Source organism: Nyctibius grandis, chromosome 5 (assembly GCF_013368605.1).
Source record: "Nyctibius grandis isolate bNycGra1 chromosome 5, bNycGra1.pri, whole genome shotgun sequence".
In the NCBI taxonomy this organism is placed as follows: Eukaryota; Metazoa; Chordata; class Aves; order Nyctibiiformes; family Nyctibiidae; genus Nyctibius; species Nyctibius grandis.
The window spans coordinates 64,411,379-64,483,467 of record NC_090662.1 but is presented as its reverse complement, the minus strand read 5'-3'; the positions used below and the strand labels follow the sequence as shown (position 1 = coordinate 64,483,467).

At 43.6% G+C, this 72,089-nt stretch overlaps 1 protein-coding gene across 1 annotated transcript; it reads right to left on the bottom strand.

Moving 5' to 3' along the window:
- Nucleotides 1-18,938: 18,938 nt before the first annotated feature.
- NUAK1 (NUAK family kinase 1) lies at nt 18,939-70,024 on the bottom strand. Its single transcript, XM_068400981.1, has 7 exons — nt 69,737-70,024; nt 45,538-45,658; nt 33,847-33,998; nt 32,483-32,548; nt 24,679-24,798; nt 24,252-24,384; nt 18,939-23,168 (listed from the first exon to the last, which is right to left on the bottom strand). The coding sequence occupies exons 1-7, from the start codon at nt 70,022-70,024 to the stop codon at nt 22,015-22,017; spliced, it is 2,034 nt and encodes a 677-aa protein (XP_068257082.1). The 3' UTR covers nt 18,939-22,014.
- Between the last annotated feature and the right edge of the window lie 2,065 nt (nt 70,025-72,089).

Below are 72,089 nucleotides of genomic sequence, written 5' to 3'. Positions count from 1 at the left end.
TAGTTACTGTATATGTCTGCAAAGGAAGGCTTTTCCTCTTTTTAACAAGCTAAAAAGACCCAAACCCATTCATAATCCCAAAACAGGATTGCACATTTAATCTAATTATGCACTAGACTCTGGAAAATCCTGAGAGTTTCCTCTTATGCTGTTTGGCTTTTTCTCTCATCTAGGCTGAAGCCTCTGAGCTCACTTCAAGGCTCTGTGACACCGTGGATCTGATTCAGCAAAACACTTAAGTACACACTCAGTTGAAGCACTTTGAGGACTTGCATCCTTATTTGGCAATACTTTTAAGCACTTACAGAATTTTAAGCATATACTTAAGTCCCTTCAGCTTAATTGAAGCATAAGATCTACTTAAGTACTTTGTTTAATGAAAGTATAAGTGATTAGAGTATTATAAATGCAAACTGATTTTTCTCTAGTTTGCACTGCTAGCTTCTTTTCTAAGTAGCCCAGCTCATCAGATCTATTTGTTTATACTCATTTTAAATGCAGAGCTGTGTGTGGGAACTCTACAATTAAATTCTCCAATCTGTTTGATTTTCCCTGCAGATATGGGGGTTCCCAGCTCTTTTGGGAAGTGCTGTGCTACAAAGGATTTAGCACAATGCTGAAGACAGAGCTGGGCTACAAATCAGGTTCACTGCATGTGACAGAAGCAGATGAGTAAGCTAAGCTCCATTTCAGCCCTCTTAGGCAAGATTTGTGCCTCTAGTTACTTATCTTTGGCTCTAATCTCGCAGGCCACATATGAGCAAATAATCTTCATCCACTCAAATACATCCTTGAAGCTGGTGGAAGCAGCCGATGCACAGAAAGTTTGCAGGGACTGATCCTTATACAAGTAAAAAGAAGAGAAAACAGTGCAAACCCAAGCCGAAAGAGTTCATGTCCATCTACCACTGAAGGCAGCGGCAATTTCACCACCAGCGGCAATTTCATCACCAGCTTCAGCAGAAGCAGACTCAGCGCTAAAGGAGGGACTGGACCCTTTGCTGTCTGGGCCATCCATATAAGCAAGCAGAAAGATTGCTTTCCCAGACTATTGTGGCATGAAATAAATGAGCTCAGGCAAGACCATCTACAAATCCTCTTTTTTGCAGTCTGTTTTATAAGGCTGGGTAATTATGTAGGAATTACTTCTCAGCCTGATTTTTCTCATGTAAGACAAAGACAACAGGCAAGATACAGTTCAATAAAGCTGACTTTGAATGAACAGCTATTAAGAGTTTCGGCACTCTTGTTAGTGTGCAATGTCCTTACAGGCTGGCTCCACAGAGAAAACATTACATGAAGACAGCAGAGGACAGTGGAGCCGTGGTGGCTTGCTCTGAATCTGAGCGTATATCGTGTTCTCACAATGCTGGCTGGTGGCTATATGGACTGACTCAGGGGTTTGTTCTCAGTGCCAACCCTACCCCAGTGCTTTCTTCTGGGAAAAAAGAAGTCATAAAATTTCAATTGGCCTGACTAAAACAGATAATAAAAGAAATAGAAACAGAAAAAGGCTGTTATTGCCAAGTTTTGAAGGAATTAATACAATGGCACCCGAAAAATACAAGGAAGAAGTTTGGCTCCATGAGAAAACAAGTTTTGTACTGCAGAACTGTTGTGTTACATCTGTGAGAAGAGCCCAGGCTGCACAGCCTATGCGTGAAAGTATCTCCCACTAGTCCTTCTCTTTAGCAGAGGAGCCCATCCTAATTTTTCCTTGACAAAAAAGACACAGCTTGATTCCTAAAGCTGTAGGATGAAATGCCAGCTGCTGGAAAATCTGGTGGCTGCAATCAAGCAGGAGGGATTTTGGCACTGGATCATGCCCCACAGGAGAGCAATTCCACCCTGCAGTTTGGCCAGAGAGAGTTTTAAAGAGGGATCCTTTCTCAGGACATGCTTAAGAGAAAAGCCATCCTAGAGGAGGTAAAGGCAAGTGGTAAAATCGTACCAGGTTCAATAAACTATGTTGACAGAGACACTGATGTCAGCACTAAAATGAAAAGAAGATTAATCTAGTTTTGGGGATGCTAATGCACTGGGGAATCAATTAATATAAAGGGACTGCAGAAAGACCTAAAAACTCTCACTATACAGAATACTTGTCATAAGGTTCTTTTGAAAAAGATCAAAACACGCAGGAAACCAGCAGCTTTTAAACAGAGAGAGGTACACAGACAGAAGTCAGCCAGAGGAAGAGAAATACTACTTTTTCTCTCAGCTTTGAAGAGTTTTACCCTTGAACAGAGCTGGTCAGCAATACCAAACAACATCTGTGAGAGGAAGGGTAGCTAAGCACAGGACAGGCATCAAGGACACACCAATGGTATACCCCTTATCTTAGTTAGAATATCTTAAACCTGATTTAATCTCAGGCATCTTGAGTAATTTATCTAACATGCATATGAAGTGTTTTGTTGCCCTATGCTTCTTCCATAGCCAAAGGAGAGGGTGATTCAGCTCATCCATTCTTCTTATGCAGCCTCAGGTGATGGCTGAGAGAGTCCTGTCAGGGAAGGGACTTAAGCCCTGCAAGTTGGGTCAAGGCTACTTCTTTGCCTTACACTCTTCACAAAGAATGATAATGCCTCTTGGTCCCACTCTTCCTTTGATTTTTCTACTTGATGATGGAGTCTCTAAAACAGGTAGAGATCTCTGGCTATTACACTAATATATAGTGTAAGTTAGCCAAGTCATTATGTTCACTAGCAAATGTCCCTGAAATATTGTGGCCACAGTTCCAGGGGTCTTAACTAAGTCATATTTGTTCAGAGGCATCTTGACAATATGGAACTGAAATACATTTACCTTCATTCGCTTGTTCATATTCCTTATTAGGTATGTGTATGGGTGTTTTTTATATATTTATTTACACTAGAGGCTGGCTTCACTTGTGTGAATATCCTCTGTATATCTGTTACATAGCAGTAAAAAGAGGGCCTAAAACTTTAAACGATGAGAGGAAACAAATACAGAGTTTTCTGCATGTAGAAGGTATGGAAAACACCAGCTACTATTTTCATGAAAATGGTGGGAGAAGGTGAGGAGAATACCTAGAAAACCATATTTTTTATAGATATTTGGTTTATATTTCATTTTTTTTCCCCTCAGAAAATGTTACTTCTCTAGCAATCAGCTTTTCTTTTTGAAAACCCAAACAAACTCAAAAAGCTCTCCTTAGGCTCAAAGCAGAGCATCCATGCCTGGCATTCAAACTCACGGAGTCTAAATTTTCCCTGTGGCCACTTCCACCGGTAGCCTCACCTGCCACAGGTGGCTTTAGTTCCTCCGGTAACCTGAGTAGTAGCTCCAGCCCCGTGCGCTTTGGCCTATAAAGCCAGAGTAAAAATGCAGCCTAAAATCAACTGCTGGAGTATGAGCAGCCTGAGCTGTGATTTCTCTATTTCTGGGCAGTAAATTCAGCTCTGTTAGATGTTTTTTTTCCTCTCTGAGACTAAAGAATCAGCATTTTTTAAAAGCCATATTTTAGTTGCCAGTGGGGCAGGAGGTAGAAGTCCTCGGGCAGCATTTCCACAGAGGAGACAAGCTGTCCCTTCCCTGCACCCTTCAGGGTCAGCAGGAGACCCGCAGGAACTGAAGCCCAGCTTCCCCTCCATCATGGCTGTCCCAGCTCTGCTGCTGACCCCCTGGGGCCATAAGTCATTTAAAGGACCTAATTTTCAGTAATGCTGGACACCTGCAAGTCTCCAGTGGGAGCTGCCAGCGCTCCTCACACCGGCAGATCAAACGTGTGAGGTCTGTGGCCGTGGTCTACTCCAGTCATATTCAGCCAAGGCCTTGTTATGGAGTCCGGCTGATCAGCATCCACGGTGTGCTAGGTAAAGCCCTGAGTACTCTTTCTGCTGTCAATGAAGGGAGGGTTTTCATGAAACAGGGGTCCCAAGGCAAGCCCCGAAAATGCCTGCGGAGCAGTGACTCGGCCCTGCGTGGCGGTGGGGTGTCCTGACGACGGCTCAGGGTGCCCTCAGCGCATGCCCATTACACGTGCCACCAAACTCCCCAGCCTCGCCTCATCCTTCCCCTGGCCTGCTGCTGGGACAGGCCTGTGGGGTTGCTGTCATGTACCCCAGGCACTTCCACCACGGGTGGCCGTGGGCTCCCTGGGGCAAGCTGAGACTCCTGGGGCTATCCACGACCCTCCCCATGGCTGCGGGTGCTCCTCGGCACGCCAACCGTGGCATTTCGCATGGCACACGGTGCGGCTCCGAGCAGCCATCGGCCATCAGCGCTGTGGCAGAGTACCTTATTTAACCTTGGTGAGGGAAACACCAGCGCTTTCCCCTCTCAGCATTTGTTTTCAGTTGCTAATCCAGGAAACACACGTCCTTTCTATTTACTTAGAAAAGAATGAATAATAACCACGTTTCTCCTCAGCTCCTTCCCCCTCCCCAGTCCTCTTCTTGCTCCCCCCCCCGTCGCCTTGCTATTAAAATGGAAACCCCTGTGTTACAGACATCACCAGGCTGCTAGAGCACTTAAGCAGTGCCCTGTGAGCTGCAGCCGTTTACTGTGTGCGATTGTTTCTGCAAGACCTAATAATTCTACCATTGTTATTATAACACTGTGCACTAATACAAATGAGCTTGTAAATAGAGGTCCAACTAAAATAAAACCATTATAATCACAGCCCAGGCTGTAAATCACAGACTAGTGTGTTCTGCTGTGGTTTGACCGAGAGCCAGGCAATAGTCAAATAACCAAACTGCAGATGTTGGGATAGCAAATCTGCTTAAACTTAAACAGTGGCAAAGGTCCAAACAACAGGGGGGGCAGAAAAGAGTCCTTTGCACAATGTAGGAATTCCCCCCCCTCTTTCTTGTTAACTGGGTCTATAAAGTAACCAGACATGTTACCTGATAATAGTGCTGTTCCTCGGCAGCTTGAGCACCTCAGTGCCAGCTCACAGATGCAGGAGCCACACAAAGTGTCTCCAGAGTGACTGATAATTAGCACTAGCTGCCAGACTTGTGGGGGCATTTCCCCCGTGAGCCCCACAACCACTGCTGATGGCGAGATCAAGCCCTCCAAGCCTTGCTGGGGGAGAAGCCCAGGGGTACTGAATAATGTCCTGTACCATGAACTTCATCAGAGTTACCCCAAAAGTCAATGATACAGGGTCACAACTTGACCCTCTCTAATTTCTTCACCTTCTTGCTATGATTAACCTCACTCCCTCCTCCATCTCACTCTTGGATGACCCTATTTCCCCATGGTGCAGCCCAGGATGCAGCTGCAATTTCGATTCTTGCTCAGGGGAGTTCATGGTGGGCACTTACCACCCCATGCCGGGCCAAGGGCTCATGTCCCTGCCCCAAAACATCCTCAGTTGGGGCACACAGAGAGGCCTGCCTACAAGTGGCACACTGAGGGTCGTTTCACTGAGCAAAGCAGCACATGAGGGGCCACAGGAAGACAGTGCTGCAGACATGGGGCAGCTGAGAAAAAGAGCCACACAACGCTGTCACACTCTGCCAGCTGTTAACACAGCTGTGGGAGATGCAGTGCGGTTGCTTCTTCTCCTAAACAGGTTCTGTGTCAGTAGTCTCAAACACAGGCAGTGTGTTTTCGTCTGGAGAATACATGAGCTTTGGCTGTTGCCCCATGACATTTGAAATGATGTTATAAGCTTCTTCAGCAAAAGTATATGGTCATTTGTTTCCCTGACAGCCCAAGGCAAACAAGTTGGATGGGTCCTGTTGCTCACCACATTGTCACATGTGGTCACAGGAGGATGTCAAATGTGAGAACCTTCTTGATGTAACTTTAACTTACCATGAAGGAATTTTTTATTCTATTTTTTTAATGTAATATTTAAGCAGCTGCCAGGCAACAAGAACAATCAATCACACAAACAGATGCCATATAAATACTTCTTTTAAGCAAGTAGCTCAAGAAATCATTGAGGCGATAAAGCAGTGATCTCTCCAGTGGAAAATCAGCAAAATGAGCTTGCCAACCTTGGATGAAGACTGGACAGGATACAAACCAGTCATCCTCCTGAAGCTGCTGCTTCTCTGTGGCACTGACACAGCAGCTGTGAGTATTAATGCTATTTCCCTAAAACCGTGTGACTAAATTCCACTAGCAGGACAATTTGCCCTTCCTGCTCAGGAAATATTTGCTGTTAAAATGACTCGAAGGCAACATGAACCAAGCACGTTCTAGCTCCAAACTGCAGGGACCCCAGAAGGGGATTTTTGTTATGAAAAGCTCATTCACTGACTCGAAACTTTTTCCTTAGAATTTGAGTAACCAACTTGGAAGAACATCCTCTTTCCTCCGTTTTTTCCATTCTTGGTTCTTTCTAAAGGACAGTGTACCTCCTGGAGACAGCGAACTTCTTTGGCCTGAGTCTCCCTTGTGGAGGGAATACAATGTTAGAAGCAGAAAAATGTGCCATTCTGAGTACATATTGCAAAATTAACATCTTAGCATGCACTCCTTGCATATCCATTCTGCTGGACCCAAATTTCCACAGGTTTTCCTGCTTTTTTTGTCAAGGACATAATTTTTTAAAAGTGCTATTCCTCTAGTCTCAGACTTACAGTAAGCTTGTTGCTCAGAGGAAGCCTGCAGAGAAAGCCCGGTTTCCTTTGATGCATTCCTAAGTGTCTTGGTGAGAGGAATCGTTCTGGTATGTGAATCAGTTCTGCTTCCTCTGCTTGTCAGAAAAACAGCGCAACCTTGTATTGCTGATATATGCCATGCTGTATGGGATGTGGTTCATCTCTTCTGCTGCTGCTGCTCCTGCTCCACAGAGATCTGTTTCACAATGTGTGCAGTAACCAGATTAAAATCAATGCTGGAGGTTGTTGTGAATATTAAGGATTAAATAAACTCCAACATTGTACCATAATTCCTCATGAATGATTAGATCATCCTGCTGGGAGTGCTACCATTATGCATAAGGCAAATGTCACTGGGTGCCTCATAAATTTAGTATACGAGCACTAAACATATTAGGTCTGATTCACTGCTGCCTAGTTTCAGTTTATCCTAGCATGAGGCAGAGGAGTTACATAGGCATAAATGTGCAGTGAAACACTGGTTCCCTTCTCATTTTAAGGGATCAGCTGCTTCCACTGACTTTCATAAGACCAACACTAAGTAGATTCACAGTTGCTCTACTCCAGCTATGTTAAGTGTCAGTTGCGGTAGATCATGCAGGGGAGCCAGTCCCAGGAAAAAAATACAGGCTGGTATTTCTGGCATAGAAATTGCACCCCCTAATAGTGGAGGTAGGTCTAGACTGCAAAAAAAATAATGTGCTCTGGAGCTGGGTTGACAAAATCAAATTAGCTGATTTAGGTTAAAAGACCCACAAATGCAAGGCAGGTTGGCTATTGACACAGGGTAGCTGCTCAAGTGCAAGTCTACCATGGAGCTCATGTTGAACAGGAGCTACATACATCATCCAAAACCCAGATAGTCTCCAATTCCCTGGCACTTCAACCAGAGCACTCCTGTCACCCACACTGAAACTTTCCTGGGGAAAGGGAAGGTCGGCATGACACCATTTTGGTGTGTTGCACAGCTCCAGTTCCAAATACGGTGACTTTCCCTTGATGTTTTAGATTTTCCATGAAAAGAGTAATTTCCCTCAAAAAGAGCTTCCCTCCACCTACTGTTTGTCAGGGTGGAAATAAACATCTCCTGCCTCAAAAACATTGTTGGGAAAACCTTTAAAATCATATCCTATTGACAACAGCACTGATACTAGAGCAGAATGTGGCCTCTGAAGCTCCCTGGTCCTTGACTTTCTCACTGAAGGATTATTCCCTGCAATCCCCCTCAGTGCATGTTGTCCAAGGTATTTTTAATGAGGTGTTGACTAATTCCCTTGGGAAACTTACCTGCGGTCTGACAGGTCTCATTGTTAGCATTCTACCCAGCCTAAATTTTTTTTTACCAGACTTTGTCTCAAACTATTTCCCTCTTTCCTTGGTGTATTTTGCATCTTTCAAATATTTGTAGGCAGTTATCATATACCCTTTTTAGCTGTCTGTCAGCCAAGTTAAACATAATTAGCTTTTTTAATCTTCCTCCGTAAATCCAGCTTGCTTTCTTGAAATCCAGTCCCCTTCTCCTAGTTATGTGTCTTTTTGGTATGACGAAGCTACATATTTTGCAGTGGTTTTTCACATGTCATCACTGATACCAGTAGGAAGAGGCATCAGAAAATCAGACAGTAGCTCAGGGATGGTTTCTATTCTAGGTTAATTTTTTGGTCTTTGTAATACAAACTTAGTTTCACTGTCAAATAATTTATGGTTTCTTTTGAATATTTATGTCAATTAATATTTACAGAATTCAAACCCTGTGCAGTATTTTCAAAGCTAATTTCTCTAAGAGCTTAATTAGGAATTTTGTGCACATTTTATGGGTAGACTGTGCAACAGTAGAACACTACTGGAAGATTAATTTACCTGTCATGAAAATTTGTTAACTGATGGGGAAAAATGACATTTTTTTCAAAAGCAACTCAGAAAATATTATTCAGAGCTACTTTTTATGTTTGGCATGAGTGAAGCAAGTGCTCTAATGTCCCAGCACTCACTCTCTGAGAATTGGCTGCAGGATGTCAAAACTCCATTTTTCAGATCTATGTAAATGACAGGGAAGAATTTCCCAGCATATGCATCCTGCAGGAGCAAATGGGAGCTTAACCAGATTAATGTTTTGCACATCTATTGATTCTGGCCACAGGCAGTATCTATTTACTCATTCAGTCATTATTTAGTATATAGCCAGACCTTTGGGGAGAAAGGGGCAGGGGTTAAGTGCACACAGTGGACATGCAGTGAGTATTCATATTCTCCAACCATTTTTAAATTTCTCCTTCAGATCAAAAGACTTCAGGGACTTAACAACACTTTCCATTTCAGACATATTCCAGATCAACACTATCAAAATATTAAAGAAATTCATCCATATGGAGATCTTAAGGATGAACTGCCTTCAGGACTTGGGCGGCTCAGTTCTCAAGGTGACTCTGAAAATCTCAGTTTTATATATTAGTAATAAATGACTGAAACAATTTCCTACAGAATGCAATTGATTCTTCATCCACTGGAATGCTTGTACCAAGGTTGGTTATTTTCTAAACGATAAGCCGTAATTTAAACAGATGCAAGTCATGTCTGGTAAATCTCTATAACTTCTGTTTAGCAAAAGGGGCAGATTAGAAGGTAATCCTTTGTTTGCCCTTAAGCATATACTAACAGCTCCTTCCTTCGCTGTACAGATTCGTAGATTTTCACTTTGTCTCCCTCAAATACCACAGCTATGACAAAAAGTGTAAAGAGGAATCCAACTAGTCAAAATGCCTTCAGGGAAAGTAGCAAATGAAGCAGGAAAATCCCCACTGCAAGAAAATCCCCTGAAGCAGGGGTAGAAGCATGCTCAAGTATAGGCCTCCTTCAATATTAATATCCTTCCTGAGGGCAGAAGCCTTTGTTCTTCAGGCCTCTTATTTACAAATTCCCAAGTCTCCTCTAAATGCAGTTGCAGAATGAGCGATCACTGTGGCTGCTTGAAGTTTTTGAAATTTTGGAATTTAGACAAAATGCTTTAATTACAATTTGAAGGGAAGATGAAAATAATGTCTCGGTTTTTCCAGCAGCTTATATTGTTTTCACAACTTTTCCCATGAGAATGTGTCTATACCCAAAATCAGTTAGACAGTAATCGTGCTATGCAGGTCTCCAGTGTCTTTAGTTTATCTCACAATAAGTTCATAAGGAATACAAGTGTAGAAAAGTTGAGAGAAAGATCCAAGTCCAAGCAAATGAAAATTAAAAGAGAGGGAGCTGCTTTTGTTATTACAATAGCTCAAAATACCCTGAACAGCAGATTTCACTCACTGACAGAAGCAAGATCCTAGCTGATTTTCATTTCTTTTCCTGACGATGGCACTTCTTCTGCAAGATCTGCCCAACACCACTCCCCATAGTCATCAAGAAAGTGGAACAAAAGCCTTAATGCCACCATGAGACATCTGGTGTGAGTAATCATGACATCAGTCGAAGTTGTGCTCGGCTAAGGACTGTGGTATAAATGTACATAAAAATTGCATAGCTGTGTACATGTTATTGTACCCCCACAAGAAATTTGCAACCTGCAATGTGCTCCACACAGACAGCAATGATCAAAAAATATGGGAGGGTGCACAGAAGAGGCAGCCTACAGTTTTATTTCTTAGTTCATCTTTGTTTAATAAAAATAATATAACATTACTCATTTTTACGAGTAGGAAGAAAGCTGGATGAGCAGCCAGGAGCAGAAGCTCGACTGAAAGAAGTGCATCTGGATGCAGGCAAGCTGGCCTCCCCATCTCCTTTAGCCAGCTGAGCAGAGGCCGCTAGCTCGGCAGGTTATTGCAGGTCTGAAGCGTCCCGGTCTGACTCTCTGTTCTTGCTCTGCAGCTCAGCAAACAAGATGATAGCCTTCATTCAGCCTAACAGGGATTCCCAGGACAGAAACCAACTGCTTCGCTCCCCACAGCCCCTCCTTCCTTCCTGTACTTGGCTGTCTACTTTTAAAGTAAATTTCCTGCCCCAGCAGAAGGTGTAAATTAGCCCTGTCTTAGGGAAGCCAGTGAGAATGAACCATAGGATGTGATGTCCAGCTAAGAATCGGTCTCTGCTATTGACTGTGCAAACCCACAAATCAAATTAGCTTGGAAAAAATGGAGAAAAACATGTGGCCCTGGCACCCTGGTCCTCGATTAGCAATGAGCAGCAGCGGGCCAAGTTCCAAGAAAAAAACAAAACAAAACAAAACAATGGTGGAAGTGGGGTACAAAAAACCCCCCAGGGGATCCCCAAAGTCATTCAGCTCAAGGTGTGTGTGGAGCAGAGGATACTCAGGAGGGATGACGCAGCAGGGATCCAGGAGGTTTCCTGGGCATGATGGCACTTCTGGAGCAAGAAGGTCTGGGCTTGCTGTGGAGGCTACTGCTGACATGCCGAGTGCGCGCCTGTGCTGGAACGTGCTACGTGGCCCACGGGGTAACAAGCAAAGTCAGGATGGAAAGAGCTGAGGAGAGACTCGCTGCAATATCCATTTGCTTTGAGCTCTGGCTTTGCCTCTTTTCTTTCATTCAAAGACTGTTTACTTTACTTTGGCACTTAAAAAGAAATCAAGCAGGTTAAAGGTCAGCTTTCTTATTTTTGTTGGGTTTTTTAAGAAGTTTAAACCACAGCCTAAGGAGATTACCTATGCCATTTGAGAAAGAAAAATCTGAATATAAAACCAATCATTTCAGATGTAGGTGTGGATGACCTGTCCAGTACGGCAAGGAAGATTTTTATGGGCTACAAAATTTAAAATTGACAGGGACTCTGGATGTACTGGAACAACCTCTTCAGCTTTTATCTCCATCACTAAGCTTGCTGATTGAATTCCTTCTGAATTCATAATTGTATAAAAGAAGATCAGGGCTGCCATTATAATCTTGCCAAAGTGTTCATTCCTTATGCAATAACTCTTATAATGATCTGACCAGAAACAGGAAAATTTTCTTCTGGGGCAAAGGCAGAGGATAGGATTTTGAGGGGCTATCTGCAGAAAAAGAAAAAAAAAATCACAGAGGGGGTTTGCCAGCAACTTGAACAAGAGCAGAGCTAGGCTTATGCTGAATGTTTTTGAAAATCTCAGCTTTGATTTGTTAATGACCATTTGTATGATGGACTACTGCAAGCCATTTATCCACAGAAATAAATACTCAGAAGAAAACAGGACATAGCCAGGCAAGCTGTGGTTTGTACCAAAGCTTCAGATTTGCTGAAAGACAGATATATAATATTCCCTAGGTTTTTTTTCTAGAAAACCACTACTGAAGAGTTTTTGCCAGCCTCTTTGAGTTCATGTCAAAAAAATAATAATACTGAAAACTGACCTTTGGGGATTTTCCTGGATAGCATTTCACTGTCAGATAGAAAGTCATACCCCTGAGTCAGCAAGGAATGGACAGGCCTAACTTTAAACTAGTGAAAGTTATTTATAGGAGTAATTTACTGAATCAGGCCTCATATGAGACAGATAAGGGGGAAGATTTCATAAAAAGACTAAACTACAGGAAATCCCGGCAGAGTTATGTTTGAAATGTCACATGTGCCCCCTCCCTGCCCTCCCTTTAAAATGGATTTATTAGTTGTAGCAAAACTCTTCTTTATAGAAGTGGTGGTGGCTTGCTGGAAGATGGACTTAATGTGGTTGCTGCCAACCTGGTGACAGACTTATGTTAAGGTGGAGTATGAAATCCAAGCAAAGCCTCCAAATATCAATACAGAACAGCTTACTGGAAGTCTTTACTGTTCTAATAGCAAGTTGGACTCATAATTTCCTGAATGCTGACAAGCGCCAGTCAAAGAAGCAACCACCAAGATCTGCAAGGCAGGTTGAGTGCCTACACTTGCTGTTTCCTCGTAGGAACCACTCATTCTCTAAAAAGCAAACCTTGCTAGGGTATCTCAAGTGGGATACTCAGGAACCATGGTACCTCAAACCACTAGACAGTTTATAAAACCCTAGCCTGAACCTACAATGAATTAGAAGAACACAAGAATAGATCTCTCTAACAAAAACTTGCCTGTTCTGATGAAAGACAGTATCTGTAATCACTGGTAAGAAGACTACATTTGGTTATTTTTTGTAATTCTTCCCCACCCCTCGAAGCAAGCTGAAATGGCCTTCCAACAATAGTTTATTTCTTCTTGGCTTGATCTGAACAAAGACTTTCTATTCACATGCATGTGAAAGAGAGTGTGGATATTTTTGTGGTGAAAGATCAAATCTCTCTTTTGAACTTCGCAGTGGACAGGCTAATTGCAGCATCTCTGAGGCTTTCACTGTCCTTTCAGAAAGCAGCCAACTAAATGTTTGTTTGGAGTGTTTACTAGGACCAAAGAGTATATATATCAGGGCAGAGGACTAAATTAATCTAGTGTCTTCTGATGCTTCCAACACATTTCCTACCAGTGAGCAGTTAGTCAATATGGTCTCATGGTATTTCTGGGAATTTGCCACTAGACGTGCAATGTTCAGTGTAGGCTGCTTGGACAAGCTGCAACTGGTCATAAGTCATGTAGAGGTGGCCTCTGTGGCAAGGGTGATTTTGCAGGTGTTGAGGCGTGTACTTATGTCAGAGGGGAAAATATGCAAATCTTCCTTTCTTTGCATGGCAGAACTTTAACAAAAGCTGTCCCTGACAGCCCCATTCAAGCACATCATGGGCTCTGATCCCTCACACTGCAGTTGTCTTTGTACCAGGGATCCCTGGAGGGGCTCTAAGAGCTCTCCCTCTGCCTGTTATCAAGCAGGATCCTATCCTCCATGCAGTATTGCAGTTGTGCTGGAAATGGTGAAAAGGTGCAAACTTGCAACTCTTGTGAGTGAACCTAACTGCTTGTACTTGCCATGGGAAAAGTAATGAGGGAGGCTCCAATAAATCTGCTCCAATTTTAACATGGGACACCAGGAGGAAATTGATTTATTCACTTATCTCCAGTGCAAGAAAAGACTGTCCCACTGCTTTTTCACCAAGATGAAATGTATCCCCTATTCTGCCTCATTTTCTGTAATGGTCAATAGTTTTGTTTCTTCCAGAGTTACCTACCTAATAAGTCATTGCCAGATCAGGGCCTTGACTTGGAAATTTCCAGAAAATAGCATTTTGGCTCTGGTAAAAATGAACTATGATGGCCACTGCAGTTATTTCTTCATAGACCAGGTGACTTTGTTCGTGTACTACCTATTTGGGCTGTTTGTGCCTTCTCTGTTAATGTCAAAGGAGGGCAATTTCCATGCCCATCCAGACATGGATTGATCTGCATGCTATTGCCACTGATCTGGTGGGATACACTGGGTTAAGACCACGTCAGAAACTTGACCAACAGCACCACTTCACTTACCTTAGGTAATGGCAGATTTATGGAACTATAACACAAGCTCTGGGCTGCTGAGAGCTTTGCAAGTGTCCTGTTTGCAAGGGGCTGAGGCTCCCTGTCCTCTAAGCAGTACTCCAAGTCATCCAATCCTGAGAAATTAAAAGCATTTTGATTTCCTGGCTAAACCACCACTAATGATAAATCCCATTTCAGCTGAAGAATTGTGCAATTTCCCCAAAATCTTGGAAACAGGGATTTACTTATACAACGCCCCGGTGTGTCAATGATTTGAAAGACCCTCTGCCAGCTAAGGCAAGGCTGAAGATTTCAAAGCTACTCTCTTGGAGTATCTCCATTTTGAAATGTCCAGCCTGAGGTCCAGTAAGCCTTATCCTCGTAGGCATCAAGTGACCATGGCTCAGGCTGTGGTCACAGGGAGCAGAAGGCGGCCATCGTTTCAGAAATTCAGATGTAGGCAGCTCAGACTGGCTTCTCAGAAACAGATATTGCTAAAACCACTTTTGAAAAGCCAAAACTCTTCATATGGGGAAATCAAATGGTGAGCGTGTGGGACCTGGCACCATCCCCACTGAATCCAAACAGAATTTCACAATGATATGAATCTATTTTTTAAGGCTCAATGCTTCTCCAGCTTGGGTCAACATCAGTTTGCATGATCTGGGGATCTAGTACACCATTCCCCATTGCCTCTTTCCACTCTGACACAAATTTTTCCTGGGAGCGCAAGAGGATTAACTACCTTGGGGTTTCTAAGGGCCGGAGCTGACTGAACATTCCTCATGACACTGAGTTGTATGGGAATTTAGCAAAGCCCTCTTCTCAGGCAGCAGATCCCTCGTCTCAAGAAATCTTCTGATTAAACTGTCAAGCTCTGGGACGTGCAACTAAAGAGAACAACAGAGTTTGAAGGAACATTTAAAGAAATATTTTCGATAATTCCCAGTGCAGCCAGGATGATGACACACACTCTGGTCCTAGCAAACTGCCCTGGCAGGCAGCTCAGACTTTATATGTAAATATAAACACATATTTACATATTTCCTAACATCTGTTTTGAATTTGTTTTCCCTTTAGTTCTATTTAAAGTCTGTCTTTTCCTATTATCTCTGAGGCTGAAATTTGGAGGAGTCTGTTAATAAACTCTATCACTGCAGAGCCACAAACTCCCTCCTCCCCAGCTTTTCAGCCAGTCCTTCTACAGCTATTCCTTCCTTGTATTTCTAAATGCAATAGTATCTCCTCAGCCTATGAAAGGAGCACAGTTTTCTAACTGGCTTCCTGCTGGGTAGGGTATAATCTCACCACCAAATTCCAGGGATTTATACTCGGTTGGTCTAACCCATTTGTCCTGGCAGCCCAGCTTTTTAATCGTTCCTCGGCATGGGGTCTCTTTCAGAGAGTGCCCTGCTATTAGCTCAAGGTCCCGTCCGCAGTTTCTGCATCCAGGAAGAAAAGTTACCAGCTGCAAGGCACCAGAGCTGGAGCCGCCGCTGCAGAACAAGACCATGCCTTCAGCTGGTGATCCAAACAGCCTCCAAAGCAGAGGCCATGCCACAGACAGGGTTAGTGCTGCAAGAGCACCTATGAGCAAAGTTCAACCCACCGTCCTGACAGGGTATTACGCAGTCTATGGAGCAAAACTAAACAGGACAGCAAATGAGATTTGGAGTACGTGAGAGAGTGAGGGACATTATTTGTGTTAAATAAATAGGATAAAGTGAAAGGGAAAAGGGCAAAAAGAAAACGTCAAGGCTGGTTGATGCCAGCATTTCCAGATGGTCTCTGGCAGCAAAGGCTTCAGTGCTGGGTGCACATCAAGAGAAATCTCAGTGTCAATAAATCCTGAGTTCGCGACGGTACTAGAGCTGCTTTGCTGAGCGCAGAAATAGGGTGATGTCCTGACCTGCAAGTGCACCTGTGGCCAACACCCACAGCTGATTTCCTTATTTTGATGGCAGTCACCTATCTAATCCCTTCATGGTCCTGGGCCTGGTATGCTGCTTTTCAGTGTGAGCTCTAAGGCTAGCACATGAGTTGGGATGAGAAGCCTTCTCATGATGCATAAAATTGTCTGGTAAAATGTTTTTCTAAGGAACAATTAAGCATCAGTGCAAATATATATAATGCCCTTAAAAGTGCAGGGCTCTATATGGCCAGATGATACACAAATCAAAGGTTTTTCTGCACTGATGAAATTCCAGGAAATAGGCGGGGGGGTAAGGGCTAGAGAGAAACAGCCAGAAACAAAATGCTCAGATCATCTATCCAAAAAAGTTTCTTCCCCAGCCAAATTACTCAGTCTTTTATGAGAAAGATGTCTTGGTTTGGCAAGGAGGAAAAGACAGCTCCACCAGACAATAATAAAAAAAAAAGCCCTAGTTGAATACTAAATACTGTTGATCCAGAGGAAACACGACTTGTTCTCTTCTGTGGTAAAACTTCCAGTTGGAACCCTGAAACCAGTAACCCTGGGACAGGTACCAGAGAGCCTGGGCTGATGCTAGCAAACACCCGAGTTTCTATTGGCTCATCAGAAGCATTCCTGCAGCTTTGTCTCCGGAAGCATCTCATTAAAATGAGATGTGAATCACTGAGATAAATGCTTAACTAAAAGATAAGCTTCTCATATACACTGAATTTACATGAGTATTGGACTTCTCCCTTCATTGGACTGGTTATGACTTACCCTGTAGCTATAACTGAGGGTCTGGTGTTGCAAACTTTATTATTACACATGCTTATGGAATCACTAGAAACTTTATCTGTAAATACATTTGTCTGCAATAACTAAAAATGCTATCTCTTCACCTCAGTTTAGTACCTTACTTCCACAGTCCCTGAAGTCTCTAAATGGAGATCAGTCTCTTCCGTGAGAAGAGACACAACTACAAATCAAACGCAAACTTCTATGTTTTATTGTGCTGTATCACTTCACTCTGAATTTTGCTTCTCTTGCGAGCACCACAGGCTGGCTGTGGGTGCCACGTCAGAGGCTGTGACAGCGCTGGAAGAGAGCTGCCTCCCGCCGTCTCAGCTCAAGTCCTCTCCCTCTGCACCAGTGACTTGGAGCTGGCAAGCTTTGAGGAGCAGTGTCAGGCTCTCCTGCAAGTTTTTGTCCTGGCCTCCAAGCGCTCTGGTGATGCATGGAAGAGTCGCTCAGCATCAGGCAGCGCTGCTCACGTGAGCTGGCCCCTGGACTTCAGCAAGCCTACCACAGAAGTGAGAGGGATCCACGACATTGTCATGTTAGGCACACGGGCAGGTTTTGCAGGATCAGACACTGAGATTATTGACTTTTATAGTTAAAGGAAGGGTTATAATGGAAAAGACTATTTCTGGCTGCATAAAAAAAAAAACACTACTGCTTTTGTAACCCGAATGTGTAGCTCCCAAGGCTCCTGTCTTGCTTCCTTGCTCCTGTCTTTGCCTGATCCATAAAACTTCAACAATTCCTGAGAAAGACGGGAATCCCCACAGAGCAAGCACGAAAGAAGACCAGGTCCGGCTACAGACATGCTACGTAACTTCAGCTAAGGCATATCACGGTACACTTATCTCCTTTAATAAATAGGAAAATTAGACGCCCACCTCCCCACCCCACCGCAGAAGTGTGCGCTCTCAGAGCTGTACAAACATGTATGTAATTACACCTCAGTGCTTGCCACATACGCACACCATACCCAGCCATCCAGAACTTTCTTTCTAAAAGTCATTAGTTTGAAAACAGAAGTTGGTTTGCTCTCGACTTCACTTTTTTCTTAGTGTGTTAAAAAAAAAAAAAGTTGTTTCATAATTGCTATTGCAGAAGAGACTTGAATTACATTTTCCACCACCCAGCACCCACACAGTTAGACCTTACTCACCTCAGGTACAAGAACACGTGTGCTGACTTTGAATTACCTTATAATTTCTGACTCAATTAGCATACAGCAGCTAATCATTCCCTTTGTAATGTATTAACGGCTGTTTGCCTTCCTGCATTGTTGGCTTTCTCCCTTTATTCCCACTGGTGGTTAAGCGGTGATGATGAATAAATCTAGCACCTACAGCCATGGCTTCTTGCTTTAAAAAGCTCAAGAGAGAGCAAATGAATTAGAAAAATGAAAGCCTTTTTTGCATGATATCCAAATCTTGGATCCTAATCCAAACCGCCTGTAATTTAAAAAGCAGAATATACACCACAGGTATCTTGGCTGTCTGCATCAAGGGTGAAGTTTAATGATGTCTTGCTCAGAGCCAATGTTAGGACATTGCCAACCATTTCCTTTATTTAACAAGTCCCCAGCACACAGAGAATACCTAACACCCAGTTTCCCTTATGATGCCTGCCCGTTTTCCGAGAAAAGCAATCTAAAGCCTTCTGGTTATCAAGAAGACTCCAAAAAAATGAAAACTGACTCCCTTTTCCCCTCTCACCGGCTGATTATGCTGGCTGCTCAAAGCCATCTGACTGAAATCATCCCACATTTGACTGCAGCAGATGCCCATCAGTCTTTTTTTGGCCAAATAACCCCTAAATTATACCAATGGGAACACTGACATTATTAATAAACTGTCCCTCTCCCTGCCAGAGAGGGGAAAGGACTATGACCATCTGTCTCTGGGCTACAAATGAGTTGTGCCGTGTCTGGTCAGCCAGCCTACTCTGTCTCACCTGCAGCACACCTAGTCTACAAACGTCATTCGTCTCCAGCAGAGAAACCCCAGCCAGCTATTCTTCTCCACCAAATACTTCTATAGCTGAAAGCTTCGGGTGTTATGCAGTGCCAAACGTTTCGTAGCACAGGAGTCTCTGTGGCCACCCACATTATATTCAAATGCACAAACGAGCCAAGAAGCTTTGCATAAACAACTTGGTACAATGTGCTGAGATGCTGCTGTATTTCTGCATGACAAGTTCATTACCGTTTGGCCTCAGCTTATGCTGATGTACAGTGCAAAAGAAAAGGGAGAGAGACTCTTCACAGTTACATTAATTTCATTTTATTTAATAAAAAACAGTATCGGATTAAAAATACAAACACTTTGGGTGATTATCCAGCGTTTTCCCCTGTGTGCCTTGTAGAGCTCAAACCAACCAAGGATTGGGAGAAAAAACAAAAAAAAAAACAAAAAATAACACCAAACAATTTTGGCCGGAGCTGTAAAATAATGTTGCACCAATTAAATTACACCAAATATATTATTATACCTTTGAAATGGCTTTCAGACCAATAAATAAAAAAAAAGACAAATTCAAATAAAAAAGTCAACTTTGTATAACAAAAAAATTAAATAAAAATCACAACACTAACAATAACAATGTGCAGTCAAGTTTTTTTTTTTCTTCTCTTCTAGGAATGATAACATGCCAGTAAACATGTAACATGCCAGTAACATGCCAGTAAATCCCTACATAACATTTCCAGTTTGGCAGCAAGCAGTCACTCACTCATTCACATTTGTACACAGGGAAGCAGGCCTGGGCAAAAGCCTCGGAAGATACGAACCTTTTGGGGTGCTCCTCACTACCCTGCCTCGGCTGGCTGAGTTCCCTTCTCTTCATCCTGAAACCTCCATAAATCCATTCGAGGTTTAGCACCAGATCTGCAGGGAAGGTGTCAATCAGCGTAACCCCACCAAAGCGATGCTCCATCATGTCAACGGGACAGCACTGATTTACACCAGCTGGGGATCTGGCTCTTATGCCCCAGGGCATGAGTTAAAAGCCGTGGCTGCAAAGCACATCCTTGTTTCAGAACAGCCATGGAGACTACGTCAAGTTATTTTAAAATGCACCACAGCAAACTTGTTAATTCAATACACTGCAAAATGGGGTGTTGATTTGGGATGGGCTAAAAGAGCATGCAGGGCCTCTGAGAAGATGGGACGTCTGAATATCATACAGAGAGGTACACATCTGTAGAGAAATGACCTGCAGTTGCCCTTCCTGAGCAAATGGACAGTAAGCCAAATTTCACTTGACCGCCTGAGAGCAAGTCTCTCACTGATTTCATGGTATCGATGCCATTTACTCCAGGGACAAATTTGGTCCAGTGTTTCACAATAAGTAAAGGTTCTCCATAGAGACAGATTAACTGATTTAGGAAATTCAAACTCATTCATCTTTACACTAGGCAGCCCTGTTGATTGTCAGAAGGAACCGGCAGACTTAAGTACCATGATACACTGAATAAGGAACCTGCAAGTGAAATAGCTCCCTGTCCCAGACGCCAGCGATTTATGAGTTTATCCCCCATTCCCAGGGAATCCCCAGAGGAACTCTATTCCGTTTCCACATGATTCAAGCATTGGAACAGGCTGCCCAGGGAAGTGGTTGAGTCACCACCCCTGGAGGTATTTAAGACGTATAGATGTGGTGCTTAGGGACATAGTTTAGTGATGGACTTGACCGTGCTGGGTTAACGGTTGGACTTGATGATCTTAAAGGTCCTTTCCAACCAAAACGATTCTATGATTCTATGATCTCTAGGATTTGGGACACAGTGGGACAAATTCTGCTTTCAGTTCCAGTTACAGGATAGGAGTGAGAATGGAGCTTGCCCCATGCTTCTCTGCTCTGGGTATGCATGTAGACATTAAGTTTTGCAGCTGTGGATCATTTGACATCATAGGCTTAAACCTGTCACTTATTCACACCAGTGCAGCTCCAAGAAAGCCAGGGGCTATGTGCTCACAGAAATGAGACTAAAATGGGCCTAAGATTCCAGTGTGCCCAGGCCTGTCAAACACACAGTGCCTTTCTGACATAGGCTTACATTCAGGTAATCCAGTAGACCCATGTGGTACCTTTATAGGAGTTGAAGCCTTCAGTCGGGATAGTTAGATATGTCTGAGAACACAAGCACATATCTTTCTCTTTTTTTTTTTTTCAAACTGGCATCATTGCACACGCAGTACCAGCTACACTGTATAGAGAGAGGCCCATACTTTTATGTTAACTCTGTTATCAAATCTACCACTATCATTTCATCGCTCAGTCTTTTCTGCTCCATTACTACCTACCTAGAAACATTTTCATTTGGAGAAAGGCATCTTCCCACTAACTTTCTGACCTCTATCCATTTCCTACATGCTACAACCTTTTCCTTACCTAACATTCTGGTCGCAAACTACCTGTCATCCTCAAATACTACAAGCTAACAGCAAGGTGGCACCATTTGCTGACAGCGACTGAACTCTAGATTGGAGGGTCAGTTAACCCTTGAGACCCTTTACTATATCCATCTTTGTCTGGGCATTCATCTGGCTGGCCATTTTGAAAGAGTCACAAATTGAACACATGGGTTGAAATGCCTTAAAAGGTCATTTAGCTGCTGATAACATCCATTCCTTCCAGTTCCCATTATCGTTTCTGTGACTTTGTTTTTGCTGGTAGGAGCAGTAGTTGGAATCAATTTTAGGGCCTCCTGCTCACTGAAGAGCAATGGCTGTGGGAGGGGCCAGATCTGAATGCCTGCTCCACTGCTTGTCCGCATACGCCTTGTGAGGTTATTCTGGGGTGATTCTCTCGAATTGTCTGTCCCAGAACATGTTCAGAACCTCTAGGGTCACCCTGGTGGAAGGCACCACGGTGACCACCTAACCTGGCCTCCTGCATAATGCAAGCCAAAGATTCCCAGTGTGCAATGCCTGTATCCAGATAAAGAACTTCAGGGGAAAATAAAAGTTGTCTTTCCAAAAGACATTCAAAATTGACTTGAAGAATTCAGCTCATCTCTTGATAAAGCTAATCTAATATGAATTACAAACCTCTCAAAACGTGTGTCCCTCACTTCCAGTTTTAATTCTGTCTAGCTTTGACTCTGAGCCATTAAATCTTGATGCTTTTGTCTGCTAGATCGTGATGTGCTTTCATCACGTATACAAAGACCAAAGCTTTTTCTCTGGTCAGGTAGGTAATATTTTGAGGACACAAAATTAGAGATGGCTTTGGGGCTACTTTACTAGGAGTTCAGCTAAGTAGGTATATTCAGGTCCTTTGAAGCAAAACCTACCATTGTCAGCAAATTAGTGACCTGGCTTACTCCATCATAAAGGTACACAGAAAAACTCCCTTCCCTCCCTTTCAATCTTCCCTCTGCTAGTTGAGCTTGTTGCAGATCTCCAGGGCTTTCTTGTAGACCTGAGTCACATCATCCATGTCTGTGAGAAGGGAAAAACTGCTGTCCGCCAGACGGTTGCGATAACGCTTTAGATACTGCGGCCGTGGGCGGTTCTGAAGTCCTTCGAAGTCTTGGATCTGGAGGAAATTTTCAGCAGAGACACAGCTCCGTATCCTCTGTCTGTTTGGCCTGTTCTCTTGCAAATCCAGCAAATCAAAGGAGTCACTGGACAAAATACTGTCATCACTAATCACACTGGAAGGGCGACTGTAACTTCGAGGTAATGCATCCCCAGGCAGGACCACTTCTTCCATGGCCTCCAGCGTTGGTGTGTCAGGGCTAATCAAAGCAGATTCAGTGCTGCTGGTAGAATACTTGCTGTTATGTTTCAAGATGCCCTTACGCCTGCAGGAATGGCTGTAAGACCCATTTCTGGATGGCTCTGTGACCCCTGGAGAAGTGTCACTGCTTACTGTCTCATCATTATTGTCCAAGAGTTCAGAAGATTCGCTTCGTTCTGGAGAGGAGTAATAGCCGGACTCCCTCTGCTGAGTCTTCTTTAAGATTCCTTTTTTTGGCATTAGTGAAGACTGCTTAGTGCCATATTTGCCCGCTACCTCCCCCTCCACAACACTTTTAATGGCTACGCCAGTCCTACACAACTCTTGCTCCAGCTTAAAAGCAGAGGGTAACACTGGGCTGACCACTCCTTCAATGAAACCTGCACTGTGAGATCGATGTTCACTGTTGCTCCTTTTCTTCAGGATGCCTTTCGGTCTCTTGGAGGTGGGTTTGGATGCATTTTCAGCTCCTCCCTCCTGGATGGACTGTGCAATGTCATTTTCCTTTTTTGATTTTTTCAGAGACCTTTGTCTCTCTAGTGTGACTTCAGGACCTTTGGGCTTAGAAAGGCACTTCATTTTGGTATCAGTCTCTGGTTGCAGGCCAGTAGATCGGTGATGCCAATCAATGAACCTTGCCAGCAACGGGGACTCGGAGTCCCTCATGGCATCACAGTCACAAACACTACTCTTGTAGCCCCAGTTAACCCACCAGTGGTTGGCAATGTCTTCAATGGTTGCTCGGCGTTCAGGGTTCACCATCAGCATCCATCTGATAAGACCACGAGCATCTGTGGACAAAGAATGCAATATAAAATATTTAGAATATGGGCATTCTTAGTTAGGTCAGTTTAAAACGGAAGTGTGAAGCCAATCAAATGAGCAAAAATAATGCTTCTTACAACAGAAGAAGTGAAAGGGGACAAGGCTTTGGCCATCAGTCAATGTTGGAAAATGCATTTGAGTACTACAACTTACCAGAAGAATATGATTCACCCTGGGAAATGTACACTGGGTTATCAAAGAAATTAATATTTGTACTGTAGTCAGTGAATAGTTCATATTACTGAAGGAAGTCACCAACCTATCAACTCTAATAATTACAAAACTTAGAGGAAAACAAAGGGGAGCTGGGATATTTTAAATGATCTACACATTACTGGTTTTGTGTTTACTTTTTCCATAAGGTGTGTAGTCTTCTGGATATTTTAAAGGTATATTTTCCTAAAGAGAGCAACAAGGCAGAAAACTGAAAGGGATGGCAAATAAGTAATACAAGATAAATGTTCATTTAAATATAATATATACATAGATGTTTAAGGCTGGAAGGAGTCATTATAATCAATGACCTGGATTTAGTTGATGCTTCTCTGTCAGACGACTGCTTAATGTGTTATCCTCTAAGCAGAAGTAAATGCAAACATAGTGGCATTAATTCAGATTTTGGCCCAGTTTCTTGGATAAGAGACTGCATTGCTCTAACCATTCATCTTCTCTCTGCTTGTGATATACCACAGCGTAGTTAGAGGAGTGATCTGTACCAGTACGTTGTATCGGTTTACAGCTTGTCTGAACAATTCCACTTGCAATAGCTAACAGACCTTCCACTGTCATAGATCTAGTTAAAAGAGCCCGTTACAGCTTCCCCAAGGCAATAAAATCTATCTGCTATAAAACTTTAATTTCAAAAGGGCTCTTGGTAAATACTGTACCCAGATGGGAACTGATAGCAGATGAAGTCAGTAAGGGAATGAGAGATTTTTTTTTCATTCGTCATTCTAATATGACACCAAAACACGTTGGAAGGGGCTGGGCAAACCCTCCATTCCAAAATCCCATCAGCTCAATACATTGCCCTCACTCCTTTTTCATACCTGAGGTCTGTGTTGGCTCACGATATTCTCCACTGCTGATCTGCCTGATGAGATTTTTGTGATCAAAGCCATCAAAGGGCATCGTTCCATAAACCAGAGTGTAAAGCAATACACCAAGGGCCCAGCTGTCAACCTGAAATACAAAGACAATGTATGTGAAGCCCAGGAAAGCTGATCCCCACCGTTCTCCCTGCCATTAGCACCACAAGAACAGCATCACCTCCTGCTGCGCCTACTGATTAGCAAACCGGTATCTAACATCTGACTAACCACAGGTAAAGCAAACGAAGGCAGCTTGAGAACTTTCAATATGGGAAAGACCCAAGCCAATGCACATGTGCAATAACACTAGCATTAAGACTAACCCTCAAGAACATTATCATCAAAGACATCCCCATACCACCACGGAAAAGCTGACCCTTCTTACCTCTGGGCCTCTGTAAGGTCGTCCATTAACTATTTCAGGGGAAGCATACAGTGGGCTTCCACAGAAGGTCTGCAGAAACTTGTCTTTGTGATAAAGGTTGGAGAGTCCAAAGTCAGCAATCTGCAAATAGAATTGCACAAGGCATCTGAAGTATTAACAATATCTTAATGTAACAGAAAATCCTTTATCAGGAAAGACTTAGCTGTATTTGACCCTGCTGTAGGGCAGGGATCTCGATGTGGATAATCTCTCAGGTTCCCTTGCCAACCCATTTTTCTACGATTTTTTGACTTTTCTCTCTAAGGACCCTCCAGAGAAGGAGAAGGGTCTCCAGGTAAAATCCTCCAGACTAGGAACAAGGATGCTTTCATTCCATTCACAGACAGGTCACTGACTGACTGCACAACCATCAGTCAGTAATTTTATCCTGGATGAATTTCTTATGCTTGCAAAGACAATCTCATACTAGGAGGCACTGGGCCTGCTGTCCACTGATTGTTCTTCACCTTGTATAATCATTAATACCAAGGGAAAGCAAGCAGAAAGTACTACCATTCTCATCTTGCACATGCAAGCCAAAAGTCAAGACCTCTAAATACAACAGAAGGAGTGAGGCAGGAGTGTCACAGGAAACAAAGCATAAGATTACAGAAGAAAGTGAGTTTTGAAATCATCTGAAACTTAGCTATGCTTGAAGGAGGAGGAAAGTGAGGCACTCGCTAAGTCTTCTAGATTCAGGGACTCCGGCTGAGGAATCTGAGTCGTTAAGCACAGGAGATGTCTACCATGAGATAATAAACACGTCTGGTTCCTAACTGGAAACAATGGGCCCAAATCCGGCTTGCCCAACACAAACAAAACTTCCCTTGAGACTGTTGGGAATTGCAGGATCAGGTCCAAATATTTTGTTTACTTCAATTCTCTGTTCTTGTTCTTACAAAACAAAGGCTGAGGATAGCAACACTAAACACTCCCACAACCTTTGCATTCCCTTTGTTTCTCTAGCACAAGGCAACACATCTCATTTTTTTATCTTGTTTAAAACCCAAATGCTTCTGTTTCCCACACATACTTCTATTACTGCCCACTATCGACATAAGGCGTACATAAAAGACATAAAGTACAGGCATAAAAAAGGTATTATAGCTATAAGAGACAGGAGTTTTCTCTTGAGTTTTCTTCATCTTATTCGTGTCTTTTCTACCAGAAAGAAATTAAATCACAGGAATTTTCAAGAGAAAATTAAAGAAAACACAAATTGAACAGAAAAGAAAAGGATTTATCATCAGCATCATTCACTCCTGGCTTTCTGAAATGTGTATCAGTGCTTCTAATACCTGTTTAATTGCAATGTCTAGTGACCTCTTGGGAGACATAAAGTCTTTGTCTCTACTATCTAAACTCCCACAGCTACACCTAAAAATGTCACAGTTGAGACCAAACTGAATAAAGTTGGTGAAGTATGGACAGAAGTTCCCAATGTTCTTTCTTTACCCCAAAATAGAAATATATATATACACACTTTATCTATAAATGGATATAGATATATAGATATATAGATAGACATAGATACAGCCATAGATATGTTTATGTTAACAATAGAAACTTATTTTTTAAAATATTTTCACAACATTTTTAAAGTCACAGAGCAAATATGATATTTCATGCTTCACCCTCTCCTATTTTGATGTTCTGCTTGTGCAGGTGTTCCACTGACAATCTGGACTCATAATATCCTGCTCAAAGAGCAGCTGATTCCTGTTCATTAATGTTAATTCATCTCACCATGTCCATTCATACTTTGAATTCACTCAGTCCCCCAAACAGCACATTATCAACCCATAGCAGAAAATTCAATCCTTAAAGAAATGTGGTTTGTAAAATCTTCATTGTATGGCTGGAATGTCATTGAAAACAGCTGGTGTACAAATGCAATCTGCAAACATATTCTCATGGCTCAGATTGCACCTAATTGCCCTAAATTCCACTTTCTTATCAAGTCACCCTGCCTGGCTTGCAGGAAGTTGGTTTTAAGCCTTATGAAGTGTGCCCTGTCAATCAGGGGAAGAATGGGATCATTTCAGTGTTAAAACTTCGTGCTGGTCATTGAGTTTTATTTTAGTTCAGGATGCAGCTAAGACAAGGACAACACTGCACAGTGTGATTCCTTAAGAAAATACATTCCCTTAACACCATGGAATGTATAAAATGCATGTAGATGTGCATGAACATATATATAGAGAGATACACATACCATTGTTCACACTAAGAAACTCTCAGACTTGGGCATTCATGTTTTCATTTTGACCATTCAGGAAAAGAGTATTTATGTTACAGTCCACTCCCATACTCACAGACTGATGTTTATCAGCTTTTCCCATTAAAACTGTCATGCACCCCAAAACAAGATTAATAGAAGCCAACATTACTTCATGTTCTTGGCACTTAAACGGAACTAAGGCATCAAGTCAAAAAAACTTCCCAAACTGGGAGGAGCAGGGAAGTGGACTTTTATTCTCTTCGCTTCAGGAGGTGTATGTTTCATATTTACTGTTAGCTATGATAAACCAGATGTAATTTATTGTTTAAGTGTGGAATATAAAAGTTCACAACCACGGAAATTGTCAGTTTTATCCCACTTAAAAATCTGTCTCTTTGTACTGTAGATAGAGAAATAATTAGGTCTCTTAAAGCAAGTGAAATGTGTGTGCTGTGGGTAAGACTTCCAGCAAGGTAAATCCCAATTACATATACTTACTCTGTATATATGAAACCCTCATGGGTTTTTAGTGGTTAGTCTGATTGGTGTCCCCTTACCAGCCCAAGAGAAAGTGCAGTTAGTGTATTATGTTACTATTACACTTGCATTTTTCTCTCCTTCTATCACTTTAGGGCTGATCATACAGTTTACGTCAACCTCTGCTAGACATCTCTGTTAGGTGCAATTCCCATCCCAGGAGCCACCACAGACCTACTGTGAACAAGGAGACCCCTCCATCGTGCCAGGCTGCATGACAGAGGTGTCCCTGGGGGCAGGCTGCGGCATGGGGCAGAGACATGGTATTTGGATAGACCAGCAAGAGGCACTAATTCCCTGGCTGCTGCACTGGGCAGCAGTTTCCCTCCACCTCCCTGTATGCAGTTTTGGGTATTTAGGTACTGGGGAGAGCTGCAGTGCTTGAAGACATGTGGTCCTCATCAGGCCAAACTGCAGGAGCAAATGGAGACAGCTACATCCTTGCCCCACCACTATTTCTTCTAGGAAATTCATACCTATAATGAATGAAAAACTAGCATCCTCAGTCCTTTTAAAACTAATGAAGAAAAGATGATATCACCAGAAGGCTTTTTTTGAAGACCACCAAAGGCAGATGCCTAAAGCCAGTGCGAATCTCTTCCCACAAAGGGCTTTCTAACTCACCAACTCAGGCCAGCTCTTTCGGTGCTTTGGGGCTGCCTTAGCCCTGCAGCCTGTCTGACCCTGCCCAGCTCCAGCTGTGTTAGGATTATGAACGATTATATCCTCTCCATGGGATGAAAATGCCAGCGAGAGGCTGCTCTTCCACTACACAGAAGGGGAGCAGCTGTACCCACCCCAGGGAAGCTGGGGCAAGCAGAGGGGGCAGCTCTGAGTCACACAGAGCTGGAGGGTGGAAGGCAGCAATTGTGGGCAGCTGAAAGAAGAACAGAGTAAATTTTAAGGTGTACTGTGCTGTTAGCAGCTGACACATGAATCTGAGTAAGCAGAGGCTTGTCCATGCTGCAGAAACCCTAATTTCATCACTGCGTCATTTCTTTAAAGAATATGGCACCATGAACAAGGTAAGAAAGCAAATAATATTTTTCTACCCTGGGAGGCTGCAGTGCTGTGGTAAGGTTTAGCTCTAAGATTGTACCTCACTGTTCACCTCCACAGCAAGGCTAGCTCCCAGGAGAAACATGCACACTCAGGGCTTCTGCTAGATAGTTGGGTGCCTATCTGGGGAGCAAGGCATGGTACCATTTGATTAATTGGCTGGATGAACTCCTTGTACTCCATAGATCTGCGTGCATGTTCAGTCTCACAAGTATTTAAAATTCATTTTATTCACTTGTGTTTGCTGCATTTTGAGGTTTTAACTATTAGTTTGCAGGAAATATTACCACATACACCAAGTCCCTGAAAAACATAATTATATACCACAGATCAGATCACTTTCTTCCCCTCTCACCCTCCACCTCTGGCCTATGGACCTGCAGAACTCTTCAAAACACATAATTTGTTGTCAGCTTTCAGACACTGGTGTTTCCTAGTTGCTGTACTCCAACATGACTCCATTTCCAGAGACTTTTTCTCACTATTGAACTCTTTAAAAAAAGCTGATTATGTCTCCATACACTGCTTCATGACCTTCATTTAATTTGGTAAAATTTAAGAATGGTTTCCAAGTTAGTGTAGTATCATGTAAAATGGCCTGGGGCCCTTTTAGGTCAGATAATAATTTCTAATGGATTACTTGTCCTCTTTATTTCCTGTTCTGAAAGTACTGCCGAAGTTGCTACCCATGCATCTATTTTTACAACATCTTAGTTTTTCTTCACATTACTATGACATGTTTGTGTATATTAATGTATACATCACTGGCTTCTTCAGAAATATGTATTTAATTGCACATTGCACCCAAGAGCAAAGAGATTCCTTTCATTTTCTCATTCTTAAAATCAAACTGCCAATTTTGTAAGTGCTTTGTAATCCACTGAATCACACAGAATCACAGAATCACAGAATGTTAGGGATTGGAAGGGACCTCGAAAGATCATCTAGTCCAATTCCCCTGCCGGGGCAGGATTGCCTAGACCATATCACACAGGAACGCGTCCAGGCGGGTTTTGAATGTCTCCAGAGAAGGAGACTCCACAACCTCTCTGGGCAGCCTGTTCCAGTGTTCAGTCACCCTCACTGTAAAGAAGTTTTTCCTCAAATTTAAGTGGAACCTCCTGTGCTCCAGGTTGCACCCATTGCCCCTTGTCCTGTCAAGGGATGTCACTGAGAAGAGCCTGGCTCCATCCTCTTGACACTTGCCCTTTACTTATTTATAAACATTAATGAGGTCACCCCTCAGTCTCCTCTTCTCTAAGCTAAAGAGACCCAGCTCCCTCAGCCTCTCCTCATAAGGGAGATGTTCCACTCCCTTAATCATCTTCGTGGCTCTGCGCTGGACTCTCTCTAGCAGTTCCCTGTCCTTCTTGAACTGAGGGGCCCAGAACTGGACACAATACTCCAGATGCGGCCTCACCAGGGCAGAGTAGAGGGGGAGGAGAACCTCTCTCGACCTGCTGACCACACCCCTTCTAATACACCCCAGGATGCCATTGGCCTTCTTGGCCACAAGGGCACACTGCTGGCTCATGGTCATCCTGTTGTCCACTAGGACCCCCAGGTCCCTTTCCCCTACGCTGGTCTCCAACCAGAATGAAATATAAATATTAGGAAAGTACAGATAAGACCATCACTCCATTTCTAGAAAATGCCTTCCACTGGATATTTGAAGCCATCAGTCAATACCAAACCCCAAATTGCATATATATTTTTTCTGCCTGACCAAACCATATATAAATACTCTCAGAATGGGGACCTGATAAATTTACTCCTAATAAATAATTTATAGCTCCATATGCGTTTCCTTGCCAACGGTTACTGTTTAGTGAAACAAAGAAAAATTGGGAAGTAAAATTCTGTGCAAGTAACATAGAAACCACAGTAACATATTCAAAGCTTCAGCATCAGGGAAATAGTGGCAGTATGCTTAACATCAAGTATTCAAAGCTGATCTTAGTCACGAGGTGTAAAAAGAAGAGAGCACGGAGAAAAAGGGAAACGTAATTGCTTGAAGTTATCCAAATTCAAACACTATTGATAGCAAGATGTATGAAATACCAACTGCTTCCCGAGTTCAGTCTATTTTTTAGCTTCATTAGACCATTTGCAGAAACAGTTACCAGGGGACAGCAAAGGAGCTTGCAGCCGCCTACCCACGCTGAGGCAGCCTTGTCCACTCAGAGGGGTGCCTTACGGTTTGCAGAGAAGTAACTGAGGAAAGGCTGGAAACACGCAAAACACCTACACGGCAGCTTAAACACAACGCCGTTCAGGAAAGGGAAGCCTTCAAGAAAAAGACGTCCAAATGATTGGAAGGGATGTGGGGAGTTGTGGCTACCTGAATTTCTTCCACAGGGGTGCCACTGGATATGGCAGCCGAAATGCACCTGTGGTTCTGAAGCCCCTGGGTCACCTCCATGGTCTGGATTTGAACACAAAGCTACCCGACCCTGCCCCATCCTCCCGCTTCTCTGCACAGGATGATTAGACCCCCATAAAAAAGAGATGGGAGGGAGCGGAGCCTTCTGACAAAGCTCAGCTCCCCAAAGGCTTGGGGAAGTGATTGGTTTTGCATATGAGGACCACAGTGTGGAGATCCAGGCCACCGCAGCTAGCAAATTCCCCAAATTCCTCTTTTCTCTCAAGAATTCTCTGATTAGCTGGGAAGATAGTTCGGCGTGTAATGCGGAAAGAAAGGTCATCCTGCCTGCGGAAGCCTGTTTCGTATACAATGTCCTAGAAAGGCTACTTTTTGTTTTCAGCGCTGCTGAGAACAGCTCAGGCTGCTGCAGCCAGTGTCCCTGTAGGAACAGGAGTGGGGAGGTTCGCTCTGACACTGGATGTTAACAGCAAAACGTCCAAGTATTGCATTGGCTGGGCCTTCTGTAAAAGGCTATTTTTAGAAACCACATATTTATGTGCCTTTAATCCACTAGTTGATCCAAGTTAGCTTCTGTCATCAGCGTTATGCAGATAGCAGCTACCATCTGTTACTTTCCATTTCCATTGCACATCAGCTTAAAATGAAGACAGTCTCTCCAGCATGAAGCACAGAAGGCAGTACGTGCAGCCCCGTGGCTTTCAGTTGAGACAAAATGAAGATCCAGGCTATTTAGATATTTGGCTATGCAGGGAGCTCCCTGATTACTTCGTTAATTAAGCAAGTATGCCCAAGCATCAGCAGAAACTCTTCGTCATCCCTCCCTCTGTTTGTCTGCCCGCAGATGAGCGCACCCAGCCCCTCACATCCAGCTACCCAGGGAGGAATAAAGTTGAAAGTGGAACAGGTTCAGCCACCTGGAAACTACACTTATCTCTGCATTATTTATCTTTGTGCTACAGCTATTAGGAAAAAAAGAAGAAGAAGGGAAAAAAGGTCATTCCCATGCTTGCACTGGGGAGAAATGACATGGAAATGACATCACTGACATCACTATCCAAAGTATACGTTTGTGTCTGGAGTTCCAAGGCCATTTCCTAATGAAGCACATGTGCTTTACTAGGTTTATTTTGAAACTCCATTTGCTTATTTTCCAGCCATGATCAAAAGGACATTCAGAGTGTTCTGTAGGAGCCACTTGAACCCTGTAGACCAGGAGAGTTTTTTCCTAGCCCCAGCAGCAGCCAACAATAATATAATTCGCACAATAAACCCAACTGCATGAAATGCTCTGCTGTTTCCTACCAGTAAATAGATACTGCTTTGGGCATCGTGGCCCTTCGATATCAGGACAGGGCCTTCTCCCCCAAATCATGCAAAGCTTCATTTAGCGTGTATGACTGGTCACCAGTGGTGCTCTTTCACTAACCTCCAAACTCCTGAGCCTCTTGCCAGATGTTGTTGCTTAGTAGCTGTTGCCATAACACTGGCTCTTCTAATACCTTGGATAAAAATGTTACAAAACATGCAAATCCATTCTGAGAAGCTGAGAAAAAGAATCCTACCTTAATATTAAAATTGTCATCAAGAAGGATGTTTTCTAATTTTAGGTCCCTGTGGACCACACCATTCTGAAACAAAGAAGAAAAAAACAAGGAGGAGAACATGAGAAAATATTGGGAAAATTAAAGGTGAGCTGGCAGGGTGGTCTTTGCATCTACATTTCAGGGCTGATTTCACTGTCATAACACTCACGGCCCAGTGACTAGTGACAGGCGACGTATTAGTCACTTGGTGTGTGGTTACGGGAAGAATGACTGGAATCTGTCCTCCCACAAAGCCTCTGAAACAGCAGGGGGTGTGGGGGGTGTCTTTTCGGAACTTAATTCCAGCCTGGATCCTGCCCCCACTGCGTGAAAGCAATATATTCTTCCCAGGCACCAGAAAACAATATCTGTAAATGATGTTAGTCCTTACAAAAGCCCTCGTTCCTCCAATGTGCAGCCACGTGGATCGGAGGAGTTATAATCCTAAAGGACTGTAAATGTTAGGGATGGAAGCGAACAAGCTGGGTTTAGGTCAGAGCCTTCTTTAAAGAAATTTGGGAAAAATTAACTGCACAGGGAAGGGTGCTGCAGCTTTTCAGTGCTGCACAGTGAGGACTTTGAAAACTGCCCTTGTTTATCAGAATTCAAGTGGAGATTAAAGTGTTTAAGAATTCAAATAAAAACTATGCTATCTGCTCATTGCCTTTAGCCTCATGCAAGTTTTGGCTTTATGCAGTTTGTTCATAAGCAGGGATAAAAGGTCCATGACGACAGCCAGTCAGCTACTTTGGGTTTAATTGCTTAAATTGTCATTCTGGTGGGTACAATGATGGATAAAGTCATTAGCAAATGGTATCTTTCTAGTGCTCCTGCTACACCTGGAAAAGTTACTTTTGCCTATCCAGAATGAGAACATGCTAAAGCTCATACACGAACACTCATACCTTTCTCTTGGCTTTTTTCTTTCATAGATTTTATCTCCTATTCTAAAGTTGTTCACTTGCATATTCAAATTGCAAACTATGATTTGTTTGAATGTATTAATACTAATGTTGTAGAAGTTCTGTGGGATGCCTTTTCTAGTTTATGTTGTTAATTATTGTTTTTTAATGTCAGGAGAATTATTTCCAAGGCAAAAATGCCAGTAGGGCTAATGTAAGGGAGTGGCTGGTATCTGCCATAACACAGGAAAACATCCTTAGTTGTTAAAAACAGGCAGTGAACTACTGTAGCATTTTTAATGAAGAATCTCCTGTTGTACTGATATAATCACATGCTGTGATACTTAATAATGAATGCTGTTGACTCAGACATGCTTTGAAATATATAACTTAGTACTCAGCCTTCAAATAGCATTTTTTAATATCAAATCCTTTGCTCACCTTGTGGCAGTAATGTACAGCAGAGACTATTTGTCGAAAGAAGTGTCTTGTCTCTCTTTCGCTCAAACGCCGCCTCTCACTGATGTAATCATACAACTCTCCTTTACTTGCATACTCCATGATGATCACAATCTTATCTTTATTTTCAAACACTGCACAGGATAAAAGAAGAAAAACACTACAGTTGATTCAATACGTTTGAAAACTGACACTTTAAAGGGTGAAGGAGACGTAGGGTGACTGAACAGATGCTATGTCATCACTGCAGCCTGGAGAGATGTACTACACACCCCACTGCAAAAAGCAAGCTCCAAAGCTAATTTTTTCTGGAGGAAGATTACATTTCAGACCAAGAGAAGGAAGTTGAGGCTATCTTCACTTTCATATGGCTACATGAAAGAAGGTGTTTGCCTCTATAATATGGGGTCACGGGGTGGCAAAGTCAACTTGAACTTAATGAGGTGAGGTAGACACTTGTGCCAGCGATATCTGAATACTAACCCCTGCTCCAACAGGGACTGCTTCTCACCAGCAGTCCTCTTGAGGCCAGAGGACAGAAAGAAACAGGAGCTATCACATCATTTGGAAAGGGTTAACAGAAGGCATAGTAAACTCTGTCTTCAACAACTAGTTCATACAGGATTGCCATTTGGCTTATAATGACTGTTGGTTGGCTTTCACCTACCATCAAAATCCAACAAGTGCATTGATGCATGTGTCCTCTTCCAGCCCAACTCTGTGCAACAGCATGGTGGGTATGGACAACTGAGCTATCACCAGCTGCAATGTCTCTGAAGCTGTACAGCTCTTGTCAGTATGGCTCTGCACCCCATCTCATGTACCCAATTCATCCTCAAGCTTACTTATCTCCTGCCTCCATGACATGTCCCATTGCATATTGTAGATACATCCTTTGCCACTTGAGCAGAGCCGGCAGCAAGGCGTGACTCCCACGTAAGCAGTGCAAGGAACATTCATCTAATACATGTCACAACTTGACTGTTCTTTGGGGCTCAGGGTACTCTGTGCCACATGCTGTCAAGGACTTCACTGGGAGCTGCAGATAACAAAACACTTAATCTAGTAAAGCAGGCTGTGAGTAGTCTCAAACTGCCACAATGCCCTGGCTGCTGAGTAGTTTTAACCTTCTGATACCAAAAACCCACTGCAACCCACTGGAAACTTCCTGCACCTGCCATAAATAACCACTGCTCATATTAAAACATAGTGATTTTCCTTTTCTTTTTATCTGTGGCAGCAGCCTGCTGAGGCTAGGTCATGCTGGCAGCAAAGCATCTGCAAATTAACGAGGTTACAGGGGTTATGACAAACGGATGCTAGTTTTGACCAGCCCTACTGGAATGATGCCTTCCTATATCTCTTTAGCAAAGCTCAGCCAGTAGCCCTTAGTGGTTTTTTTTTTAAAAAAAACCTTCAGCTTTTGCAGTGAAATGCGAAGCTGCCTCTCTCAACACACAAATATTTGCTGCTCTTAGGCTTTGTCTCATGTCCTCTCACACCTTGTCACTCAATTCTACAAGCCAAAGCCTCTGCAGTTCCCTCTAACACCCCTGAACCCCAGCCAAACAGCTCTGATAAAAGGGAGAGCAAACAGCCAGATAAAATTGGCCGCTTCCTTGTCTGCTGGCCTCACTGTACCCTGAAGCAGAGGCTCCTGCCAGTGATTACATCCTATGTGCATCCTCATTAGCAATAAACTTCGGAAACTGGAAGAGCCATCTCTGGATGGATTATACTTACAGTATCCTCTCCAAGAACGACAGACTGATATTGTCTGGGAAAAACTGAACATGTCCTGGGTCATATAGGGAAGTGCTGTGATGTGTTACCAATAAAGCAGTAATGCACACATTTGTTTCCCTAAGCTTGGAAAGGCTTGTTAGATACAGGGATGTTTAGGAAGGCAAAAAGAAATAGTTTCAGTAAGCTGAGACAAATTACTAAAAATGCTATTATTTAAGAGACTTGATGTAAAACAAAACAAAATAAAAAAACCCACCAATTCCCCACCCCCCCAAAAAACCCAGCTGATTCAATGAGTTAGGGGTTATTATATCATGCATATACAGGTGAAGTCACACACTGATCTCAGGGGACTCTCATGGGAGCGCATACTCCAAGCAGCACCATCCGAGGACCACTCTGAGCTCAGAGGACTGTTTGCCTCACCAGAGGGGCACAGATGGGGGTGAAGGGGCCCTCGGCTCTTCCTGCCCCACTCCCCTGACCGCTGATGCCCTACCAGGTGTTCAGTGCTGATGATGACAATAACAGCAATAACAGCCCTGCTATGATGGAGCACTCTTCCAGCCTGTGTTTTTATTACAGGTTTGCCTTCATCACTCAGTCATGAGAGCTTTCTCAAATCATCCTTGATGTTCTGAAGTTTTAAATTCCACAATCTAATTTTTCTGGACTAAAATTTGCCATATTAATAGAAGTCTAGGACTAGGGAGTCGGTCTAGGGAGGTGATCGTCCCTCTATACTTGGCACTGGTGAGGCCGTACCTTGAATACTGTGTCCAGTTCTGGGCCCCGCACTTCAAGAAAGATGTTGAGGTGTTGGAGCGAGTCCAGAGGAGGGCTACGAAGGTTGTTTAGCCTGGAGAAGAGGAGGCTCAGAGGTGACCTTATTGCAGTCTACAACTACTTCAAGAGAGGTTGTAGCGGAGTGGGAGTCGGCCTCTTCTCCCAGGCAACTAGCTAGGACAACTAGATAGGACAAGAGGACATAGCCTCAAGCTTCACCAGGGGAGGTTCAGGTTGGACATTAGGAAGAATTTCTTCTCAGAAAGGGCCATTAGACATTGGAATGGGCTGCCCAGGGAGGTGGTGGAGTCACCATCTTGGATGTGTTTAAGAAAAGACTGGACATGGCACTTAGTGCCATGGTCTAGTTGACATGGTGGCGTCAGGGCAATGGTTGGACTCGATGATCCCAGAGGTCTCTTCCAACCTGACTGATTCTGTGATTCTGTGATTCTGTGAAGTCCTGATCCAGACATATTTCCTTGCATTTTTACAGAAATGAAGTGGAAAGCACTTGGTCTGGAGGAATGTGCATTTAAAGGTACTTTCCATTTCAGATTTTCTCTTATGCCCTCTAGGAAACTGAGATTAATACCTTAAAATTGAATTTAGGAAAGAATAAATCACTGCTCCAAATTTTGAATTTTTGTCACAAAACCACACTAGAATCAATGAGAACAGAAGCATCCCAGTAACTCATATTTGGGTTTCAATTTACCAGCACACTCAGGACAAACTGGCACATTCTTTTTCTTCACGAGGGAGCACTGTGAGAAGGATACTACCCTTGGACCTAATTAGGTGACATTACAGAGGCCTCCTCAGCATCATCACAGCTGAATGATTACAGAATAAACAGCAATTTATCTCTTCACCAAGGAGCAGAGGTGAATGGAGAATCTTTTTTTTCCAGGGAGGTGGGAGGTACTTTTTTAAAACTGCATCATTTCAGTTCAGAGCACCTCCATCGTATCAGCTGAATTTCATGAGACGGAGCGCAGCTACCTTCCTGTGGAGAGGGAACTGAACAGCGGACAAAAACGTCTTAAATGAGAGCTGCCACTGAAGGAGGAGGGAATGGAAAGGCAGTAGGAGTTATGTCTATATATACACACAATCTTAAAGAGGAATTCAGCGGTCAAAACTATCAGGCATGTGACAAGGTGGTATTCTGGCAAGTTTCATTGGCAAACCATGGTCTGAAATTTGGACACCATGAATTTTCACAGTAGTAGTTAGGATGCCAGGCAGGCTTCATACAGACACTTCTGAATTTCCCTTCTGAGCACAGTATGTAGTTTTATAAACATATGCTCCAAGAAAGCATTGTGGCCAACGGCTGGGGGAAGGGAGGAGGGCATTAATTAAAGGCTGGATTGACTTACTGCAAATAATAATGAGGTAATAAATATACTGCCCTGTTAACACCTGGGCTGTAACCTGTAGGCTGATGACGGACGGATTGCCTCCATATAGCTTCTGGGACTGCTTGGTTCACTCTTTGTTTTTGTTGTGGATGATTTATTACCTGCCATCCTACTGCATATTCATTCCAAAACTCACCCCCGCCTAGAAGTGTGCCTGAACCCTGGCTGCAGCTACTGCCGATGGAGCAGCACAGCTTCGGCAGGATGCTGCGCCCCAGGAACATCCCACAAATTGCTACTGATGGGATGGCCGTATCGTAAAAGCCTGTTCCTCAACCCTGACCAAGGTCAAGGGAAGGAGGGAGGTTATGTGTAGGAAAGGTGGGGCTGCTCTTGCTTCTTTCAAACCATCAATACTCAGCAAACAGCTGGCCAAGTAAGATAAGTGGAGAACTGTCAGTATCGACACCCAGTCGTGGTAGCAAGAGAGATGGTCTGTCAATCACAAATCAAGAGATGGGGGTTTGCTTAGATACGAGGCATGAGCTCCACGTATTAGAGGAGACAGCAGCAGGAGAAATGCTTGTTACAAGCTGTGTGTCATTTATTTCTGAGCCACTGTGTTTATTTCCACCACTCTGCAAGCTGAGTTACGCTGAGAGCTGAAGCAAGACCTCAGTGAGGTGGGAGGGCTGCTGCACTACTTCAGCCATAGTGGTCAAGTGCTGCAGGGTAGTGGTTGCAAAACAATAGTATACCTTTACAGACAGAGCCTGCAGGATGAAGGACTGACTTCTGAGATGGCTATATTTCCACCTGGCCACAGTGGAGGAGGGAGGGACAGCACCATGAGGGCACATCAGGAACCAGAGAGCAGGAACCTCATACCACAAGGTGCGAGGAACAACACGATTGTATACCCAGGAGAAGAGCAAGAGTACTGTGTTAATGTACTAAGACATGGGTTGCAGCAACATGGAGAAACAGTATTTTCCAGTGGGCTGCAAGCTTGCTTCAGCTTGGCTTGTTCACCCCAAGAGCCTTAGCAGAGGCTAAGAGCAGCCCTCTACCCAAGCAGCAAAGGGTGCTTAAGATGCAGTGGTCAAAGAAAGACTTCTTACAGCTTTTCTTTAAACTCCCCCCTTAACTCTAACATGTTTGTTTGTTTATTTAAAAAAAAAATACAGAAAGAAAGTTCTATACTTCTAGGCTGATAATTGAAACCAAATCTGCTGGCTTCAGAGCTCATTGAAGAATATAAATGTGGAACTGGGAAAGAACTTCACTTCTCACTACCAAAGACATATCTGAGACAAAGTACATTTTGTAACATCAACAATCTGTCTCTTTCACAGGCTGTTCTACTATAGCAATAACTCTTGGATATTATCTCTCCACTTATTTATATTTAGAGGCCGTGAAATGATGAACTCAGCTTCTATCTACAGCCTTCCATTTTCCAAATAGCACCGGTTGCGTAGGGGCCCCTTGCTGACCAGCACTCTTCTTTTCAACCCTACTGCTCAGTTCTTTCCTTTAGCCACACCGAAGTCACCTCCACTGAAACTCCACAGGACAAGTCTGACACTTGATGAACATATTCACTATTTCTCTTAAATGCTAAGATGGACTTCACCCTACACGTGTTGAAAGCCCACACGGGCACAGTTTTGCAAACATCAGTCAGAAAGATTTAATAGTACATTGTACACCTCTCTATTAGGACAGTTCGCTTTGGACTTATTTACTACCAAATTCAAAAAGCAAAACAAAGCAGAAGGCTTTTTTGCCCTTACTCCAAGCTTTCAGGATCCTAAAGTTAGAGTGAGTGCCGAGGGGGATTAATTTTTTTTTTCTCCCCTTAATGGACTACCTCCTCGTCGGCTGATTCCATTTGGTTTACATGTAACCCTGGGGTAAGGATTTTAGTTTGTTAGTTTAAGAGGGGCGGCCAATCTCTTCGCACTGGAACCATTTGAATTCTCCTCATGCCTTTGCTCTCTATCAGAGCAATCTCCTAAATTAGTTCCAGTATGTTGACATTCCTTCCATCTGGTGTCTTTCCATTCAGCGGTATTTTTATTACTCTCCTAACAGCCGCAGACACAAGTACCTTTCCACTGCTACAAAATGCTCTTTTATTAAAGGTCAGCCAAATCAAAAGAACAAGCAAGTTTGTTTTTAGTTTTGGAGATGCAGACTAGAATAACCTTTTCATTCAGAAAAGTCATGTGTGACCCAATTACCTCACTTGTGTAATAACGCACAAATTATTCTTCAAAAAGACATGTGAGCACTGAAAAGTGTTTTTTACCTTAGAAATTCAGCCTGATGCATCTTCTGTGTTCTTGACTGTTTTGAAAGCTTTACAGCTCCTTGATGTATTTTTTATTTGGGGTTTTTAATTATCGTTATCATTATTATTATTATTATTATTATTTATTGTTTATGACTCTTTTTTTAATAGAGCATACAGCAGACAGGAAAATATTCAAGGTCTAATGTAGAAAACCACTTGTATGCATATGCATACATTTATGCATATGCTTAATTATAATTGAAGACAGTGAGATATAAAGTATGTGTTTCAAAACTAAGCTTGTGTTAAATTGTCTTCCTGAATTATGGCCTTATTCAGCCGAATTGCATCTCTTCTCAAATTAAAGGAATGTAGTTAAGATTCTGCAATAATCATTTTAAATCAGACAGCATGCTAGAATTTACTCCCAAGTGAGGAGATTAAATCAAAATGAGAACCGTTATCCTTGCCAAGGTTGTTTCTCAGAGAATGAGACTAAGAATATGCAGATTTTGATGGTCTACTCTTTAAATGGGGAGGAAAAATAAGAGTTACTAATTTGGCCACAATAACATGTTACACTAATTGTCTTTTGTTTCACCAAAGAATAAAAGAGCTAATTCCCTTTTTTTTTTCAATTATGATTACAAACTGCTGAGGAACTTCAGACAAGCAAACATTTACATTGCAGTGGGAGGACTGTGTAAATGGAAAGACAGAAATAAATTTCATCATTGCTTGTAATCATTTTGTCTTCTGAATTGGACATGCCAGTGATCTCAAACATTTGAGTTCATGTCATGTCCAATGAAGTGTTGTTTAGGTCATCGCCTTGAATAACAGGAAATTCATAAAGGTGGGGTATGGTAACTAAAGAGTTAAGTTTGTTTATACTTGTTTCATTACTATTGCCAGACTCTCGAAATATTACTTTATGCTCTTGGACGTTATCAACTGAAAACAATGGGAATAAAGCACTTGAAGGTCAAAAGCCTACATAATTAGAGGAAATCAATTAGAAATGTGGTTAAATAGTGTCACTGTTGAAGTACTTTCTCTTGGCCAAATTAAAAAAAAAAAGAATCATTCCAGCTTTCCAACTTTCATCATTCTTGTTTAAAGCCCAGTCGTCCACGTGATGTTTTAAGGGACTTTTGACTTTTTCAGGTGTGTTGCACACAGAAGGGATGAAGTCATTAGGCACCAAAGTTTGTTTTGATCACGTCTGAAAACCAGGAGATAGCAGAGGCTGGGACAGAGGCTGGGATTGCCTCCCCAGCACTGTCAGCCTGAGACACATAACTCTGTTCTGCCCACGCACAAACCCACAGATTGTGTGAGCTGCCACCTCAGTCCCCAGTTGCCTGCCCCATCCAGGGGTGCATGCCGCAGCCAATGGCAGAGGGCACTTGCCTGAGCTGGCGCTGCTGAGGGGACACAGTTTGTCAGCAATGGCTCATGTCCACGTGCCTTGCCGGATGCCACCCAGACAGATTTTTGGCAAGGCAGTTGCTTTCGCTGATGACATGGTGACTTGACTGACACAACTCAAGGAGCCCTGCACTAGAGACAGGCCTATGTGTGTCTGAAACATCAGGTGTGCATTTGCTTTTTGTTGCACGAAGTCTGGCACAAAGTGTGAGACTGAACATGTATTTGGCAAGTAAGATGAGTATCATGAAATACTGAGCCACCACTGTTATGCACTGTCAGATCTTCTTCCGTTGCCTTCGGGATTTGAAAGTACAGAAGAGATGAACTAGTTTTCTGATTAACCAAAGCACGCAACCTAGCTCAAGTCATCGTGGACTGGTAGATACATGATGGAGAATCTCTGCCCTTTTTCTTAAGAGGACCAATAATACAATATTTAAAAAAGTAAGAAGTCTCTCTTACATGGGAAATCTGGTTTTTGTGTCTTCTTGCTGTGAAGGGTCCAGCACTGTTCTAAGCATCCTGGCCACAATCCAGTAAAGCACTTCAGCATGTGCTTTCCTTCACTTATTCACATTAATGCCATCGTGTTCCATGGGCACCGAATTGTGATCCTAATGTTTATTCATTCTTCAGGGAATATCTTTGTTAAATTATTTCTACTAACATGTTAACTAATAATCTGTTCATTTTTAAGTGCATTTTGCAAATGGGCGGACTTTTCTGTACGGTTATGCTGACCAAGGATAGCTCTTCCAGCACAGAAACACGTAGGCAGTGTATTTCACACTACAAAGACTCAAGAGCTCACTCCTGAATGTACCAAGAGTAACTTCACACTCATGATTGGCCCAACACATGTTTAAATGTTTGCAGAATCAGGCCTGATGCTCTTTCCCTGGTTTAACTTTTATAAAGTATTGCCAAATGAGATAGATTTTGCACTCAGGCTACCCCTGGAAAAATATGTTAGCTCTCAAAGGCTTTATTATCAAATCCTGGAGTTTTCAAGGCAAAAAAGAAATAGGGCAGAGGAAGGGCGGGGGGCAGGGGTGAGAGAGACAGATGAATGGACAGAGGCATTATTCTATAAATTAAAATGTATGTGCTGAAATCAGAACACTGCTAGCAAAGCCAGTTTCATTTATCCAGTCCCTTTCAAGGAGTTTAAAGTCACTTGAAAAAGCACTTCCCTCACAGCCATGCTCGACAGATTGCCAATTACAGCCCTGCTGAGAGGATGGAATTTCTCTGGAGTCACAACTGTATGTCTGCCCTCCCAGTAACAGGCAAGGTACGTTCCTTTTGATTAGGTTACAAAAAAAATCTCTAAACTGGAAAGCTTTGTTTCCAGACATCTGAATTTGCTCAGTATCAAAAAAAAAAAAAAAGATAAGCTTGTGTTTACATCAAGTTGACAAATTCAAAGGTTAATTGCTTTTAAGCAGGCAGGTCAAAAGGATACCTAAACAAGGATCCTACTTAAGGAAAACACATGTTTGTAAATGCAATACAAAGAGCTTTCAAAGATATTACAGGGAGATACAGCATTGTCCATGCTAGGTAGATCTGTGCAACCTGGCACCTACAGGAAGTGCTGTCAGACGTGCAGTGCCAGTCTGAAAACCTACAGTAAAAATCAGTAAAAGGAGAAAAATATTTCTGTGGGGTGGCTTCAGTTTAAAAGTTAAGCATCTGACGTAAGTTAGTCAGCTAGACTCCATCTATAGCCAACAGGAGCCTCCAGTATCTCATTTATCCCACCTATCTGAAAAAAATTATCTCCCAGGAGGGAGCAAACCACCTTGTGTAGATGCTGATCTCTCTTGACTAGAGAGGGAAACTAGACCTCTAGTGTACACCAACTGCCTAAATGTTGGGTGGCTTAATTTGGTGAGATTAAGCCCATCCCTGAGGACTGAATAACTTCAACATTTTGTGTCAGAGGATAGCAATATTATCACTCTGTATGAATCACTCAAGACGAATAGCCATGTGTTTAAAATCCGACTTCAAGAGGATGCAAATACTTCAGTCCTAGATGTAGTCCCTTAACTTCACTACAAGTACTCTTCAGCTTAAAATGAAGCACATGCTTAAGGATGCCTGAGCTCACATCTTTATCTCTGGGCAGTACGTAACTGCTCTTCTGGATTCAGCTGTGCAACCACATGTCTTCCCAGTGCTACAACATCTAAGTTATAGCATTGGCTGCTAAAGGCCAAGTACCGACTCTAACTGCTTGGAAAGCCTGGATGAGCTGTATAGCTGCTATAGCTCTGCTCTGCGTAACTCCTTCCAAAGGACTACAGCCCAACCAAGATGCTGACTTCCACTGCCCATCCCTTCAGGCCAGGAATTAAACATAAGAAGCCATGAAAGGCTGCTCTGCTTTCTAGAAAACGAAAAGGAAACAAACCAATAACAGAATGGAAAACTTCCCAGAAACGAGAGAAAAAACTGCCTTCGTGTTTGCCACCGCAAAGCGCTGCTGCTGGCTGACGGACCACAAGAGGACCGCCACATCACCTGCCGCAGGCGCTCGCCCTCCTGCAGACAGGATGAACCCTCCATCGCGGAGCTTGACTGGCTCTGCTGCAGAAGCACTCCTCCTCACTCTGTGGGGCCAGAGGGGAAAGTTTTGCTCCCATGGGACTTTATTGTCTGCTTTTTAAAAGTTCTGTAATCTTTTTAACTTTTACAAATGCTTTAACTCAGTAAAAACTATTTAAAGTAAGGATGGAGAAGGGCAATTGGTCAAAGGACCGCAGCGTGTTTAATCTTTTTTCTGAGTTCCTATGCACATTTGAAATAACTTTTGTTCCATTTGCAACCCACATGCTGACACAGCATCCCTCCCCTTTTCTGTTCCCAGATCCTGTTATGAGTTTATTCAATAAAAAGACAGATATTCATCTCTTTTCAAGTACAAGAACATGCTTTTGAATAACTCAATATGCGATACTGTAACAGTACTCCAAGCCAGCTCGTTTTAATCAGTCGTATCAACTCTAAGAGCGGAGCTGCCATATACATATCATCACCTTGCGCGTTTACCTCATGGGTATGTAAATAACAAAGGGCTAAATTCGGGCTGCCTGTTCTGCACACAGGGAAAGAGGTCATCTCTGGGGACAAGGTTGCCCAACCCAGGTCTCTCCAAACCTCTGGAACCCACACCCTGGGTCCGCCATGCAGCTGCCCTCCTCACAGTAGCAGACATCTCGGCCGGTGTCTTTTAGCACGTACCAGGCCAGAATATCCCAGCTAGAGCTCGGATGTTACTTGAAGGAAGGAAGGAGGAGGAGATGTTACTAGAGTGACACTCATATAAACAAACAAACAGGCAAATCAGGGAGGAATGCCCCTGGCTTCCTGCTCCTTGCTGTAGGAAGCAGGGAGCAGCTCCGGGAGGCAGGAATTAGCAGGCTTCCCTGCTGTGTCCCAGGAAGAAAGGAGTTAGAGGGGGAAGACAGGATGAGGAAACAGGAACAATAAGCCAGCGACCAGACTGACAGGAAATCTGTCACCAGTGCAGAGGTGTATAGGACGCGGATGCTGGGATTCAGGGGAAAAAAGCAGCGATGACAGAACCAGCAAGACTAACTGGCAGGTAAGGGAGGACCAAAGGCCTAGAGCAGACAAGACTGGTCTGGTGCAGTCCAGGGAAAATAAAGCATACAAGGACTAGTTTAGGGGCTGGGGACATAAGCGGACATCACGTTGGTGTGTGAGTGAGGGTAAAATTAAACTGATCTGTCCAACAGGAGCGAGAAGATGAGGTGACACATGCAGCAATTTCCCACCTGCCATTGACACAGCGCTCAAGTCACACATGAAGAAGCTCCTCCAGGCAAAGGGTTATGCATCTGTGCAACACTGGTGGTTCTGCGGGAAGGTAGTGCTCAAAACAGTCTCTTTGGTAAGGGATGGGTTACACGAGGAGTAGGGGTTTGTTTGTTGTATGATCTAAAGAAACATGAGTATCAGGTCTGCAAGAACATAACAGAGCAGTCAGGGAGTAGAATCGCATTCACTAACCTTCATATATGGTGATGATATGAGGGTGGCTGAGGGATGACATGATCTCAATCTCTCGTCTGATGTGAACCATATCTTGTTCATCCTTAATTTTGTCCTTACGAATGGATTTTATTGCAACCTATAAATTCAGGAAATCAAGCATTATTCTTGGAACTGAACAGATGCATACAATCCATTAAGGAGAGTTCAAAAAATAAATACAGATGTTAGATGTTGGCAGAACATGGAATGACAAAAACAAAGCTTTAAAAAACAAACCTCCATGCCCCAGCTCCTTCATTTTATAGCAATAAGTACACTATCGTTACAGTAATGGGTGACATGAAGTTTTAGGGTCTTCAGGTCTTAGGACTTCACTGAGGGGGGAAACAGCATCTTTTGGAAGGATCTCTGTGTTAGCCTAAGCACCCTCCATCTGAGGCAAATGGCGAAACTCCCAAAAGATTTTGATGGGAAGTACATTTGCCTAGACATCACTGCATCTGACAATTTCAAACAAAAGCTTCGGAGACAATTTCTCTGAAATAAGATTGAGATCTCTGATGGAAGGGAGGCAGGGAATCCAGGATGCTGATTGCAAAGTTATATTTGTCCATGTTAATACATAGAGGAACACATTAACACGGGTTGCTCCACAGTTCTCTAAAGCAGGCAAACTGCTCAAGAGTTATGACTTATTTAAAAATCAGAAGAAATAAAACTTTGAAATTCACATCCAAACTTGTCCTCACATAAACCCCAGGCTTTCAGGTCCTACACAGCACTTATGCAATCACTGCAAAACCATATCCTTCCTGCATCCTTCCTCAATCAGCAACCTTTTTTTCAAGCACATCGTGTGACTGAGTATCTTTCCAAAAGGCAGGGTGGGAACAGAGGAAGTGATAGCTAAACTTGCAAATTAAAACAGCCCTTGTGAGTATGTGTATGTGTGTCGCCTGTGAAAAAGGGGCTTATCTGAACAACACCATAAATAATCGCGGAGGTCAGCTCATGCCCTACGAGAAATGCAAAAGCCAACAATGGAGAGAAGCTGGTGGGAGAGGGAAGGTGAGAGGCATTGTGCATACTGAATGGCAGCACGGCCTTTATTATACTCAATATTTACCCTGCTTTATTTTTGTAAGCCAGAGTTCAAGGAATAAATCACCCGCTACTTTAAAATCAACAGTATGTCTTTGAAAAACATGACTGACCTGCTGAGATGACCACCCTTTTATGGGTAAACAACACTTTTGTCATTCTATGCAGCCAACTACTGCAGACCTCTCCTGGGAAAACATTTGTAAATCTGTGATTTATATGATTTCCCTAGTTCCTTCAGAAAAGAATAATTTCACTGCCTACTTCAGTAATTGCAAGTGGCATGGCCAGTATTGTTTTCATTATATGATGTAGCATCAAGGATATCGAAGAAAGAAGGGAAAAACTTACAATATTATAAAATTGAAATGTACATAAACAGGAGCGAGTTTAAAGGATCAGGTTTCCTACAAAGCCTTCAACTCTGAAAAGCAACATTGTTCAAAAAAGCATTAAGCACATGCCCCATCCCCTCAAATTCCGAAAGATTTCAGCACATGCTTAAAATTAAGTTCATGCTCAAGTGCTACCCCACTTTGGGACAGCAGGAGAAAAAACAGAACTCAATGGACATTTGCATGTCAAAAAACAAACTGTTTTCTTGCTCTTGATCCAAACATTTGGTATAGAGATTTTAAAAGTAACAACATAACTGTGGTCTTATCTACATGGCACATATTTCTAGAAAAGGTAATATAACAGATTTTAATTGAATGAGCGATAAAGACAATCTCCAAGTAATTCTAGAGATGGAGATGGCAACTAACAATAAAGATGAGGCTGGATATTTCCCCCTTCCCATGTTTGCCCCGGGTCAGGCTGCAAATGCAAATACACCCTGTATACAAGAAGGATGTGGGTGGTTCTTGGAGCAGCGTGTGCATTCCTGCAAGAAATAAATATAGACATGGGTAAAAACACATTTTTTATTAAAAGACAGCCTTGTACTTGGCTCTGAGGAAGAATTTAAGAAGGGTTTCATTGTCAAATATACCACAGGGAGCAAATTCTTCACCATCCATGGCTGGTAAAGTAATAACGGCACCCCAGAGGGCATGCCAATCTCCTCCTAACTTGACTCCGTGCTTCACAGACAGGACTTCTGTAAGCCTACACGTAATTACTGCAAATGGCCTCCGTGGAATAATTGCGTATGTGAAAACATATATTTTTAGATACAAAAATGCAAATGTGATTGAAAAGTGCAGTGGCACTCTGTAAATATATGTTTGGATTAATCCTCAAATGCAAACAGATGTGTTGCCTGGGAACATGTTTTTCAACAGGACCAGAGAGTTTACAGTCTCACAACCCGCCTTGAAAAGTGTTTAAGGAACCTAGGAGCCTTAATACATAAAGGCTATTCCTAAACATTTAACTGAATTTTGAAGATGGTACTTAAGCTCTCCTGAAAACATCACTTCTCAGTTGCAGGGGTAGAATTCATCAGCCCAGACAAAGTACTTGGGATTTTGTCAGTGACATCCAGGCTGCAACATCTCATCTCAACAATAAGGAAAGAATGCATGCCAAACACATCTCTTGGCTTTTAATATTCAAGACTTTCTCTTCCCTCCCTCAGCTACTTCAGATCACAGTGACTGGCGTTTAGAAACAGGGAAAGACACTCGGCAGGTGTGAACTATCTTAACTCCAGCGGTGTCAACGGATCCTGCAAAGCATCCACCTGTCCACGCTCAGACCATACCCTGTAATCCTGACAAACAGCAAGAGTGCTGTGGAGGAGGCAATGCCCCTTAGCCAGGGCACAGCACGTTACCAGTACGAGCACTCCGTATTGGAGCAAGGCTTCAGACACTCACACGGACTACTGAAATAATACCACCGTCTATTTGCATAGCAAATGAGCATGCTCAAAGCACAGTGCAGCCATTTATTAACTAAACTTTCAGAAGCAAGTAGTGAAACAGCTTTTAGGAGATGAGGAAATCGAAACAGAAAGCCAACATGACTCCTAAATGAAACGAGGACAGAAGCATCTCAGAAATTGCTGCCTGCCTTTCCCTCCCAAAGTGTGCAACACATCACAGGAACGCCTGGCTCAACAAACCGTCCCATTACTAAAGGCTGACTTCTGATACCTTTCCCCATCTTCAATTGCACTTTTTCCCCTCAAAAAGAGCCTCAGGGAAGTGAAACGTTCGCATGCATCTCAATAAATACTTTCTACCCCATGCCATCTGCCTGGTGGCCTACATGATCTGCAGATGGACAGGCTCCACATCTCAGAGGCTATCAAGAGTGCACAGCCTTGCCAGTGACCTGGTCCAAAAGGCCAAACAGTGAGCGAACGCTGTCAGTGGAGTCACTGTCAGAGGCACAATCCCAAAGCAGGGTTAGTGGAGCAGCAGTACAGCGTTCGCTCCAGCTCTTCCCCTCTAAGGGATTTCTGCCAGCCAAGTGTCTTTCACCTTCATCAGTCTGCTCAGATCACATTGACGAGGGTACACGGGCTTAAGTCTACTGAATGTGAAAAAAAACAACACAAACAAGAAAGCAGTCCAGTGGTTTTTTTAGTATTTCATGGAAACGTTATGAGTCATGATCGCATTTTAGGTATTTATTATATATTTCTTTTTTTTTTCATTTCTCTTGAGCAAAATAAGATCCCTAGCTGTATGTTATGGTATCAGGCTGTAAAACAAGTCTCTTTTCCAGGTATTCTAAAATATCAATAATGGAATTTCTTTTATGAAATGTATTTTACTCAGAAATAAATTCCAGAAAATACATTTTCAAAGTGTGCTTATGCTTTTAACACCAGACAGAGCTGGCTCCGTTTTTCAAAACCCCACTTACAGGACTGCTGCCAGATACGGTACATGATGAACCTGAACAACTTAAGCCTAATAAGAAATAATCTCAATTGAGAAATACCTTATGAAAGAACTTGTTTGTTCATTCTTTAGGTCCTTTTCTTTCTTGCTTGCCTGCTTACTTTCCTTGCTTTCTCTGAAAGCAACAGCTCCACTGTGTGCAACATCAAAATTTATTAGGGGTCACAGCCTATGAATCAAGAGTAGAGCAAATGCAATGTGCTTTTTTACATCAGCTATATTAACTACTCCAAATACTCTAGCTCAAGATCTGCAAAGAAAGTGCTGTTAGTCCCTTTGGTACACTCAGAACACTGTACTTATACCTCTTCCACACTTTCTCAATATATTTTACTGGTTTTAAGACTTAGATAATTTAATTATAGTATTTTTAGTAACTTTACTAGTGAAGGAATTTGTATTTTTCCTAGCTTCTTGTCTTAATGAGAATTTCAGATAACCCCAAGACCCTGCACTCAGACAGAGTAACATATCAGATTCTTAAGAATGAAATCTAAAGCCTCTCACCCCAACAAAACAGGTTCAAGTTCACCCAAAGCCCCTGTAGACACAGTACTCAATCTGGCAAAACACTTTAGCACACGCCTAACTTCTCACATGTGAGCAGTCCATTGGCTTTCGTGGGATAGCTCACACATGTAAAGTCAGACATACGTCTAAGCACCAAGGTCACAGCTCAAAACTAGGGCATGTGATGGTCCCTCCAGGGATCAATACCGGCTAGTACGCACCAGTAACATCCGTAGTCTCTCTTCTGCAGCTCTGATGGTAACATGGTCCCACACACCGAGTTAGAGGGGGAGAAGAGAGCACCAGACAGGGACTGAAATGACCTCCACCTGCGCTGTACCAGCCTCTGCTCAGAAGCAGGTAGAGAGACCACCCTCTCCAAAACGTATGGCACAGGGGAGAGAAAGCGGACGGTCTTGAATCTCTGATATTGCCAGGCATTTCCAAACGGCTCTGCACAACCAAGCCCCCACTACACCGCTGCTCTGCCTTCCAGAAGCAGATAGGAAAGAGGGAGCAGAGCTTTTGGCTTCCCATCCCTCCATGAGTCAGCTTGCAGAGCTTGCTGGGCAGGAAGCGTGGAGAAATAAACTGTTCTCTTCAAGGCTGCAACAAATTACCTGTCTCCATTTGCTGGAAAGAGGATTTATACTCCCTCTCTGAACTGGTGTAGAGAGATTGTGAAGTATTTTCCAACACACTTCATGCTTCTTTGCTTTTGTTTGGTACAAATAACTTAAATTGAACTATAAATACTTCAAAAAGATGACGGTTGCAAAGGTTTCTGTACATTCAGTCCTATCTGTAAGAGAAACGTCTCTCCTCCTTTATGAGCTTCTCGGCTGCTGGGCAGAGCAAAACACGTGAAATTTTCTTTTTACAGAGGCAGATCAAGACCCCTGCATACAGAAAAAGATCTAAAAGTCTAAACATCTGGCAAAGGGCATGGCAGGCAGTAGATGCCCATTTCCATATCAAATCTCTGTGTCTGCTGAGTCATTGCTGGCATCATCATTTACAGGATGAGCAACAAAGCCATATTTTCATCAAAGCGTAAAGCTGTTTCTCTTGATTTCAGGAAGTTAGTTCATGTGTTTGTTTTAATCTAATGAACATACATTTGCCTCATTTCTAGCCAAGATGTGTGAATATAAACAAAGGCAGAATTAGCCACAGTGCCAAAAGCCGCAGATTTTTAAGTCGGCTAGTACTGTAACTCGGGCTGACCACCTGAATGACACAAACCACTGAACCTTCCCCAGCCACTCCTGCATGCAGTACGTTCAGTCCCATTGAAAACAATCTTCCACTCTCTATTATCTATCAAGGCTATTTTTAGGACTGTGGCAAGATATGAACAAACTGCTTTTTTTCCACCATGGGGGCTGTGACTTTTAAGCTGCTTCCAGCACTTGTGCATACCATCCGTGCTCGAGCAAATTCCGATGGGTTCTTGCAATACTATTGTGGACAGTCAGGAAAATTACATCAGGACAGAGATTACAGGCCCCGAGGAAGGGAAACCAGCTTGCTGCCACCGGGAGATATGTCAGAAATGCAGCTTAAAGAAAATTATTAAACACAATTTTCTTTGGGTGAAGAGGGAGGGGAGGGTTAAATACACATAAACCTCTCCTTTCCGAAAGCTGTGAGCTGAGGCCATCCCCACCCAGCAATGGGAAGTGGGTGAGCCTGGCCAGTTTCACAGCTCTGCTTCCTTTCTTTGAGACTCCGAGGTGGGAAGTGCAATGTGCCAAGTGCCAACAGGGGCAGGGAGGTAAAGAATAGGTGGATCAACCAGGGGGGAAGAGAAAGGGAGAGCAGAGGATGCTTGGGGGTGGGGAGAGAAAAGGCACATTGTTCTTTCTCCGCAGAGCTGAGCAAGAAAGAATAAAGTCTGGCAGCGTATTATGTTTTTCCCAGGGGAGTCTCTGCCTACGGCTCTTGGCCCAGACATCACCAATACAAGAGGAAGAGAAACAAAGCTATGAAATTGGGTGGTCCCTGAGGTTGCTGCAATCAAGTGATAAGGAGGGGGATGCTGATAATGCAGTTGCATTGAAATGGCACCTCCAGAGGTTGCACAAAGGAGAGAAAGGAAAGGAAAGGCAAGGGATGGACTGAATAACTATCTCTCTGGCCTCTGGACCTTCCAGGTGGGAAGAAGGAGCCAAGGACAGATATCCCTACAGGGCAGCCAAGCATCCAGAGGGTTCTGCAAAGGTATCCTCATGCAGACTTCTTATGAGCCTCTTCCCACATGATTATTTCTTTGCTGTATCCATTTGCTGAAGAAAAGCCATCTTAAGACTCCAATTCCAGGCCAAATGCAGTAATAAACAGCATGATGCAGGATGTGCAATTCAAAGAACAAGCTTCTGCACAGTCATAGAAAACACTTCATGCACTCACTGAAAAGTTGGACAAAAGGCCACTGTGAGTTGAAGCAAAATTAGTGCCTGGCACTGTGCATTTTGCTAATACATCTCCGAGAGCGCGCTCTCTCAGAGAAAGAGTAAGGTCGACACAATGCCATTGTTTTGGAGACTGTTAACCTTTCAGATCCCAAAAGCCAGATCATCTCCATGGTGATACTGCTTGGGAGACAAGCATGCAACAAAATCCTTATTAATTATTTATCAACGGCCCAACTCTATTGTTTGATATGTTGGCAAACTATGCAGTAATCAGGGGAGTTGCTCGAAGCCATAACCAGTGCCATCTGCACCCAGTGAGACTCTGCTGATTTAAATCTCAGAGCTTCTGCTCATTACTCTGTTCCATTGCATGTTTGTTCGTGTCATGGATGTTACCAAAGACAAAACGCTGTTATTGTTGTTGCGAGCCAGCAGCTGCACACATAAAGGGCGAGGATGCACATGCCGTGACGCACCTTTCAAGTTCATTTGCTTTTAAGAGGCCAGGGTATTTTTCACAGCTGCCTCACTCTGTATGGTAAAAGCATATAGCAAACATCTGCACCCCTCTGCTTAATTCCCCTCTTCCCAATGTATCACATAAAAAAGATTGTATTTCTAAAAACCAAAGCTGATTTACTGCCACTCTATCACTCACTACCTGTAGAGAAACTCACTCTTGCACCAAGGCACTGTAAGTCCCAAGTCAGTGTGACAAATGTTAAATCAAAATTTTATTTGCATAAGCTGAGGCACAATGTGTCAGTACCTCTTGAAGAACCGGGGTACAGTTACCTCGGATTTAATTTTCTTTTTCTGGTTCTGCTGGACATAGTTGCTGTCATCATATCATAAATGATGATTCATCAAGTGAAGAGGAATTAACTAATCACAAATACTAGGCAACAGGGTTATTATCTTCTTTCTAGTTCCCCCTTTATTCGCAGAGAAAAATGCCTGTGGAACCAAGTTTTAATGAGCAGTAGAAGGCACCAGATGAACACATTTATGCTGTACATATACAAAGTGGGTGCCAGAAGGAACACGTACAACACCCTTCCTCCACTTCTTTCCTCACCCCTGTATACGGTGCCTGTTAACCGTAGGATTCGTGAGCACATTTCCTGAGTAACTACGGCCTTACTGGAAAATTTACATCCCTTCATTGTTTGGTACCCACTATCCTCAGCTATGTACATGAAGCCTGGCATATTTACACCATGCATCCTCTGACAAATTTACCTGGCAGACCTTTCTTCATTTAATGCCGAGAATCCTGGCCTCAAGTCATCCTTACTACCAGACGGATCTTACAGCTCTGTATGAATAATTTCAGGACCAATTTACCGCTAGGTAAAAAAGCATTCATCTGGTTTAGCATAGATCTGATTTCCAACAGCATTTAAAAACACAGCTTAGCAACCTGGTTATTGATTCTTCATTGTGAGGCAGTGAATCTTGAAAACAGGGAGAAGAAGGGAGGGCTGCAGAATTCAGATATGGACAGTTCACTGATATACGTCAGAAATCTACCGAAAAACTTCTCCCTTTCCAAAATAAAAAGGTTTTCATACAGCATTACAGAAGTCCCAAGTAGTAGGACTGTTCAGTTTTAGAAGAAAGATCCTACAAGTAATTGCCATCCCTAGCAATAACGAAGTGTTTCCCATAGTGCTGCCTCAAGTTGCCCCTTCTCACCCCTCCCCACTGTCCCAATAGCACTCTACTGCCAATCTGCATCCACTTCAATCCTCCCTGATCCACTGTGAAACGAATTTGCCCTGGTAGCAGCAGAGGTTGCAAAGGATTTGCTGAAAAGCAGAGATCTGACAAGATGAGGTTGTTAAAGATGTTTGCAGCCGCGGCCTGCCAGGACTGGAGCCCAAGGCTGGCATCCTGGGAGAGTCCTTGTCACATGCAGACTTCACCTTCCTGGAGAAAAGAGTGGGACTGCTTACATTTTTCCTAATTCACTTCTAAATGTAACTCCATATCCTTCTGAATATCCAAAGATGCAATATCTAATACTTTAAAATGTTCATAAGTGAGCCTGCAAAAAAAAAAAAAAAGAGGCTTATGATCTCATTCTGAAGGACTAAAGAAAAGAGGAAAAAAAAGTGGCCAAGTTGAAGTTTTGCGGCTGTCATGCACAGATCGATGGAAGACCATCTCTTTTCCAAAGTCTAATAACTCACAAATATCCCATCCAACAACCTTCAAGCTTTCAAGGGAAGTTCACATTTTGGCACATATGAAATTATATCTGGAAAGAAACTGGGGTAGGGGATTTTCCCGATGCAATGGAGGTTCATATCTGTAATTAAAAGAAAAAAAAATGCTTTACAACCTCAACTATGGATTGTTCCCCCTTAATAGATGTTAACCAGCACTGAATGCCACATTCACTGAAAAGATGAAAACTACATTTACAGTTACTTCTGGTGAAGTTGCCAAGCAGATGTTTATTTCTGGCTTCCACATTTACTAAAGCCAAAAAGCTTCAATGAATTGGGATTTCACAAAGTCTGACTGCTTTTCTTCCAGGTTACAATTTTGTTGGAACCAAAAAGGGAAAAAAAAAAGGGGGGCGGGGGGGCAGGAAAAAAGCAGGGAAAAAAAAGCTGACTTCACTTTTAACTAGGAAAAAACCTGGTAGCATCTGTTTCTATCATGTCTGTTTATATCATAGTTTAAATAAGGTTAGAATTGTGCAATCATTATTGATCTACTTCCAAACACAGCACAGCTCCATCCAGCACATGTGCAAAAGAGGAAAAGTCACTGGAAACGAATCCTGTGTCAGTCAGTCTTTTAACTTCTGCACGTCGGTGTGCAGACTGTTTAGCACTAATTAAATTACTGACAAGTCAGGCTAAAGAGGAGTGAAAGAATTCACAAGCCCCAAGTTTACAGCTCTCAGTGTTACATGAGTATTACAGATTCATCCTCCAAAAACTGGAAGATAGATTTCACATTAATTTTGAGGCTTGATCTCACAGCTACCACAGCTGCTGATGTAATGCAAAATGCTAACCTGGGGCAGCAGAGAGGGACTTCAATGTTGTTCTTCATTGTGAATAAGCAGTGAACCATACTGAAGTAATCCTCCAAAGTAGGAGTGCACACTGTTCAAGGCATTGTTTTGGGGATGAAACGCAAAACCAAGATCCTGGCTACTTTGTTAGAAAAAAGCAGAGTATAAAGCCCTGGTGCCTGAATCTAGTTCCAGATTGAAAATTACACACTCTCCGGTAATTTCTCCCAATAGTTTAAATTGGAAATGGAGTTATTCACACCCTCTAAGCAACTGCTGCAAACTACTGTGATGTGCTGCTAAATAATTGCTAAATAACGGTAACCTCAGCAGTTACCAGAGTCTCTAAAGTGATTTTGCACATGTTTAGGTGAAAGTTGCTATACCGGTGCAAGGCTGTAATTCACATTAAACAAGGAAGGGTGCTGGACATTGTTTAAACTCTTTCTTAGAACTACTTTTTTCCAAGAAGCCACCTGACAAAGCATTTTCATTCATTGGTATGTTCTGCTTGAGGAAGTTGTATCTCGGCTTCTTATCTCTCTTTCACTAAAGTTTGTGTGAATTCAGAGAAGCCTCAGAACCTCTGAGAGCTTTGCACATCTTTACGATGTCTCTTCTGCCACAAAAACAAAGTCACCTGGTACTGTGTGGATCTTTTAATTTTGCTCTCCTGGTTTTGCAGTCCTTCAACGAAAAAAGGAAGTGCTATTTCACCATGAGAATTACAATAGTACAAGGAAAACTTGGGAAGAGTCTTTCTTCTTTTGAAGAAATGTCCATACCTTCAGGCATCACAACACTCATTAAAACCCAACACCACACTGCTTGATGCCCTCAAATTCCTAATTAACCCAGTGGAATTTTGAAGTGTGGAGAGATTTTAAAGTTGAGTTTATAGAGTTTAGGCTTTTGGATTAACATTGATGAGCAGGGATTCATTGCACAAGGATGGTGGACCACACAGATTATATCATGGAAGGTACACAGATGTGTGTAAACAGCACAGTTGGAACGGTTAATGACACAGGACTATCAGAAGCACCTATATCTAGTGTATTTTTCTAAATTGATCTAAGGTGGATCAAAATACAAACGCCACTTCCTGGTGGGAATCCAATGAACCATAAACCGACATCCTATCTGGAAAAATACTCTTGGAAAACAAAGGGATTGGCAACCGTGTGTATCAAAGCCTCACCCAGGTTATTTTGCTCCAAGTCTTGCAGATCACTTTGCAATATTAAATTTGTTTTTGTAAAAGCGCTGCTTGAGTTTTACATTGTTCTGCCTGGATGTTACCTATTTAATGGTCCCTTTTTGGAAGGGACCGTCCTAGAATTTATGACAGAACATGGTGGAATTGCTACAGAGGGAGGAAAGGAGTTTGCTAACACTTCTTCCCCATTCGCCTCTGATTTCTGAGAAATATTTACACCCCTGAAGGTAGAGGAACCTCCTGTTGTTCCCCTCTGTTGATCGAAAGTAAATTACCAGGGCCACCCTAATGGCTCCGTGGAGAGAGTAACACAGGAACACTCTTGCTCCCCACGGCCAGTTGGGCTTGGAATAGACGTGAGAGAGTGAGGAATGAATGATGCTTTCCTACAACTAAGTGGCTGGCGATGAAGCAATTTAGCACCCTTAAATGCATATTTCTAACTTTCCCTGCTAGGAGTTCACAACTGCAAGCAGTTGTCGTAAGTAGTTATGGGGAGGGTTAACTTTGGAGGGGAGAAACAGCAAAGCAATTTTTTTTCTAGATGGAAAGCTTTTGGCAAAGAACTCCCCCAGACCCTGTGATCTCCAGGACGATTGCCCCCTTCTTCAACATGCACAAACACCTTTTTTGGCACGTGTTTTGGCCAGGGTCAGTTGAACAAGAGAGAGTTAGCACTCAGATTTCTGGGATCCCCTTGCCAAAAGCTAAGCTGTTAGGTAGTGCAACAGCAGCAGCGCAGGCTTCCCACTTCACCCTGCCAGTGACCTTCACACAGACTTGGACATACCACCTTCCTCAGAGTGAGGAGCAATTCCCTCTCACACTGCTCCGTCCAGAAATTCATCTCAGCAAATACCACAAATCATGTCAGACTGAGCAGGACTATTAAAGCAGTGCTGCGCAACGTGAATTGCTGTCCACAAGGGACTGGAGCAAGAGACTGCCTAACCCACTTTGTTTAACTTTTTACTTAAACAATCCTGAAAGGGGAAGCTGCATTGCTACTCTGGAAATTACAACTTTAATCTCATTTGAACCACGCATTCCTCAGTTAAGCTGCAGAAATAATTTAAGAACTGACTCCCAAATAAGACACTTTTCAACATTTCCTGCATTTCCTGGAAATATATTACCTCTGATGCTGCGAAGTAAAAGCAGGCTTATTAATTTAACCAGGTTAAAGTTCTTCCAGTAGCCCCAATAAACTTTAATGTCAGGCTAATTACATACATTGCACCAGTTTTGCATTTTCACATTCCTCAAAGCAACAACACGCAACACCACTGTAGCATCGATCATTTCCAACTCAACCCCACAAACCATTTGCACGTATTGCATTCATCACTCACTTGCACTGCATTGCCTGTGGCAGGAATTAATAGTTCTTCGATGAAAATAGAGCAAGCTTCGTTCCCCCTTAACGGTAACGGCTTCCTCAAGTTTGCTTTAACGTGCATGCCGCAGCTCAGAGGTGCCAACATTTACTGGGTTGCTTAAACATCATTTAGAGTTTTGCTGGGCAGATAAGAAGAATAACTTGGGTGTACAGTAAATCAAAGACATAGCTTTTTCTGCCTAACATTCGGTTTATGGCAATACTTCATAGGAATTATTCCCCATAACAACTGAATTGTCATATCCTACAACTACATCCCAGGCAACCTCCCAGCTGAGCTCACTACGGCTGCTGTCTGATGTGCTCCTCATACAAACACCCAGAACTACCCAGATGTTCTCTATGTAAAACATTTGGTTTAAAACACACAGCGCTTCTTTCCAAAAAGCCATTACATTTGTTTAATGGACTCACACAGTTCAACTAAAATATCCTGGAGCAGACATTTGACTGCAACTCTACTCTACAAGCCCCATCTGCAAAAAGAAAAAAGAAAGAAAAAGTAAATGAGAATGCTTTACATGATTTATGCTGTCTTTATGATCAGCCAGTTCATAAAATACAAGCTCTGCTCTACAGACAATAACACAAATGGCTTTCAAGTGTATTGTTTAGTCCTTGCCTATGTTAAACAAATATTTCAATTGAAACAAAGGGCCAAAATCTACTCTTCAGTTTACAACAGTGTTAATGTAACTGAGAGTAGCATTTTACCCACGGACATCACAGGGGATGCAATTTTTTGTTTTACACTTGGAGTGAGGGAGTAATGACATCCAGTAATGATAACCAGTTACATTCACAGCTGCAGAGTTTTCCTTTCATCTGAGAAAGGCTGCAAGGAGGTTGAAGTAAAGCATGAAATCCTTCTCCCCAATTAATTCCTTGCGAGCAACGCACAACCCACAACGAGGCACTTCACAGGTCCTATTACACCACATTTTCATCATGAAAAGCCAGACAGGATGAACTCGGAGAATACATTTGTTCCACCAAAAAAGAGAGGCGGCTAGAAAACTCTCAGACTGTACACAGAAAAAAAAACCTGTTGTTGAAAAAGATGGCTAGTCCCTGGCCTGGATGTAAATGCACTGCACGGTCTAGCTGAAGGCCCTCGTTCCTCCCAAGCTGTGAGGACACAACGGTGACCAAGTGGTACCAACAGCAGTACACAGTAGTGACCAGGCTGCAAGACACAACAGCTGGAGGGCTTTGGAAAAACTGGCACCGTCCCCTCAAAGTGTGACTACAGCCATGAAAGAGGACCTTCACTTTAGGAGCAACCTTTCTGAGATGCTTACACCTATACAAGGAACGGCTCGGCTCAGCGCAGCGCCGGGGCTGTGGTCGACCTCGGCTCTCCTTGCAGCACCACCACAGTCTTTCCAAATGAACCTCAGGGAAACAATTTACCCCCTGGGTACCCAAAGAGCAGCTATGACAACAGGCTCCTACAGGAAACAGAGCTTAAACCCCCAGGTGACGCTTTCCTTATTTCACTTCATTTTGGCACCCCAAAGAGAATAAACGTGACAAGGAAAAGGGCATGAAGGATGCTATGCCTCATGTATAGGCCTGGTTAAAAATGTATGTTCCCGAGAAGGCAATGTGGACACCTCTCAGCTGTATCCCTACGCAGGTATGCTAACACTGTATCGCCTCCAGCAGGCATTTTTACAGGTGTTTTGGCCTTGCGCTGGAGCGCGGCTATCTCATGCTCCAGGCCATGTGCCATCAGAGCATGCACCAGCTGGGAAGGTTGCGCTCTCCCCTCTTCTCCTCCCAAAGGCTTTTTTTTCCCCCCATGCCAAAACAACAACCCACAGTATGGCTCTGCCGAAACCGCTGCCGAGTATGACAGCGCGCCAGGTGTCCCCGGGCGTCCCCGGCCACCTGAGGGACTGGCTGGCCTTCACTCCTCCTTCCCCAGCCCAACTCCGCTGGGAAGCCATGAGACTTAATTTGTGCACAGTGCGATGGCAAAAATATGCAAATAAATGACAGCTCCAAATACGTGCCTCAGGAGCTGTTTTTTTAACAAAGGCTTCGCCGTCTTCCCCTGTCAAACTTGTGTGCAATAGATTTAATCTTTTTGCATAAATGACAACAAAACACCGTTTAACAAAAAGGAACATTTGTTTAGTCACCACATGGCTCAAACAGGTATTTTTATCCAATCCTCACTGCGATCTTTTGTAATCAAAAAATATTCACACTCACTTTTAAAATAACACATACCTCAAATAAAGGGAGATATCGTTCACCATCAGGGGTTTCATGGAGCTTAGAAATTGTAGCAGAGATGAAACGCCTTTTTGTGTATGGGAAACATGATATGGAGGCTTTGAGATGTCCATCGACAGCAGGACCCGAATCTTTCTGATCTACCCATGAATGGCTAAATTTAGTCTCTGAACTTGGTGTGGTATCTTTTCACAGGAACAATTTCTTTTTTTTTTCTCTCTTTTTTAAGCCTAATATCCCTTAACTAGTGACTTTATTCCAAGGCACTAGTGCTCCAGCCCAGATATGCTGACTCAGCTCCACAGCACAGCGAGACATTAGGATAATTGCAAGTCCCTCAAGCCGCCAGACCTCAGAACAAAGACAGTCGGCTTCTCCAGCCTCTCTGCTTAAGTCATCCCACATGCCGGCTGCCGGGCCAGGGTATACAAGGGGCTCTGGGATTACCACAGGCCAACATCCCCCGGGAAGGCGAGGCAAGAGGAATGGAGAGGCCTGCCAAGCACCGATGCTTTGTCACGGAGGCAGCCAGCCCCATGCAAGGTGCAGGAGACCCTCCTCTTCTGCAGGCTGGCATTCCAGGGGACCCAACGGCAAAGGGCCATGGGCACCATGCCAGTGGCAGTGCTGAGATGAGGTGGGAAACGTTGGCAGGGAGAGAGGAAGACTGAAGAGGCACCTAGAAATTAACAGTTACGTTGGCTGCACATTAACCTAAGCGGCCTCAGCTGTCTTCTTCATACTTAAAACCACAAAGACCTGCATTTATTTTGTGATTTTGCATTCACCTACAACTGGCCGGGATGGTTTCGAACATGCCAGCCATGCCAATCCCTTTTCCTGTGGCTGCTGTGTGGCTCGGGTTTTTTAAAATGAAAGCAACCACCCATTCAAGTATCTTGTTATTTTCCCCCATCGGTAAGAACAGAGCCTGAAAAAGTTCACACTTAAGCAAGACCCAGGACTTCCATCCCGTCATGGGCCAGTGGCAGCTTTATGGATTGATGTCTTGTAAACCACCAGAGCTAGAAGCAAATCCCATCTGTCTTTGGAGAGAACACTAAGCATTATACTATGCAACAGTTTAACAGACTGAATTGAGGGTTGGTCCATGGTCTTTAGTTCAAAATATAAAAAATACTGAGCTCAAACGCAAGTACTAAAACAGCGCAAGAGCAAGGAATGGCTACAACCTTGCCCCTTCCACCCTCCCCTCTTTGCAACACACAGCAAAGGTTAAGGGAGGGCTTCCACATCTATTGAACATCTGGCATTTTTGGTGTGGGTCCAGGATGTTTGATGAGTATGGCCAGACACCATACGCTCACAGAGTATCTCACCCAGCCCCCTAGTGTTCAAAGGTCTGGGATCTCCTAATTTATACAACGTACCATGTTGCCTGTGAAGACACGGTGATAAATATATTCTGTTTAAAAGCAGATACTCCTCAAATCATAACTTGCAGATGCTCAAAGTCTTTCATGTGGGTAAGACAAATGAGAGCCATAGAGACTGATTTTGAAGCCAAGGAGTACAGGAAGCAACAGCAGGAGAACACTATTGAAAGCCTGGATACACTTATGGCTTTAATGAATTGGTCATCAAATATAACAACACACATATGCAGTTTTTACCTTGCTTTGTAGTTCGCTCTCTGCCCCCCCCCGCCAGCTATTCCCCGTATATCTAGCAAAGTGGAAATTATTTTGAATTTAGTTTATTAAATGGACACACGTGGTCCTCACATCTGCTGGAAGATATTTGAGGGAAACGCTGACAAATATCATTTGCATATTTAGTCAGAGACCTTTTCATCCAAGACATTTCCTCTGACATACCAACTATCCCAAGTACATTGACCCATCAGGGCTAATGACAAGAGTTTTTTCTATAATGTGTCTAGTGCACGCCTGGGTGATTTAGGGACAAATCCTGACTTACATAGGAGGCAAGAAGAGACAAGATCAATATTCTGTGTAGGTTAGAGATTCCCCCACCAACACACCCACCATTGGTGGCATACAAACCATCAAAACTGTATGCCAGGGCTGGGCACTGGCAGCAGCTTCCACCGCTGCCCAGGACAGGAGCTGCTGAGGCTCTGGCCACTCTCCACAGAGGAGGAGTTGACAGCTGCCACCGCCGCTTCTTGCCATCCATGCTGAAAGCTTCTATCCCACCCCAAGCCCGGAGGCGAACCTGCGCTTCTGGCTTTGGAGCATTGTCCAGGGCTGCGGCAGAAAACATATGGTTTGGTCCCACTTTACACAGGAAGAGCGTACAAGACGACAATAAGGAGAACAACAGCGTCCTGCTGAGAGGAGCGTGGTCGTACAGTAAGAGGAGATGCTTTGGCATCAGCATCCTGGTTCACGTAGATAGAGGGTACGTAAGCATGGTACGGGAGGCGGAGAACCGAGCCAGGGAGATGCCCACACCAAAGTAAAGGTCAGCAGCCAATTTCCGAATCCCTGGTATGTGGGCTTTGGAAACATGTTCCATATGCTCTGCATTTGGATTACCATGGCTGTACACACGTTGACCTGACGGTGTTCAAAGCTGATATACCTGAAACTGATTTTCACCCCACATTCGGCATTCTTCCTTGGCACTGTCATGACCACCATCTGCCTCCTCCCAATTCCTCACTTCAGCAAAGACTCTCTAGTTATTTATTTACCAGACAAAACACAGACTAACTACTATTACAGTTCTGTAAAGAATAAACAATTGCTCACAAGAACTGCACATTCCACACGGTTTTATTCAACATGTATGACCCCAAACTACAATATATACAATAATTGTCTCCACATGGCAAATCCACACTGCGGTTCTGAAAAAAATAATAATAATTTTTAGAACACATGCCACCAAAAAATGCAGTATATTTTAGCCATATCTAATGAAAGACTTTGTACAAGCAATTTCCATTCTGTTGTGTTCTCTGGCATATGGTGCTGCGAAACCATTTGTAATAACACTTAGGCATTTTATAGTGTTTTTAGCTGAAGGCTGCATTATAAACATTGGCTCAAATTCTGTTGTGAACTTCACCTTTAGAGGGATCACATGAGGTATGTATCAGGCCAAAATGTGCCCCATTAATTAGTCTCACTTCCCTATATTAAGGAGTACCCTTTCAGAAAGGGATACACTGAGACACAAGGAAGTTAATTGACCTGCTCAAATTTGTTCAATCCAATGGGGGAGTAGAAGCAACAATCTCTCGGAAACTTTTAATTTCTTCACCTGTAAGAGAGTCCAACATCATTGAAGGAATATCACTTGATGTCCACTCAAAGCTCAGGAAGAACATGCTGTTGTTTAATTTAGCAAAAGATTTGACAAGCTAACATATTCAGATGACTCCTTACTGGCTAGTCACTAATTCAGACTTTCATATCACTGAACTATACTCCCCTGACAAATCTGCTTCTCCAACAAGAATTCTCAGTGCAGAAAACAAGTCTTTTATACTAGTACCTTTCCCCTAATGACCTGAATGCTGTAATCAGTTATTTCTGTCAGCAGCCCTTGATGTTCAGGTCATCTTTGGCATTTCAGTTATACAAGTGTTTATGTGAAGACTGTAGTAATTTTATACAACCAGGTAGTAACTCCTATTGTAATAAGCCCACAATATTCACTGTGAATTACATTAGATTAAATCCAGTGTTTTTTTCTTTTTTCTTTTGTTTTTTCCTTTTTTAAACCAGAGTCTCAGAACACATCTAATAATTAAGGGTGGAACAAGTAACAAACTAACAGCAAAACTATTTTCAAGCCCATATACTCTTTCCAACTTCTGTTCATTCCAGATATAGAATTTCTATGCACGCTTTGGTTCAATTTTTACAGAGGACGATCTGAGTTTCACCAAGATGCCTTCAGCACTGTGAAAACATTGTCCAGATTTAGTCACATTATGAGTCCCTAAAAGAACTCAGTTTGCACATCTTTAAAAAATAACTAATTAAATAAATAAGGTTTTGGCAATACATTTTGCAAGAATCTCTCTTCCACTGAGGAATCTCTGGCCCCACATACATGTTGCACGGCAGAAGAGGTGTATGCAGCACCCACCACAGGCTGCACAGATTCTGCTGGCAGCTACCAGCTCGGAAGCAGGGAGCAAGGCAGCACGCTCTGAGCAGGTCACAGCGCTGGCACGCTGAACAAAGCAAGAGGCAGCAGCCCAAGTGGAGTACAAAAGGGCTGGGAATGGAGACCGAAGCTGAACGTCACACAGGGACAAACGCCCAGGGTAAAGAGAGAGCCCAGGAGGCAGGAGAGATAGAGCTCTGCGGGAGGAGGCTGTCATCCATAGGACCCTAATGTTACACAGTCTACTTGTCTGGAAAAATCAGGTGTTAGGTTGTACATTCAAAACTAGCTGATACTTCTGATGATTTTGGCTTTAATCGGCAAGTTTTTCTTTCTCATGTATAAAACGGGGTAGTGATACAAGCCATTGTTACTATTAAAGTGTATTATCATAGCTGTGGAAGCCACATTCACAAATCAGGATCCTGCTGTGCAAAGTATTGTACAAGCACTTCACATCACAGCAGTGTTGTGTAGATACTTCCACCGGTGTCTGCAATAAAGGGAGATATCTTAATAAGAACAACAAAGAACCTCAAAAAAAAAATAAACAGTTCTGAGTCAGATTTGGACATTATCCTGCAGAAGCTGCACACTGAGCGATCAAGATAAAAATCAATATTAAGTAGTGACCCGGGTGCTAACTGAAGCAGAAGTTCTCAGGAAAAAAATGGAAATACGTCATTAAAGACAAGAGAATTCACATGCATAAGGGGGAAGAGAGGGATACCGACACTTTCTACGATATCAGCAAAGCAGATGAGAGAACTGTGACAAACGTCCCACCTGGCTTCCACTGTCCTCAGTGACCCACGAGCACGCTTTTACCTTGTTATTTGGAACCCTTAAAACCACACCGCAAACAAACAAATGGTTGTGTGGCCAACAAGGCCTTAATTACTGACATGACAGAGCTGTCATTGTTGGCATTCATGTTTTGGTTTTGTCATGATACAGAAAAGTACAATCAGCAAAGCAAAGGTCCTTCTTTCATGTAATCTGTTGCTGTTTTGGGGTTTCAAAAACCCTGTGTGACTCTCCAAAAGCATCACGAAGCAGAGCTGTTTCAAAGCGAAGATTCTCACTGGAGTTGCACCTAAAAATATTTCTTTCGCTCTAAAGTTTGGGTTGTGGGGTTTTTTTACAAGATTTTAATTCAGAAACCAATTTCATTTGGCAACATCCTTCTACCTGCGCTTCTATGCAAACCAGATAAATAACATGTGCCACCACACATTACATGCCTGCACAAACATGTACCGCATGTCTGGTTTTCATGTTGGGCTGCAGATTGTTATCAATTCCCCAAAATAATTAACTTTCTGGAGGAACGGCTGGAGGAGAATAGTGCTTCCTCCACCTGCTGGTGAGGAGGCAGAAAAGATGTCCTGGCTCTCAGGCAGAGAGAAATAGGCGGAGGGAAAGCCCCTGCAGCTACTCCCCATCGCCTCCCAAGAATGCAGCCTAAGGAGAGAAAGGGAGAAAAGCTCCTTGCTTTTGCAAATGGCAAAAATCTCTCCTGAGGGCAGACGGTAACTGAAAGGAAGCGCAGATAATACAGGGCGCTTCATGAGAGGTTATGACAACCAACCAGCAACGTTAGCAAGCTCCAGGTCCAGCAGTGGCTGGGAGAGCAAATGACCCCCAGCAGAGCATGTCGCAGGAGGGCACCCACGGGGAGCTGTGAACCAACCAGGGTACCGAACCCCTGGGTTAAACTGCTGGGAGTGCTCCAGGCAGCCTAACAGGGTTTACCTGGTGTCTTCCATGTTTTAGGGAGCTATATGCTCCTTTACTACCATTAATTTAATGAATATTAATGCATTTTTGTATCCAGGCATTGCTTCCTGTATAATGTCAGGAAAAGACAGGTAACAAGACTGAAAAGGCCTATCTGTAATTTAAAGTTGCATTATAAGGAGTATTTACTCGAGTGGAATCATTTACCCAAAGAAGAACCCAGCAGCGTCTACCATCTTCCTGCGCCATGCATGGGATCGGCCAGAGGCAGTCAATACACAATTTATCTAAGGCTGACATAAGTGTAACTGTGGATTTCTTGGCTAACAAACACTGAATTCGTAACATGAACAAAAGCTCAGTTCTTCGGTTTAACATGTGCAAGATGACAAGTGGAGAAAACTCCCACAGAAACGTCAGCATGAGTGTTACTTCACAGCGTTGTGATATCATCTCTTCACCCTTACACTTACTAACAGGTGCCTTAATTTAAAATATCGTAACTTACACAGTGTATACTGAGCCAGTACTAATGAAGGAAGCCTTGCTGGCAAAACTGAGCACCTCATACGTCATGTAGTGGGCAATATTTTAACTGCTTCGTGCAGTACGCAATACTGTCTGTAGTCACTGTGGTAACTAATACACAAATTCACATAAGTTGTTTCTAATAACAAACTAAATGTATCATACAATCTACCCTGGAGCTTTATGGCAGGAAGCTTTACGACCACATTCCACTGAGTTAAGAGGCAAGACAAAGAAACTGTAACAATTTGAATAAACCTGCAACCTGTTAGTAAGTGCCAAATACCACTTTCATTCAAGTCAAAAGAAATCCTGCTATTGATTTCCAATGGCACAGGACTAAAACACATCTGTACCTTGGATCAAACCGTCTTCTCATTTGGTTTTACTTCATTAACTCAAATCTGCCAATTTCTGTTTCACACCTGAGCTCTCTATTTATACAGATTACGACAAATCCAAAGTTTGTGCTTCATATTAAAAGCCTGGCTAATCGTGCAAATACCTTTATGAAATGCCGTACAGCTAAAGAGATTGTTAACAGACAAGAGCAGTGGAAAGGCCAAACAGGAGAATCACTTGGACAAGGCTGATGACTGGGAACACAATGCCGCTGCCAAGGTCCAGCTTCGCAATCTGTTACCGTACAGCTTCAAATACCTGCTTACCTCTGAGTAAAGAGAAAGATGATTAGCTAAACCAGTAGCAGAATAGGAAGCAAACAGACTGGACTAGAGCAACCTTGGGACTCTCGCTACCTAGCTGCCGGCTGTGAGGTGATTTGCATTGGAAGTGGTGAAAGAGATGGTGCCAGCCACATCGCTCACTCTGTGCATCCCCTGCTGCGCACACAGCAGCGTCCGGCCCAACCTGCTCCTGGACGCTGCAAACGCTGCCCACTCCCAAGAACTGAGGGGAGGATGGGGAAGAGAAAGCAAGGGGGAAAAAAACAAAGGAAAACTCTGTCCTTCTCTGGTCAGTCATCCTGTCAGTGCTCTCGTCTCACCCACAGAAGGCAATCGGTGTTCACTGCACCAGCCAGACAAGGGAACAGTCAGAAAACAAGAAGCGTTTTCCATTCGCTTAGGTCTGGCTAGATTGCTGACAGCTAGCTTTTATTCTGTAAACAGACAAAATGTGGATATTTTACATACACTCACAGATGTTAAAGTTCAAACAGACACGTTACACCAGAACTTGCCTGCAGACTAGTTAATAATTATGAAGTGCCACACGCCAAGGCTTGTATTACCACAGTATAAAATTCACACCCCTGGAAGGATTTGTTTAACTTCTACATACCAGCTGATAGAGCAAGTGTAACAAACATTTTTATCGCATTTCAGATTTAAGCATGGGTATTCTGATTTTCACCCTCTCCATCTCAAGATGGCATTAGCTGTATAAATTCAGTTCAGACCGTATCATCTAAGTACCCTTAGCTGTGTAGCTGAAGTGCTTGACAGGAAAATACAGAAAGACCTGGTGTGTTGTTAACTTAGAGGAGATACACATCTATGCTACATCCTTTCCTCTGTGAGGGCCCTTCCCTAAACCAAATCTCAATTACAATATGGTCACCTTTTTTTTTTTTTTTAATTAATCAAGTCTTTTACAAAAGGTGTTTTCGATGTATTTGCTTATTTACTACATTTTGTAAAGTAACCCAAAAATAATCTACTTACAAAATAATAGTACATAACATAGCCCTGGAGCTTTTGTTAGCCTGAAATTGTAAAACAGCCAAGACAGCAAACTTTAAAAATCATGGACTAGGAGTGAGCATGTGCAGAGATGTCCATCTCTGGTTTCTCGTTAGCCAGCCCCCAAATGAGCTAATAAACTGAAAGCATACATGATATGACTCTACAACTTGGCTGAAACTCTCATTTTCACTGTCGACACAAAGATACTTAGTTGCAAAGTAAGTGTCCCTTATTAAAGCCATAGCATCTGCAATTTCATTTTCTGTTTTACAGTTGCTTCTGCCTCTAGGTGTGTGTTGAGCTTCCAAGCAACCGAAAGGGAAAGATAAATGAGACAAAACCCGTAATGTCACCAGGGAAATGCCTTGCTTTTAGATGAAGTCTAGTGAAAACTCAATTAGTCTACTCCATATGAAAAGCAGCATTAAAACCTCTTCAGAAAAGCATCTATTTCTCTGGGCAGACTTTAATGCAACGCCTGCCTCTCATTCGCTTGCCCTCTGTGAATAGTTACATATTTCAGGGAAGGAAAAATGACAAAAACTCTGACTAATGTGTGCATTTCTTCAATTGCTTTCTGCGCCCCGCCGGAGCGCTGGGCCAACGAGGAAACGCTGAAGCTGAGTTATTGCTGGACAACCTCCCGGCTGCTTGAAGTCTCAAGCCAGCCGGCACCACTGAGCGGTGAAACGGATCGTAAAAACCGATGGGGCTGGGTTGCAGTCCCTGCAATTTTTTTAGGTGTCAGCAAAGTTCAGGTCACAAAAGTATGACTGAATCACAGCATTTCTAACCGGAGAACCAATGTTTGCCCTTCTGACGGTACTTTGTGAGCGGCTTTGGTTAGCCGGGGGATGTGACAGGTTTCGCTAAACTGTGAATTTCCAGTGGGGAAAGAATAACTGTTCACAATGGGCCCACATGTAAAAACAAAACAAAAACAATAAGCCACCCTATTTTTCCAATAATAGCATATCCTTTTAAAATGTACTGATGTGTTACTACAATACCACCACCCCATACCCCCCCCCCCCAAAAAAAAAAGGTTTCTCTATAGGATTTGCACTCCAAACAATGCCCTGGACACAAGCGACCGCAGGCATGGGTGGGATGCTGACCCGCTCCCGGGTGCGGGCACGGACCCGCAGCCCCGCAGGCTGCCGGCCACGCCAGGCTCCTGCCTCACACGGACACGCCAGCCCCGCGCACGGACCGGTCTCCTAACGAGTCCCTGCGGGGATGCACCCAGCCGGCTCCGTTCCGAAGTAGGCGTTGGAAAGAAAAATGATATATGTGCATATATATATATATAAAATAAAAAGGCGAAGAGAAGCCCCTCCGCCTGCCTTACCACTCTGCCAGAAAACCTCTCGATGGCCCGCTTGACTTTGCCATAGGTGCCTTTGCCCAAGGTCTCCTGCAGCTCGTAGCGATGCTTCAGGTTGTGCTTGTGGTGATGCCGCTTCACCCCCTGCTGCTTCCTCGCCGCCGTTACCTCCGGGGACGGAGCCTCCCCGAGCGGCTCCTCCATGGCCGCTGCTGCCGCTGCCTCGCCGCCGGCCGGCCCGGAGCCGCAGGAGGAGCAGCGGGGCTGCATGGGGCTGCTGCTGCCGCGGGCGGCCGCCTCGGCGCCCTCCATGCCCGGCGGCGGGCGCTGCCTGTGAGCGCCCCACCGGCCTCGCAGCCTCTGCCTCGGCCCCGCGCCCGCGCCGGCACCATGGGGCGCGGCGAGGCGGGGCGGGGGGGTGGTGGCGCCCGGCGCTCCCCTCCCCTTCCCCGCCGCCCGCCCCGGCGGCCACACAGGCGTGGGGCGGCCCCTCCGCCCAGCCCCGCCTCGCCCCGGTCGGGCCGTCCCCAGCGCCGCGGGCCGAGCGGGGGCGGCCTCGCCGGGGAGGGCGGTAGCGGCGGGGGACACTCCTCCGCGGCCGGCCAGGCCGGGCCCTCCTTTGTGCGCGGAGGAGACGGCGCTGCACAGCCGCTCTCCCGGCCCGCTGGAAGGCGCCTCAGCGGGGCTGACCCGCGGCGGGGAGGGCGGCCTGTCCCCTGCCCCCGCCGCACGGCTGCGGGCCGGACTCGCCCCCGGGGCTGAGCCGCCCGTGCTGTCCGGGGCCGGGCTGAGGCGAGGCCGAGGGCAGGCCCCGGCCCCACGCGTCTGGCCTGTGCACCTGCGGAGCCCGGGCTTGAGCATGGGCGTGCAGACGGCGGGCAGGGGCCCGAGTGAACCGGCACCACATTTAGATCTGGAAGGTTTTTTCCAGAAAACACTTTAATTTTCCCCATTCGCCAAGCGGGTGAGGGTTTCCTGTACGGTTTCCATGGAACTGGAACTGGCAGAAAAACACGGGCACGCCCAGCCCCTGCCTGCCTTTGGCATGGGCAGGCGCTGTTTGCCAGCTCCAGGAGGTTTTCTGCTGTAGGAAACCTTCCTGGGCCCAAGTCCTGCTGTGGCTGACATTCAGGCAAATCAGCGCCAAGATCTGGAGCAGAGGGACCCCTCATCTCTGCTTTCGGGATCTTTGAAATATAAATGAATGCATCGGTTTTACGCTTTTGTTCATTTTAAAGTAAGTTAGTTATTTCTTTCACAAAGACGTCTTGAAAGCTTAAACCAATGCAGACATAGAAATTGTTGCCAGGGTTAAGAAGAATCAGATGTTCCCTTTAGAAAAGAAGCCATCCCCAAGCCTGTGGACAGAGAAGGCAGATGGTCTCTTGTAGCAGATATGGGAAATTTGCATGGGGTGAAATCATTTTGGCATGCTCCAGTCTGGCCAGTTTGCTGGACCGACGCAGAGGCCTTCATGTGAGAGGCCTGGCTCAGTGTCTCGACCCCACTGACTGTCCTTAAGGTGTGGGTTACAGCTGGGATTTTCTGCTCTGCAAGGATAACGCATAGACCTTTTGAAATCCTGGGTTCAGCTTCATGGTCACAGCGATGTCAAGGCAGAGAATTTTGGGAGTCAGTAACCCCATCCCTCCGTCTCGCTGGAGGGTGTGTGTTAACACAGAAGTTGGTCCGTGTGCTCAGCCGATTTGACTGGCTGGCTCCTGTGAAGGCTCAAGTTTGTCAGAGGTAACTAACTCAGGAGCATCAAGGTGATGGGGTGATACCCAGGCACCAGCTTTGGTGAGAACTCTCATTTGGTTCCTCTAGCTTACTGGGCCAGTGTGCAAGGCTGGACTTCCTCAAGGTTTCTTCCTGAGGTAGTGAACCCACTGCTCTGACATTGCAGCCTTAGCCCCTTTGACCTGATGAACTTGAAAACACAAGTTTCTCTATAATTACCATCACTGTACCTTCGTTTTAGGATCAGCAGAAGTGCATGGCTGGCTCAAGGTGAGTCTGCCTAGCATGGTACCCCATTCCTGGCAGGAGCCAGCACCATGCCAGACAGGTTGAAGAAGACAGAAGGAATCCTGCAGCGGTCAGAAGTAACACCTCCCACACTGAGTTCTTGATCTTTGGGAGCCTGATATTGGCTTAAGCCCTGGAGCATGAAATTGAACATCTCTTTCACAGAGTGCACCACAAATTGGTTATGCCAAAGCAGAAGGGGTAAGGGAAGCCTCACTCTGTTACTATACAAAAAAAGAGTGACATGTAGCCCCTTCCTTTATTTCAATTGTGGAAGGGACAAAAATTCTGTGTCCTTCTCTTTGTAAGAAATAAGACTACATTGGTAGCTTTCATGTTTTTGTTGTTT

What these genes read in the sequence shown, in the direction of transcription:
- NUAK1 (XM_068400981.1), bottom strand. Translation starts at nt 70,024, where the DNA reads ATGGAGGGCGCCGAGGCGGCCGCCCGCGGCAGCAGCAGCCCCATGCAG. An exon ending in AGAGGTTTTCTGGCAGAGTG is followed by an intron (nt 45,659 to 69,736) that starts GTAAGGCAGGCG and finishes CTGAATTTATAG; the next exon opens with GTTGCAATAAAATCCATTCG. An exon ending in TGAGCCAACACAGACCTCAG is followed by an intron (nt 23,169 to 24,251) that starts GTATGAAAAAGG and finishes CTTTGTCCACAG; the next exon opens with ATGCTCGTGGTCTTATCAGA.